At 42.6% G+C, this 58,706-nt stretch overlaps 2 protein-coding genes across 3 annotated transcripts; one reads left to right on the forward strand and one right to left on the reverse strand.

Annotated features, from left to right (window-relative positions):
* The first annotated feature begins 5,274 nt into the window (after positions 1-5,274).
* Positions 5,275-15,215, forward strand: dph5 (diphthamide biosynthesis 5). The gene is made up of 7 exons (XM_041839853.2): positions 5,275-5,707; positions 6,178-6,302; positions 9,743-9,851; positions 11,172-11,292; positions 12,988-13,027; positions 14,258-14,361; positions 14,466-15,215. The coding sequence occupies exons 1-7, from the start codon at positions 5,573-5,575 to the stop codon at positions 14,699-14,701; spliced, it is 870 nt and encodes a 289-aa protein (XP_041695787.1). The 5' UTR covers positions 5,275-5,572; the 3' UTR covers positions 14,702-15,215.
* Positions 15,216-20,845: 5,630 nt separating this feature from the next.
* On the reverse strand, positions 20,846-49,338 carry LOC121533697 (zinc transporter 7). 2 transcript variants are annotated; one of them, XM_041839851.1, is made up of 11 exons: positions 49,177-49,338; positions 48,510-48,611; positions 47,908-48,021; positions 43,867-43,954; positions 43,082-43,214; positions 40,482-40,652; positions 39,662-39,709; positions 37,943-38,078; positions 23,196-23,286; positions 22,939-23,088; positions 20,846-22,518 (listed from the first exon to the last, which is right to left on the reverse strand). In XM_041839851.1, exons 1-11 carry the CDS (start codon positions 49,254-49,256, stop codon positions 22,471-22,473), a joined length of 1,161 nt encoding a protein of 386 aa, XP_041695785.1. In that variant the 5' UTR covers positions 49,257-49,338; the 3' UTR covers positions 20,846-22,470. The 2 variants fall into 2 exon arrangements, with proteins under 2 accessions (XP_041695785.1, XP_041695786.1); XM_041839852.1 differs by lacking the exon at positions 49,177-49,338 and having other exon boundaries at positions 47,908-48,016; positions 48,510-48,586.
* Between the last annotated feature and the right edge of the window lie 9,368 nt (positions 49,339-58,706).

A 58,706-nucleotide genomic window follows, 5' to 3' on the forward strand; every position in this document is an offset into this window, starting at 1 on the left:
AGATGTTATTGCGGGTGTAGCGAAATGTTTGTAAAAGGACCCATGAGCACCAACATGTGAAGTTCATAGGAGCATGTCAAATTGGGTGTCAAATGAAAGCTTTTTTTTTTTTAAGGCACGTAAAAAACTAAATTGTACCATTTCCCATCTTAAAAATGTTGAATAAGCAAGGCTTTGATTTCTTGTCAAACAGATGGAAAATGGATCTTAGAAAACATCTACCAGAAAAAGTCTTAAACGGTATTAGAAATACATCAAACACATTAATGTTGAAGCAAAGACCCCTGCCAACTAATATCAACACTTATATTTAGTTTAAGAAAAAAAGTTCTGCCTTCTGTAAGTTTAAGAAACATTTCTGTTACCAAAAACCCACATATCTTTAAGATATTTTCTACTTTCTCTCCCTCATGAGTTCACAGACGTAACAAGTAAAGGTAGACCTATCAATTAGGTAGTGTTTTTACTGATCAAACTAAAAAAAAATTGAGTTATTAACTGATCAAAACTCAAAAACATGTTACCAAATCAGTAACAGATTTTCCAAAAAAACAGTAACAGAATTTCTGAAATTAAATTGGCTACAATGGGAATTCACAGTAGTCACAACCACAGTTGGGTCACCTGCTACTGTCCTCCCTTCCACTGGCATACTGTTATGTTCAGCTGATAACTGTTTTCTTTCTCTTTCTGTCGTCTGGTGGTCAAAGCAAGAGTGTGAAAAGTCTGGACAACCCCTCCCTCTCTCTCTCGCTCTCTCATTTCTCTCTCTCTCCAATTAATGTCACCTCTTCCGGCTCTTTAAATTTACTGTAACCAGCATCCTCACCCACTGAGCACTGACTGACACCGGAAGTCCATGGACTTTGAAAAGAAGTTGACATTTGGTCAGTCCGCCCTGGCCTTGAATTGAACTCCCACAGACATTGTTTTTTAGTCCAGTCCGGACCAGCCTTGTTTCATTGTCCACATACATCTGGACCAGCATTCATTTGGCCCAAACATAGACGTCCATGATTGTTTCAGATTTGGTCCGGTCCGGACCGAAGTTCAGTTCAGTACAGTACAGTAAAGAGAAGTAGAGTATGGTTCAGTACAGTACAGTACACAGCAGAGCACACTAGACTTGAGTACCCTAATGTACTGTAGTGAACTCTACTGTATTGTATTGTACTGTTCAAATCAAATCAAATCAAAATCAAATCAAATGTTATTTGTCACATACACGTGTTTAGCAGATGTTATTGCGGGTGTAGCGAAATGCTTATGCTTCTAGCTCCGACAGTGCAGTAATATCTAACAAGTAATATCTAACAATTTCACAACATGTACCCAATACACACAAATCTAGTAAGGAATGGAATTTAAGAACATATACAGTGAGGGAAAAAAAGTATTTGATCCCCTGCTGATTTTGTTCATTTGCCCACTGACAAAGACATTATCAGTCTATAATTTTAATGGTAGGTTTATTTGAACAGTGAGAGACAGAATAACAACAAAAAAATCCAGAAAAACGCATGTCAAAAATGTTATAAATTGATTTGCATTTTAATGAGGGAAATAAGTATTTGACCCCTCTGCAAAACATGACTTAGTACTTGGTGGCAAAACCCTTGTTGGCAATCACAGAGGACAGACGTTTCTTGTAGTTGGCCACCAGGTTTGCACACATCTCAGGAGGGATTTTGTCCCACTCCTCTTTGCAGATCTTCTCCAAGTCATTAAGGTTTCGAGCCTGACGTTTGGCAACTCGAACCTTCAGCTCCCTCCACAGATTTTCTATGGGATTAAGGTCTGGAGACTGGCTAGGCCACTCCAGGACCTTAATGTGCTTCTTCTTGAGCCACTCCTTTGTTGCCTTGGCCGTGTGTTTTGGGTCATTGTCATGCTGGAATACCCATCCACGACCCATTTTCAATGCCCTGGCTGAGGGAAATCACCCAAGATTTGATGGTACATGGCCCCGTCCATCGTCCCTTTGATGCGGTGAAGTTGTCCTGTCCCCTTAGCAGAAAAACACCCCCAAAGCATAATGTTTCCACCTCCATGTTTGACGGTGGGGATGGCGTTCTTGGGGTCATAGGCAGCATTCCTCCTCCTCCAAACACGGCGAGTTGAGTTGATGCCAAAGAGCTCGATTTTGGTCTCATCTGACCACAACACTTTCACCCAGTTCTCCTCTGAATCATTCAGATGTTCATTGGCAAACTTCATACGGCCCTGTATATGTGCTTTCTTGAGCAGGGGGACCTTGCGGGCGCTGCAGGATTTCAGTCCTTCACGGCGTAGTGTTTTACCAATTGTTTTCTTGGTGACTATGGTCCCAGCTGCCTTGAGATCATTGACAAGATCCTCCCATGTAGTTCTGGGCTGATTCCTCACCGTTCTCATGATCATTGCAACTCCACGAGGTGAGATCTTGCATGGAGCCCCAGGCCGAGGGAGATTGACAGTTATTTTGTGTTTCTTCCATTTACGAATAATCGCACCAGCTGTTGTCACCTTCTCACCAAGCTGCTTGGCGATGGTCTTGTAGCCCATTCCAGCCTTGTGTAGGTCTACAATCTTGTCCCTGACATCCTTGGAGAGCTCTTTGGTCTTGGCCATGGTGGAGAGTTTGGAATCTGATTGATTGATTGCTTCTGTGGACAGGTGTCTTTTATACAGGTAACAAACTGAGATTAGGAGCACTCCCTTTAATAGTGTGCTCCTAATCTCAGCTCGTTACCTGTATAAAAGACACCTGTCCACAGAAGCAATCAATCAATCAGATTCCAAACTCTCCACCATAGCCAGAAATCTTTCTGATTGAGAGGGGATCAAATACTTATTTCCCTCATTAAAATGCAAATCAATTTATAATATTTTTGACATGCGTTTTTCTGGATTTTTTTGTTTTTATTCTGTCTCTCACTGTTCAAATAAACCTACCATTAAAATTATAGACTGATAATTTCTTTGTCTGTGGGCAAACGTACAAAATCAGCAGGGGATCAAATACTTTTTTCCCTCACTGTACATATATGGACAAGCAATGACAGAGCGGCATGGACTAAGATACAGTAGAGTATTATAGAATAGAATACAGTATATACATATGAGATGAGTAGTGCAAGATATGTAAACATTATTAAAGTGACTACTTCTGTGCTGTACTGTACTCTTCTGAGCTCTACTGTGCTGGACTTTGATGTGAAAACCAGTGAAACATAAACGTCTATGATTGGTTCAGAGTTGGTCCAGTCTTATCAAAATGTGGTCATGTTTGGCGGAGCTTATTAAAATAATAGCCGGTGTGTAGAATAATACCTTTGTGTACCTATTTAGGATACATCACCATAAAGAGAATGGCATTCATATCCATAATTATGCATTTCTGTATAGTACAGATCAGGGACCCATGATGAAATTCCGTTACCGCAATTCTGATACCGGTGTAAATCCTCTTTACTTACTGTAGTTCAATAACCATAATATATTTTTGTCTAACTCAAGGTGTCATGTCATAGCTGACACCCACAATTGTTCTGCAGACATCTTTGAATCTTAATCTCTTAATTAGGAGCAGATATTTAACAAAGTTGTTGGAAAATTTGGTCACAGAAAACTGAGGGAGATTTTACTGAAATTGCAAACTTTGCATCTGCACAGTTCTTCCAGGAAATGTGTTTTTGTCAAATGTTTGGTGCATGGTGTTATGTGTCCTCAGCAAAACAATGCCTGATGATAATTTCCTTTACGTGGGTGTTCATTTAATTTCCACCACAAAACTCTTCCCCAGACAGTTCTGCTAATACCTTCTATTTGTTTTTGCACACCATAGCAGGCTATCGGCTCTAGACAATCTTTACAGTCCGTTGTATGTCTGCCCTCTGTCACACTTCCCCTTCTACCCACAGCTCCCTCGACAGGTAGAAAGCCATTAGCAATCTCAACAGATTTCATATCTGTCTTGAAATGATTATAAAGTAGCCTACATTTCCTCTGGCTCCTCTTGGTATCGGTGATATCACACTCTGATCTTGTGAGAGATAACTTCTGTTTATTGGAATTTTCATCACGTTCATGGATTATGTGTTAGCTGAAACTCTGACAAATGAGTACAAGACTGGAGGTTTAAGAGGTGATGGGAGGGAAGAGGAGGAAACACACACAAACACACACACACTGCTTGCCCATCTCAGCACAATGGCAGTTCCTCCCTCACTCTGTCCATTCGAAGAAGTTCTTTGAAAGAGCTGTAGAGACAAGCAGAGGCCCACAAAGCCCCTCACTGTTGGCCTCTACCCTCAAACCCTAACTATAAATCTAGGTTCCCATTGCCAAAGTTCTCCATTTGATGACAAAATGCTGTATATTTCTGAACATTATATTGATATAATGAAACATGGTCAGATAATGTCAAATACATTATTGAAGGGAAGGAAGTTGCATAACAGATGCTTTACAGGTCTTCTCCACATTCTCTGGGTGACTTTGTGAACACTGTACACTGTTGAGGTAATAAACTGGACTCAAAACCAGGCCTCCACATTAATAGGTTTTGGTGCTAAAACACCCACATTCCTTCCCATTAACATGCAAGTGCTTGGGAATTGCCCAAACCAGCTCCATAAAAAGTGCTGCTCCCTATGCATTGTTTTACAATACATGTAATGAATCAGCTAGAATCAAAACTCCAAACACACTCCAGTCAGATTAGAGAAACACTGTGGGGTTGAGTTCTGGAGCAATGGCTGGACAGCTGGAACCTTGACAACAGTATCCATTCACTAAGCAGGACAATCAGCGCAAAACACAACCCCATGATCTCCTATGGCTAAAGAAATGCTGATAGGGAGTCTAGTAAATGCTTAGAAAGAGTGACATTAGAAAGTGAAAACTTGTATTGGTGAACTGTAACGGCATGCCATTTACATTTTAGTCATTTAGCAGACGCTCTTACCCAGAGTTAGTGAGTGCATACATTTTTCATACTGGCTCCCCGTGGGAATTCCCTCTGCATTGTGAGTATTAACTTCATGCTTACATGCACTTAACTATGCCATCACTTTATGATTTTATACATTTTTCACTTTTACTTTGTAAAGACCTTAAAGTCACAAGGAAATTGAAAAAAGTCCAACTTTATATTAAGTAATCCGATTGTAGCCTACTCAATGCTCCACCGACGACTGCTCTCCCACTGTTCTAAAGACGGGCTGGAACGCACCCACATTGCAGGAAGACGTGCAACTCTGTCGTAAAATCAAGAGTATTTTGCGTCAAGACGTATGTGAAGACGTTTAGTTGCTACACGTGCTTTTAGTGACAAGTGGATTCAAATTTCATACTGTAGTAGCGCCTTGTATTCACGAGGGAATTTGATAATAAATGCAAGCGTATTCTAAGTACCAGTTTGGATATTTTCTGTCATAACTAACGGAACATTTTAAAACGGCAGCGGTCTGTTTTCTGCTAGGTTTAGCAAGTAGCTAGCCTTAATCTGCAATCAAGACAGTTGTGATGACGTGTGGTGTTAACCACCAATATAGCTAGCTCCTAAAAAGTGTGATATTTCTACGTTGCGATGCTGTACTTTATTGGCCTTGGGTTGGGAGATGCAAAGGACATCACCGTAAAGGGGCTCGAAATTGTAAAGCAATGTAGTCGTGTCTACTTGGAAGCCTACACGTCCATGTTGACAGTTGGGAAAGATGCATTGGTAGGTGAATATTATGTAGTACTATGGTATGTATGTGGTGATATTCTGTGCATGTCTGTGCTACAACAATCCCTCCCATTTCGAAGTGGGCACTGATGCAGTCCAGAGCATGTGATAAAACTGCATCAGGATACAATACCTCTTGAAGTGCATGTTGTCTTTGCTTCTAGTTTAAGATATTATACAGAGTATTCCATGACATTAAAGTTGCATTAGTTGAAATGACCAATGAGTGGCTGGAAATCTTATAGACTGTGTGGCGTTAATGACACTTCCTACCCCTAGTGTTTTCTTAAAATGGAGTAAAGGTCTCAAGTTTATAGACATTGCACGTTCATTAAATAACAGAGCTCAAGCTGGCAGGACGGAGATCAAGGTTTTATCATTGCCATCAGATAAAGTCCATCCACCGTTTTAAAGCAAATTTAAAGGCAGTGTGTGTCGTGAATAAGTGTGATCTTTGACCTTAGGAGGAGTACTATGGACGGGAGCTGATACTGGCCGACAGAGACATGGTGGAACAGGAGGCTGATGAGATCCTGAAAGGGGCTGATGTCAGTGATGTTGCATTTCTTGTGGTGGGAGATCCATTTGGGTAATTGATTACTGTACTTGTTTTTCATGCTTGAGAAGTAGTTCATTATGTTATGACTATTACTGGTAGGCTAGTTTCAAAAGATGTTGCAGTGAACAATATAAGTGCAGTCCCTGGCCATAGGCAAACTTGCTAACCATTGCACCAATAGGATTAAACGACTTCTGGGAGATCATAAAGCGCCTAGGATTGTTACACTAGCCCCTCCGTTGCAGGAGAGCAGTTCTTGAAACCATGTCTCCCAGGCAGTAGGCAGAACAAATCGGTAACACTTTACATGAAGTGTTGTTCATGACGCATCATAACAATGTCATAAGCGCATCGTAAAATGTCAACACATGACAAAACTTGACCTTTATTTTATAAATGCTTATGTCAACTAGAATTAGCTATATGTTTATTTGCACTATGACAGGCGTGTGTGATAAATCAGATGCTAAGGAGAGATCTCCATCTGTTAAGTTCATGATTACCTCGACTGACAGGGACAAACACTCACACACCTCATCACTTCCCCCCGTTTACACTGCTCTAATGAAGTTGATTAAATGTATGTACATATGTGATATAACAAGTGAGATGTTATATCACATATACTGTACACGCATCACACACCTTAGTATGTATGAAATGAAAGTACCAACACATTTTGAAGGAGTGTATACAATAACAATTACAAACAGGTTGAGATCTGGTTGATAAAACTTCATTACAAACAGGTTGAAAATAACATCAATACAGACAGGTTGATACAGTGGGGACAAAAAGTATTTAGTCAGCCACCAATTGTGCAAGTTCTCCCACTTAAAAAGATGAGAGAGGCCTGTAATTTTCATCATAGGTACACGTCAACTATGACAGACAAATTGAGAAAAAAATATCCAGAAAATCACATTGTAGGATTTTTTATGAATTTATTTGCAAATAATGGTGGAAAATAAGTATTTGGTCATCTACAAACAAGCAAGATTTCTGGCTCTCACAGACCTGTAACTTCTTCTTTAAGAGGCTCCTCTGTCCTCCACTCGTTACCTGTATTAATGGCACCTGTTTGAACTTGTTATCAGTATAAAAGACACCTGTCCACAACCTCAAACAGTCACACTCCAAACTCCACTATGGCCAAGACCGAAGAGCTGTCAAAGGACACCAGAAACAAAATTGTAGACCTGCACCAGGCTGGGAAGACTGAATCTGCAATAGGTAAGCAGCTTGGTTTGAAGAAATCAACTGTGGGAGCAATTATTAGGAAATGGAAGACATACAAGACCACTGATAATCTCCCTCGATCTGGGGCTCCACGCAAGACCTCACCCCGTGGGGTCAAAATGATCACAAGAACGGTGAGCAAAAATCCCAGAACCACACGGGGGGACCTAGTGAATGACCTGCAGAGAGCTGGGACCAAAGTAACAAGCCTACCATCAGTAACACACTACGCCGCCAGGGACTCAAATCCTGCAGTGCCAGACGTGTCCCCCTGCTTAAGCCAGTACATGTCCAGGCCCATCTGAAGATTGCTAGAGTGCATTTGGATGATCCACAAGAGGATTGGGAGAATGTCAGATGAAACCAAAATATAACTTTTTGGTAAAAACTCAACTCGTCGTGTTTGGAGGACAAAGAATGCTGAGTTTTATCCAAAGAACACCATACCTACTGTGAAGCATGGGGGTGGAAACATCATGCTTTGGGGCTGTTTTTCTGAAAAGGGACCAGGACGACTGATCCGTGTAAAGGAAAGAATGAATGGGGCCATGTATCGTGAGATTTTGAGTGAAAACCTCCTTCCATCAGCAAGGGCATTGAAGATGAAACGTGGCTGGGTCTTTCAGCATGACAATGATCCCAAACACACCGCCCGGGCAACGAAGGAGTGGCTTCGTAAGAAGCATTTCAAGGTCCTGGAGTGGCCTAGCCAGTCTCCAGATCTCAACCCCATAGAAAATCTTTGGAGGGAGTTGAAAGTCTGTGTTGCCCAGCGACAGCTCCAAAACATCACTGCTCTAGAGGAGATCTGCATGGAGGAATGGGCCAAAATACCAGCAACAGTGTGTGAAAACCTTGTGAAGACTTACAGAAAACGTTTGACCTGTGTCATTGCCAACAAAGGGTATATAACAAAGTATTGAGTAACTTTTGTTATTGACCAAATACTTATTTTCCACCATAATTTGCAAATAAATTTATTAAAAATCCTACAATGTGATTTTCTGGATTTTTTTTTCTCATTTTGTCTGTCATAGTTGACATGTACCTATGATGAAAATTACAGGGCTCTCTCATCTTTTTAAGTGGGAGAACTTGCACAATTGGTGGCTGACTAAATACGGTACTTTTTTTCCCCACTGTATCTGGTTGAAATGACAGCGTTCCATTCAGTTTTTCTCGAGTGAGGGAGTCACACATCAAGTAGGAATGAGTAAATCAGTAAGAAATAGCCCTATCTGATAAGGGAGTACCATTGTAAAAAAGAAAAACACTCATCAACACCACTCACTCACTCCTTCCTTTCACTACTTGAGTTGTAAACAAAAGGATAGGGTAATTTTTTTGGACATTTACAAAACATGGTTTTAATAAATCAATAACTAAAAGAGAACCCAGAACCTTCAGTGGAGAATGTTGCTTTGGTAATCAAACTGTTTTTCTTCTTTGCCATTTCAAAACCTGCTGGAAGTTGATGCTTGCAATCATTTGAACAACATCCCTTGCCTCAAATATTTACAATCTCATGACCTTGGTATGCTTCAGTCCGCAATGACTATCTGCCGTTTCCATTTGCTTTCTATACAAATGGAAACGGAACTAATTGAAATTGCTACAAAAACACTATCTCACAAAATCGTTTGGTATAACATCGATGCTCAACGGAGCACCACACAATGAAGAAAAGTGTTTTTGCAGCTATTTGCTCTCTGAGCCAGTGGGGAAATGTTCTGGGGAGGATGTAGTAGGACCAAACTGGGCCTAACTGCTGTGTAAACACTGCAACGTCTCTGGAAAGAGCCACTGATTCATTGTACCGCACTCCCATATGCTAGAGCCACATGAAATGGTACTCAAAGTCATGGTGAAGATCAGCAGAATGTTTGGCTCTGCTCTTTTTCTTCCAAAACCACTGACCAGGAGGAGGGGAGGGTCATTCAAATTCTCCACTCTCCATCATGGTCATGATTTGCTCCAAGAAATGTTGGATTTTAATCCAAGTTAATGACGTATCTAAAACCAAGGATTCTGTTTGGGCCAAGTGTGGCCTTTGGAAAAAAACGCAGTCCAATAATGAGTCTCACTGTACCTAGCCATCGTTACTGTAGCAAATTGCCAGTTGGTTTGGAATGGAAATGGAGCAGCATTTTTTGTCAAAGCTTGGACTTTGTTCCTTTGTCAGGTTTCTAAGGCAGCATCATGCCATGTTCTTAATAACACTTTTCTTCTAGCGCCACCACCCACAGTGACTTGGTCCTGAGAGCAGTGAATGCTGGGATACAATACAGGGTCATCCATAACGCCTCTATCATGAACGCAGTTGGATGCTGCGGCCTCCAGGTACGTCCACTCAAAGACATTGAAAACTAAAACACATACATTAGCACAAACATTGTCTACTTTGCCAAAAAGAGCATATGCCCCATCATCTTAACCATTCTGTAGCAACGTCCCATGAAGGCAATCAAAGAGCATAATTGCCATTGGGAAAGAATATCCTTGCAGAGTTTATAGACAGACGGCAGAGCAGCACCAATCCCTTTTAATACACAGCTCAGCCCAGGACATCCATAATGTGGCCCTGCATTGACCTGTCAGGGGGAGCATTGTGAGCGTGGGGGCCCCCAGCTGACCCACCCTGCCTCTGATGTGGGGGGCTGCTAGCGTAGTCTCTTTCCAGTACCTCACGGATTAGTGTTGCTAACGTTAGTGTTAGCGCACCAGGGTTGTCATTAGTGGGTGGTGACGCTCCTTGGGCGTGCGTCAGACGCACTAATTGCAAGCGATCTGGCAACTCAAAGCCACTGCCAGTGAGCAATGACAGGAGAGAAGGAGGCTTTGCTATTCTAATGAAGGACATGCCCATCGCAGGATTCAAGGTTTTGTGTGTGTTCCCTGCCTGTCAACCTAGTGTGTTTCACCATATCCCTCAGGGGAGGGGTGTTCTGTTCTATACTGTATGTGCCTGTATAATTTACCTTTCAATTGGTTGTGCATTTTATTTGTCTTCTCTGTTATACTACCAAAGAAAACGTAAGAAAGTGACCAACTTGGGAATATGTGGGTGGAGAATTAGCATATTTTGCCAAACATCAGCATATCAATTTGACATTGGTTTCAAATGAGATGTAAATAGATGGCTAAAATTAGCTATTACAATCGCTGTCTAGAAAATACATTCAGACCAGCCATATGAAGTGTTTTGTCTAGATCAAGTCAACTGTGTATTGGTCTTGCACTGCAGTGCTCTTGTTAGCTTATTGGGGAAAGGGGTGGGTTAGGTAGGGTCCCAGTGCATGTTTTGGGTCGCTGTGCTGTATCAAGAATGCCGCGGCTCAGAGTGCCATGTGATTTTTCCACACACTGAATAACAGGAAGCACCTTGGGACACTTAGTGCAATCCAGTCTGCTGCAGCAATCACGGCCTGCTCACGAGACATCATTTTGCTACACACACACACACACACACACAAATCAATCGATAAGCTCACAGGAGCACTCAGACACCCACACATTGTCAGACAAGTGAACCAGAATCACAAACTCTTTATTTGAGAAACTGACCATTCACACCCAATGCTGCTGTCCTAAGATACTTTTAATAAACCCTGAGAAAGAAGAAAAGTCTTAAATCATGTTGTGTACATTTCTTTTGGACAGCTGTACAACTTTGGAGAGACTGTGTCCGTTGTGTTCTGGACAGACACCTGGAGACCGGAAAGCTTCTATGATAAAATCAAGAAGAACAGGGACCTGGGGATGCACACACTATGCCTGCTTGGTAAGTCCTACAGGTTATCTCTTTGAAGTTAGTTATCAACCAAATCAGTACAAACATCCAGTGATGCAGTGTTCATATTAGGAGTCAAGTCACTGTCCTAATATGGACCGTGAAAAATACAAAGTGGAAAATCTGTACAGAATAGTAGGGCTGAGACGATACCAGTATCGCAATATTTTTTCCATAGCAAAAATGAAAACACAAAGCAGTAAAAACTATTTGGTCCTTTAAAAACCTGCTGTATGTAAAATATTGTGTGCTATAGATTGGAAAATAAATAAATGTGACTCTGGATGACAACATAATGATGTTTGTTTCTAACATTAGGGCTGTTTTCATAAAGAAGTTAAATCTTTGCCACAATACTAACGAGTATCGAGATACTGGTATCGTCCCGGCCCTACAGAATAGTATACATACAGTATGTTCGTAATCGTAACACATTGTAAACATTATATGGACCGCTCACACTACGGTAACATTGGGGGTCTGGTCATACCTGAGCACATAGTGAGGAAACATGGGAGATCACATGTCTGAGTGATTCTCCAGGCAGTCCCTCAGAGCTCATATTCTTCCATCCTTACTTCCAGTCATGGCGCTGGGTCGGCCTTCCAGGTGGAGGAAAGGAGGGGGGATATAGTGTGTGCTTGCGTGCCAGCCAGTCAGTTCTACACACTTTCATCCCTGGGAGGCTGGGACTGAACAAAGCCCTCATTATGACTGTTTCTACTCCAACTACAAGACCTTTTCCCTCCTGTGTGTGTCATCCCCTGGGTGCATATTAAACAGTCCTCAATCACAGTCACAATAGTAGACTGGGGAGTTTGTTTCTGTAATGGGAAGGCGGCTGTGACTGCAGAGGCAGATGGCCCGAACGCTCATAATTTATGTTTATTTGAGCAAGAGATTTTGGTTTGGACGCAGAGGGTTGCCTTCTCCCCCCCCCCCCCCTCCCCCTCCCCCAATGAACCACACATGGGTTGAGCCCTATAATTCGAGGTAATGGATGCTGGTTGAAGCGGAGACGGTTTTGGGTCACACCCTTATTGTCTCTGTGGGCTACGTTCCCTATGTGTCCCCAGGTGCGACCCCAGCTGCAGAAGGGTGTGTGTGTAAGTTTGTATGGGGGGTGGTTTGTGTGCGCGCTTGCGTGAGCTCACCGATATTAACCCCACCGATATGAACCCCATTATTCAATAGTGTAACGGAAAGCCTGGCATTAGCCAAGTCACCTCCCCACCCCTGTGAAGCAAAGGACACGATTCTAAAAGGATGAATGAGCACAGACAACAAAAGCAGATGCACGCACAACTCTGATTGGGTCATCTATCATGACTTCCTCGGACAACATGCACTCCATACATCTACATGACAAAGAGGAAAACCCTATCACTGTAATGGAACTAGCAGAACCATTGTTACTGTTTGATTGATACTGATCCATAATAAAAAAATAAAAAAATGTTTGTGTAAGGATTATTGACCGTTCATATTATTCAACAAAATGAATTTTCCTGAAAATCTAATGGCTTTAAGGTGACCAGCGAAGGCCTAAAGGGATAGTTAGTTCCTCAAGCCGGCCTTGAGTAATTTGTCAAGATGTGTTGTTCATGGCCAGTTTGAGGGGGAAAAGAATTGTCCACATCTGTGAAATGGTTCATTACCTCTACAGCCCTTATTTTTTCTCCCCAGATATCAAAGTCAAAGAGCAGTCCATGGAGAACCTGATGAGGTAAGTCTCTCCTTTCCCCCTCCTGTGCTGGACTGTATGGGAGTAGGTTCTCTCATTTATATCTGGTCAGTGGAGTTTCTATCCAGCAGGGCTCTGGAACGGAGCAGAGTTGAGGTTTATTGCAGACGTTCACTTAACATACATTTATACTGGCAGCCGGAGACGGGCCAGGCCAGTGAGTTAAAAAAGCACAGTGTTTTGTTTGGACTCACAATCTGTTATCTGTGTCGTCTCATTGGGCCAGATTCATGAAATACATTTTGTATTTTTAATCTCCTGCATGTGTTTTCAAAAAAGATTACATACGACCGGTCCCAAACACGTCGTCTTTGTCTCACACTTGGGAATCAACAGACACGTCTGTTTTGGATGACAGTTCATCTTATGCCACACTAATGCATTACTGTATCATGTATCGGTTTGCAGGAAGGTTGTAAACTCCTTGTTCACTTTGCAGTGTCATGCAATTATTTTCCCAACAGGAGCCTGCCCTGCGCTCAAATTGTTTTATATGTGAATCTAGAAAAGCTGACATGGACTTCAGTAATCTGCCATGTAAGGGTTATGTATGGGGGAAAGTATGGTTTTCATTTAAACCCAAAAAGACTCCTAATTTCTCCCAGATTTACTGGTGCAAATATATTATTACTAGGAATGGAATAAACACATGCCCTATGATTTTGGTCAAAATTAAATGTTTGCGCAGTGAGAGATTCATGTCATACAGTATTAGCCGAAGGAAAAAATACCCCATCTTTTTCCCCCTGGCCAAGGAATTTAGACACATTTGTGATGGTTTTCTTTCCAGTAACATAGTTATCAAATAGATCTCTGGCTTGCTTTGTAAGCAGTTTATGACTGTAGGAAATTACATGAGACTCCACTGTTATTTTATGTTCTGATCTAGCACCAGAACAGCCACAGTGAAACAGTGCCAAAAAAAACTTCTAGATTTCAAAGTGCTGAAAGAGCTGAGAATAGCGCCCCATCTGAGCTACACAGCACAGGACTGAAGGCTTGGCATAATGGCATGTCCTCCTTTTCTCCTTCCTTGTGAACGGCTCTACTGGTAACAAAGGGGCTTGCCTTGTCTACACCTGGTTATTAGATTCAGCTTTTATATTCTGAAGAAGATGTCTCCTCCACAGCACTTATAGGTCTGGTCAGTATGAACCCATTGGCCTTGCATTACTACATAAGTAACGTCCTCTTTGCCTTTTTCTTATAAAGGGGCCGTAAGATTTATGAACCGCCCAGGTATATGACCGTAAGCCAGGCGGCTGAGCAGCTCCTGGAGATAGTACAAAACAGGAGGGAGCGGGGAGATGACCTAGGTGAGTTGCTATCATGATGTAGATTTGAATGATTGATTAAACAATACAGTTTCATGTGACAATGTGGAAGAAAAAACACCAATTGCCTCTCACTCTCCATCTAGCCATCAGTGAGGAGACAATATGTGTGGGTCTGGCCAGGGTGGGAGCAGAGGACCAGGCCATCCGCGCGGGGACACTCCGCCAACTGGCGTCATGTGACCTGGGCGGCCCGCTGCATTCCATGATCGTGACGGGTCATCTGCACCCGCTGGAGGTAGACATGCTGCGTTTGTCAGCCGCCACCCCCGACGCACTGCAGGACCTCCGAATGACTGACAGCTCAACGTACACCTCCTAATGCACGCATACCGCCTCAAGAAAGACTCTTAGGATCTCCGAAAGACCTAGTACACACAAACACACAAAAAGTTCCACACAAATGTCTCTGAGACATTAACACAGGACCATGTGTCATGTAGGCCTGCTAACATGCTCTTTTATCTATACCTTTGTTGACTTGACACGCCTCGCAGATGACCGACACTAACACACTAGTAGATCTGGGTGATGGGTCGACATTAGGGTTATGTATTTAACAAATGCTCCATCCCGAGAATAAATCACATAACCCGGTATTTCCCACCGAAACTGGAAGTGTCATTCTAAAGCATATAAATATGTCTAGATTTGATTTGAGTAGCCCGATGAGCCCTACATTAAAGAGATTTTATGAGCCCAAGCCCAAAAGATTGTGCCGTTATCCAATACAGCATATATCATTGAGCAATAAGGCCGGTGGAGGTGTGGTATATGGCCAATATACCATGGCTAAGGGCTGTTATTAAGCACGACGCAACGCAGAGTGCCTGGATACAGCCCTTAGCCGTGGTATATTGGTCATATACCACAAACCCCTGAGGTGCCTTATTGCTATTATAAACTGTTTACCAACGTACCTGTGTTATATGGTCTGATATACAATGGCTTTCAGCCAATCAGCATTCAGGGCTCACACCACCCAGTTTATAATATACTGTATATGCTACCGCACATTACGCAAGACAGAAAAACATAAAAGCCCATAACTGTAGCTATGCTCTCTTGGGTAAATAAACGAAACAAGTTCCAGTAATCTTTTTGAGTGTGAACTGTATTACATGACTGGAATGACGCACCTCGTTCAAACCATGAAGCTGGGCGAGAACATGGGATGCTGGTGTAGGACATGTCCTGGAAAGTTACAATTATAGGCTAGCAAATGTGATTATAATTTTGAAATATAAAAAGGGCCTATTTAAATTGTTATAATTAGTAGGCTGACGCATATATAGGCTACCTTTCATAATATTTCCCGTTGTGCGACATGCGTATTAGCCTACCTCTTTCTCTATTGTTGCTTAATTTCTTCCTTACGTTCAACAGTTAAATGAAATAAGTTTCGTTGTCCTTATCATCATTGTAATGACATGCTTGAATAATATAGGACTACAATAAGATGTAGACTGCTTTCACTTCTCTTCACGAAGATCGGATGGTTATGGGTGATGGGTCTGAATAAAAAACTGCTATAGCCTACCGTCATCGCGCATTCTCTTTTTATTCAAACGCTGTGAGTTCAATTGGCTGCTGTATTTAACATTCAGCAAATGAGCTAGCATCCCTCTTCGAAAAGTCTATTATAGTAAAGAAATAAAAAAATCCAGCAAGCTATTCTAGTTTAGCTTTTCGTGGGACTCCAAGAGCTAAGGAGCGTTTAAGGAGAGAGTCCAGCTGAGCGCAGGTACAGTTGAAGTCGGAAGTTTACATACACTTAGATTGGAGTCATTAACTTTTTCAACCACTCCACAAATGCCTTGTTAACAAACTATAGTTTTAGCAAGTCGGTTAGGACATCTACTTTGTGCATGACACAAGTACTTTTTCCAACAATTGTTTACAGACAGATTATTAACACTTACAGTGAGGGAAAAAAGTATTTGATCCCCTGCTGATTTGTATGTTTGCCCACTGACAAAGAAATGATCAGTCTATAATTTTAATGGTAGGTTTATTTGAACAGTGAGAGACAGAATAACAACAAAAAATCCATAAAAAAGGAAGTCAAAAATGTTATAAATTGATCTGCATTTTAATGAGGGAAATAAGTATTTGACCCCCTCTCAATCAGAAAGATTTCTGGCTCCCAGGTGTCTTTTATACAGGTAACGAGCTGAGATTAGGAGCACACTCTTAAAGGGAGTGCTCCTAATCTCAGTTTGTTACCTGTATAAAAGAAACCTGTCCACAGAAGCAATCAATCAATCAGATTCCAAACTCTCCACCATGGCCAAGACCAAAGAGCTCTCCAAGGGACAAGATTGTAGACCTACACAAGGCTGGTATGGGCTACAAGACCATCGCCAAGCAGCTTGGTGAGAAGGTGACAACAGTTGGTGTGATTATTCGCAGAAACTCAAAAGAACTGTCAATCTCCCTCAACCTGGGGCTCCATGCAAGATCTCACTTCATGGAGTTGCAATGATCATGAGAGCGGTGAGGAATCAGCCCAGAACTACACGGGAGGATCTTGTCAATGATCTCAAGGCAGCTTGGACCATAGTCACCAAGAAAACAAATGGTAACACACTACGCCGTGAAGGACTGAAATCCTGCAGCACCCGCAAGGTCCCCCTGCTCAAGAAAGCACATATACAGGCCCGTCTGAAGTTTGCCAATGAACATCTGAATGATTCAGAGGAGAACTGGGTGAAAGTGTTGTGGTCAGATGAGACCAAAATCGAGCTCTTTGGCATCAACTCAACTCGCCGTGTTTGGAGGAGGAATGCTGCCTATGACCCCAAGAACACCATCCCCATTGTCAAACATGGAGGTGGAAACATTATGTTTTAGGGGTGTTTTTCTGCTAAGGGGACAGGACAACTTCACCGCAAAGGGATGATGGACGGGGCCATGTACCGTCAAATCTTGGGTGAGAACCTCCTTCCCACAGCCAGGGCATTGAAAATGGGTTGTGGATGGGTATTCCAGCATGACAATGACCCAAAACACACGGCCAAGGCAACAAAGGAGTGGCTCAAGAAGAAGCACATTAAGGTCCTGGAGTGGCCTAGCCAGTCTCCAGACCTTAATCCCATAGAAAATCTGTGGAGGGAGCTGAAGGTTCAAGTTGCCAAACGTCAGCCTCGAAACCTTAAAGACTTGGAGAAGATCTGCAAAGAGGAGTGGGACAAAATCCCTCCTGAGATGTGTGCAAACCTGGTGGCCAACTACAAGAAACGTCTGACCTCTGTGATTGCCAACAAGGGTTTTGCCACCAAGTACTAAGTCATGTTTTGCAGAGGGGTCAAATACTTATTTCCCTCATTAAAATGCAAATCAATTTATAACATTTCTGACATGCGTTTTTCTGGATTTTTTTGTTGTTATTCTGTGTCTCACTGTTCAAATAAACCTATCATTAAAATTATAGACTGATCATGTCTTTGTCAGTAGGCAAACGTACAAAATCAGCAGGGGATAAAATACTTTTTTCCCCCTCACTGTATAATTCACTATCACATTTCCAGTGGGTCAGAAGTTTACATACACTAAATTGACTGTGCCTTTAAACAGCTTGGAAAATTCCAGAAAATGATGTCATGGCTGTCGAAGCTTCTGATAGGCTAATTGACATCATTTCAGTCAATTGGAGGTGTACCTGTGGATGTATTTCAAGGCCTACCTTCAAACTCAGTGCCTCTTTGCTTGACATCATGGGAAAATCTAAAGAAATCAGCCAAGACCTCAGAAAAATAAGCCTGGTTCATCCTTGGGAGCAATTTCCAAACGCCTGAAGGTACCACGTTCATCTGTACAAACAATAGTACGCAAGTATACATGGGGACAAAGACCGTACTTTTTGGAGAAATGTCCTCTGGTCTGATGAAACAAAAATAGAACTGTTTGGCCATAATGACCATTGTTATGTTTGGAGGAAAAAGGGGGTTGCTTGCAAGCCGAAGAACACCATCCCAACCGTGAAGCACGGGGGTGGCAGCATCATGCTGTGGGGGTGCTTTGCTACAGCAGGGATGGTGCACTTCACAAAATAGATGGCATCATGAGGAAGGAAAAATATGTGAATATATTGAAGCAACATCTCAAGACATCAGTCAGGAAGTTAAAGCTTGGTCGCAAATAGGTCTTCCAAATGAACAATGACCCCAAGCATACTTCCAAAGTTGTGGCAAATGGCTTAAGGACAACAAAGTATTGGAGTGGCCATCACAAAGCCCTGACCTCAATCCTATAGAACATTTGTGGGCAGAACTGAAAAAGCGTGTGCGAGCATGGAGGCCTACAAACCTGACTCAGTTACACCAGCTCTGTCAGGAGGAATGGGCCAAAATTCACCCAACTTATTGTGGGAAGCTTGTGGAAGGCTACCTGAAACGTTTGACCCAAGTTAAACAATTTAAAGGCAATGCTACCAAATACTAATTGAGTGTATGTAAACTTCTGACCCACTGGGAATGTGATGAAATAAATAAAAGCTGAAACAAATAATTAGTTCTACTATTATTCTGACATTTCACATTCTTAAAATAAAGTGGTGATCCTAACTGACCTAGGACAGGGAAATGCTACTAGGTGTAAATGTCAGGAATTGTGAAAAACTGAGTTTAAATGTATTTGGCTAAGGTGAATGCAAACTTCCGACTTCAACTGTACGTATTGCACAAGAGACAGAGGCTATAAGTTAGAAGCTTATGCATAATGCCGCGGTCACACTGACAGCGTCATTGAATTTTGGTACACCAGAAGTACATTCATTTCCAATGGAACGCTGCGTTTGCCTTGCAGCATTGAGTTGCAGGGTGTTCTGTGTGGTGCATACAGAACCTGCCACCACCATGCTTCACCGTAGGGATGATGCCAGGTTTCCTCCAGATGTGATGCTTGGCATTCAGGCCAAAGAGTTCAATCTTGTTTCTCATGGTCTGAGAGTCTTTAGGCAACCTCCAAGCAGGCTGTCATGTGCCTTTTACTGAGGAGTGGCTTCCGTCTGGCCACTACCATAAAATGTCTGATTGGTGGAGTGCTGCAGAGATGGTTGTCCTTCTGGAAGGTTCTCCCATCTCCACAGAGAAACTCTGGCGCTCTGTCAGAGGGACCATCGGGTTCTTGGTCATCTCCCTGACCAATGCCCTTCTCCCCCAATTTCTCAGTTTGGCTGGGCGGCCAGTTCCAGGAAGAGTCTTGGTGGTTCCAAACTTCTTCCATTTAAAAGAATGGAGGCCACTGTGTTCTTGGGGACCTTCAATGCTTTTGGTACCCTTCCCCAGAGCTGTGCCTCGACACAATCCTGTCTCGGCGCTCTACGGACAATTCCTTCAACCTAATCGCTTGGTTTTTGCTCTGACATGCACTGGCAACTGTGGGATCTTATATAGACAGGTGTGTGCCTTTCCAAATCATGTCCAATCAATTGAATTGACCACAAGTGGACTCCAATCAAGTTGTAGAAACATCTCAAGGATGATCTATGGAAACAGAATGCACCTGAGCTCAATTGAGTCTCATAGCATAGTCCCATGTAGCTCAGTTGGTAGAGCATGGCATTTGCAGCGCCAGGGTTGTGGGTTCGATTCCCACTAGGGGCCAGTATGAAGAAGAAAAAATGTATGCACTCACTAACTGTAAGTCGCTCTGGATAAGAGCGTCTGCTAAATGACTAAAATGTAAATAGCAAAGGGTCTGAACACAAGGTCTTTGTTTGTTTTCTTATTAAAAAAAAACTGTTTTTGCTTTGTCATTATGGGGTATAGGTTGATGAGGAACAAAAATGTATTTAATCTATTTTAGAATAAGGCTGTAATGTGGAAAAAGGCAAGGGGTCTTCATACTTTCCGAATGCATTTTATGGGTAATCGGTGACTTTTGCTTCCCTAAAATCGGTATCGGACCCAAGAATCCCTCATCGGCCGTGCTCTAGCTAAAGTACACCATTGCCTTGCAACCAGGGTTTGCCAAATTACCTTAACGCTCACTGGCTATGGCGTGGTGTGTATCATAAAATGTAATTACCATGATTGAAGAGGAAATTTTAAAAAAGGTCATGGAGGAACACAACAGCTGAATCAGATTAGAGTCTTGGTAAAATTAAGCTGTCCTGTAATTTGATGTTCTGTATTCTTGGACAATTGAAAATTAAGAGGCAGACCAAGGCAAATACAAAATCAATTATCTTAGGGCCGGTTACCCAGACCCAGATTAAGCCAATTCCTAGACTTTAAAGCACTTAGCCCTTTTAAAGGAAATTCACCAAAGAGGATGCTTTTAGGTGATCAGATTTCATGATGTCCAGACAAGTGTTTCATGTTTTAGAAAATAACATTAAGATGTAGCAATCTTCTGATATGCACAGCACTACTGCAAAAAAGTTGACCTGGAACGCTACCTTTATCTGGGTCTGTGAAACCAGCATTAAGAGTTTCATATATATTTCTTACATAGACCAAAGCATATTTCACTGATGAAGTTTATTGAATACTGATGTGCTTAATGACACTTTGAATTCAGAATCTATTTCCCATGTTGTTCTCCTGAGTTGGATAGATTTTTAAAGAATAAGGAAACTCCATTTCCTCCTCCAGATAAAGTAAGCTGCTTAAAAAGTAAGGTTTCGATTCATCCGTATCGCTGAAGCTCAGCGCTATAGTGCGATTGAAATGTAAAGGTATTTTCCAATTGAGCCGAAATATGCAGCGTTTACTGTGAATGCAGTCTCTGCTAACACTGAATAGCTGTAGCGCAGCTCTTCAGCGCTACGGATAGAATCGAGCCCTAAGCATCTCTACTTGATATGCAACAGTAATGACATTTGGTCAAAAATAAATGTACAGATAAGAAATCATGGAAGACAGCTCAAACTAAGCAAAAGACGTTTAAAGACGTGCACCACCTCTTCGCTCAAATATCCATGTAACAATTAAAAGTGGAAATTAAGAATAAACATTGTGCAAAACCTTTTCCTCAAGGTGAAGTTAAACTAGTATCCCATTTCAACCTCCATTCCTCTACCAGTAATGAGAAAAAAAATTTATATGCAGTAAAATCATTTATTACATTTCAAAAGAAGAATGGACTGGCCAACTGCACACTTGGCCCATTAAATAAAACTTAAGACCAATGAGGGCAATGAAATCATGGGTTTTAGGCTTACTTCATGTTTACATCTGTTTTAACCATCCCCTTTGACCAGGTCGTACGTAGCTGTTCAAGGTTCAAATAAAGCCACTGTGTGCCGTCCAGGGAATTATGACAAGAGTGGTCAAGAGGAATTCTGACAATATTCCCTTAGGAAAAATACCATGACAACCCTCAAAGAGATGCTGGATCAAGGATGGAACCAAAGGGTTGGAATAACAAGACCCATGTTGGTCGTCTGATTCCCTTCGGGTCTTGAGGGACATGATTCCAGTCTCATAGGTGAACGAATGACTTCCCACACGTGGATACGACGCCGATTGTCCATGATTTGGTGAAAAAGGCACTTAAGAAACCCAGAATGACATTTGAATGGCTCAAGTGTGCAATGTGCAACTAAATGGCCAAATGGAACATGCCCCTTGTTAATTGCGTGCGACTGATATGATACAGACGTATAAAAATAGATTATCAATGGATCTTACATGGTTGCAGGGCTTAACACAAATGTCCATTGAAGTGTACTTGAACTCAGACAATAGTTACAAATTAATTAAAACCCCATCTTAAGAGAAAATGATAAAACCAAAAGACTTACAGTATGACTGAGGTCTCTGATATGAAGACAAAAACTTCAGAAACAGTAGAATGGGTGAAAGGGGGTATGTGCAGTGTCTGAAGCAAAGTTCTCATTTTCCCCGCAGACATCGCATCATAATTGGCAAGTTTTTGGTTTCCCCTGTTTTTTTGTGTCCTCTCAAGAGTCAAAGTGTACTTGTCCTGTAGCTGCTTCCGTCTTAGTCCTTGGTTTGTGATGTGGACTTTGAAACCCAGAGAGATGCGGGTTTAGGGGGGAATAGGGTGGGGAGGAAACCCCACAGCAGCACACAGAGGGCTTTGGTCCCAGGACTCCCAGGGAGATACGAGGAACGAGTCCTTCTACATCGTTGCCACTTCTATCTGGACATACAGTTGCCGTACTCCAGCCTGTGGACAAGTTCAATGGAGAAAAACAGTCACGCTTTGCATTAACACCTGTCACAACAGTGAAGATGTTTTCCTTTAATGTCTTTGACATTAATGCCTGTCATTACCTAGTACAGGTGTAATGTCATTCTAATGATAATGTTAAGATGGTCTTGTGGTCATGGCAGAGCTCGTAATACCCAGCTTGTCTACTCAGATGCTACATCTTTGTTTCTCAAACCTTCCACCTGGACTTGAATAGACCGATTGTCTGTCCATAAACCAAGGAGCGACTTCATTTAGTCTGCTGACCAGTTGGCGGTTATTTTCCAATGTTACAGGTGATTTTGTGGTTTCCTATCGGCTGCTGGCTACTCAGTGTGTGTATTTGTAGGAGAATGGCCGTGTGTGACGTTACAAAAGGATGGGTTCCTCTCCTACCTGTGTGAAAATGTTGTGCGTTTGGCTTAGAATCCATTTGCAGTCAGCATCGGGTGCAATTAGCAGCTTGAGTGTGCCGATGTAGACATCTGTGCATAGGGTCCAGAAGTGAGGCTCCTGCAGATTGTACACGCCCTGCAACTGCTGCACCTGCAAACACACACAGTTCACACCTAGATTTATATGACCATTTCCCCTTGTTAAACATTGAACATATTTTCAGCTTTGACGTGAGGGTATGGTTGGGCAGCACTTACCCTCTGGTAGCATTCTGGCAGGGCATTGTCCAGAGAGGGCGGAGTCCGCTGCATCAGAATCCCGATGGACTCCCTCAGCAAAGGCACTACACTGTGGCACAGAGGGTAAGGGAGAAAAATAACAGGTCAGCGTGACTTACTTCCCCCAACCCAATGCCTTCCTGTCAACACTGGCAGGCCCAGGGCATGCCAAGTCTGGCCAAAGTGATATTGTGCCACTGGGGCAGGAGTCAATCTGAACAATATGAACCATGGACAATGACAGAGCTTGCTTGGCAAGGCATGCAGGTAGTAGCCTGGGTACCAGTCTCTTTAGCTAATCCACTCCCTGTACTCCATGTCATGTGCCAAAGAAACGGGCCTTTCTGCGATCTTCAAATATTAACATGATCATTAATGAGCTCGAGGAAAACAAAGGATTTGATCCTGATTCGATCAACCTCACAGCTATTCTTCAATCACAACGATTATGCAAATATTGGAACCCCATCACTTTTTTCCCCACACAGGGTTGACATGTCTGTGATTTTCCCGTAAATTGGCCTACTTTGAAAACGATGTCGCGGGTGAAAATCGATTGGTCGCGGGTTTTTGGGCTACTTCTAAATTGCACTGCGGCCGCCAATGCATTTATCTTAAAAATATATTTTCACTGTGACCTGCTGCTGCGGACTATCAGGCAGTGAGGAAGGCTGTTAGTGAGTGGCAGGGAGGGCCGGAGGGGTGTGTGTGTTGAGAGAGTGCTGCAGCAGGCAGTTGAGTCATGTGAGTGAGAGGAGACAGCAGCACGCGCGCACTTTGTGACAACTTTTTACCAGTTGTATGCAACGATGTATATATATAAATCATTGGTTGTATGTAGGCTATTTAGATTTTCATTATGGAGACACCTGTTTCCAAACCTTTGTCCATATAACATTAACGCGCTGGAACTGATGCGGGTCAAGAAATAACGGCGACAAAGCACTGGAAAATGACTTTAGGTGCACTAGTTAACTTCGCTCGGAGATTGTTTAAACTGCATTCTAATGTCGACTTCGTTATCAAGCGAAGGGTTTTAGCCATGCTCAGTACTTGGGTGTCGAGCGCTGCGCTAGTGGACATTTGAAATGGTTATGGGGAAAAGTCCACAATGAAACGTACATTAAATGTGGAGAATGAAACATTTGCATATCTTGGCCATCAAGTGTCCTACTGATTTATATGTCATTGTAGGCTACTGTAGCCTAACATTTGATACACTAAATATGTTGAAATTACGAAATCTTTGGAGTCATCAATTTGCAAATCAATTTGTGCCACTTGTGTAACCTACCTGGAGCTAGCAAACATATTTTGTAAGTAGCCTATAACCTCAGTTAATTGTTGTAGCCTTGTGTTATTATGTAATTATTAATGGCCATGTTTAGTTAATTAAATTGCAAATTATCAATTGTGATCATGGTCAAAGCTCTATCGCAACCGCCGATCAGCTGTTAGAATGCATTAGATTGACGTAACAGTCAGATTAGGTTGACAAGCATAGGCCTATTCAATTCATATCCATATTATTAATATTTGATTCAGTGATCGAAATTACGACACCATCCTCAGTAGCCTATTCCAGCAGGTTATTGGGCAACACAAACACTTACCTCGAAATCGCCTCGCTATTCATGTTGAATAAATTAATATTGTCAATTTGAACTAAGCAAGCTGCTAAATTGTTCAATTTACATCTTGCCTAGGCTGATGTAGGCCATATTATTATTATTATGATGATGTTGGCCTATCAGGGGCTATAGGCTACCTGCATCTAGCTAAGCAAAGTAAACCATGGCAAAGTTTAATTACAATCATAAACCCAGATTTTAGTCAGTAACCTATGCCTATTGAAATGACAAGTCAATCTCTCAAATAGGCTATTTATAACGGGTTGTAGTCTTAACATCTGGCTCATGATAATGGCAGAAAATAGCATAGTTTGTTTTTTGAAGTTCGTCAAGTGTTTCTTGCACAGAGATTGAGATCCTCTGTCCAACTTTCATGACTCAAACTATGCTGTCGGATTTATATATAGTTATGCAAAAAGCATTATTTACAATTACAACGAGTTAAAACGACATCCACTGATGGAAAATGATCTGCCGAGTTTAATAAGGATAAATTATCTTCTCTTGCGACATATTCAAATTCCTTTATTACGTGACGTTAGCTCACAATAATTATTATATTGATGAAAACCGATTTGTTTCTTATGTCGATATTCCTTCTTAATTCGCTCGTTTACGTTATGGAAAAAGGGTTTATTGGTTCATATGTCAACTCCTCACGCTGCGCATCCATTTTTTGGGGCTAGTTTTTCAGGCCTTGTGGGCAGATTGTGTGGCCATTGTGCTAGAAATTTTAGCTAGCCATGGCAACCCGGTCTCCACAGCACGCGTTGGTATCCCGAGTGGCGCAGTGGTCTAAGGCACTGCAGTGCTAGCTGTGACATTAGAGATCCTGGTTCGAATCCAGGCTCTGTCGTAGCCGGCCGCGACCGGGAGACCAATGGGGCGGCGCACAATTGGCCCAGCGTTGTCCAGGGTAGGGGAGGGAATGGCCGGCAGGGATGTAGCTCAGTTGGTAGAGCATGGCGTTTGCAACGCCAGGGTTGTGGGTTCGATTCCCACGGGGGGGCAGTATGAAGAAAAAAATTATAATTATGTATGCACTTAACTGTAAGTCGCTCTGGATAAGAGCTTCTGCTAAATAACTAAAATGTAAATGTATCCGGTTGCTAAGCAACTGTTTTTTGTTTGCCCAGACCAGTCTGTCAAAAGTTGCTAGCTTGGTCTAAATTCTCAAAGTAAATACATAGCTACTGCAAATCCAAACACAAAACTAATTACTTTAGATTTTAAGACTCAAAATACAACAACTTGCATAGCTAACTGCTAAATGTTTGTTTTTGACTTTGTTATAAATTCGAATTCTATTTGAGGCTCCACATGTTATTTCCAACAAAATCCTAGGCATATTTAACGTTGAGATTGCAGAAAGGCCAGTCTCTTTGTCAATGAGGATTGTCTGGAATTCCTCAAAATGTCAGCCCTAGGTCAAAGAGGTAGGTTTTGCCATCAATTCAAATCACCTAACCATACCCTGCAGAGTTGGAAGTCACAGAAGCTGCTTTCAGAGAGCAGGAGAACTGCACTGCAGCCGAAACTACTAGCATAGTTGAACAATGACTTCATGAGGCTGAACAATGACTTCATGAGGCTGGACAGTGCCACGCCAGCCACTCTTGCTCCTTCCTTTTGTCTCCTGGCAACCATCTCACGGCCACAGTTTAAAAAATGTCATGGCATGTTCCGCCAGACCCGTATACCAAAGCCACAAGGCCGACCACCACAGCATATGTGAGCCATTAGAGGTTTTGGCGGCTTTCCCTGTCCCCAAAACCCCACTCACCCCTCCCTCTTCTCCCCGTCATTATCCCTGAATCCCCTACACCCCACCAGAAGCTCCACTCGGTCAATGTCAACGAGGGCAAAACTTTCCCTTTGCTCTTCCTCCACGTCTACAGTCTTCCTTGTACTACACACCACACACTAGCAGTACACTACACTAACTAGCTTATCAGCATATAGGCTACTGTACATTCTTCAGCTTTGCCTTTTAGTCTTATGGGTCCGGTCGAAATGTAGCTAACGTCCCCCTACCCAACATGTTATTATGAAATCAAACATTTGATTATGGCTGACCGGAAAAGAGAACCTTTGAGGAAATGTAAAGTCACACACCAACTCCTTATTTACTTCTACTGCACTAGTCAGCAGCCAAACTGATGTAGAACAATAATTGTGTAATTCATGTCATCATAACAGCCATGACCTTTTTGTTTTGACTGTCATTTTGTAATAACTTGGTAAATTACAACAATTTTCTCAAAACGGTCTTTGAATTGAAGCTAAATAAACATATCAAATGGGGAAGCGTTATTTGTTTACATCGGTCTGTTCTTTAAGATAAGAAATATGATTTTTTGCATGGGCTGCTTCTCAATCCACTGATATCGCCCTTCTGCATCTGCAGTGAAAGGTGGCAGAGCTAGAGCGGTGTTTGTCAGACCATGAGACATCCCAAAAATCGGTCTTCTCAAGAAAACGTCTGTAGCGTCCTAGGACGCCCACAAGCCTCACAAAACTAGTCTGAAAGTCCCTGGTACCCGTTTAAATTTTTTTTATGGAAGTATACAGTCGTGGTCAAAAGTTGAGAACGACACAAATATGAATTTTCACAATGTCTGCTGCCTCAGTTTTTATGATGGCAATTTGCATATACTCCAGAATGTTATGAAGAGTGATCAGATGAATTGCAATTAATTGCAAAGTCCCTCTTTGCCATGAAAATGAACTTAACCCCCCAAAAAACATTTCCACTGCATTTCAGCCCTGCCACAAACGGACCAGCTGACATCATGTCAGTGATTCTCTCGTTAACACAGGCGAGAGTGTTGACGAGGACAAGGCTGGAGATCACTCTGTCATGCTGATTGAGTTAGAATAACAGACTGGAAGCTTTAAAAGTAGGGTGGTGCTTGAAATCATTGTTCTTCCTCTGTTAAGCATGGTTACCATGGGCACCACCAGTGCAGAGCTTGCTCAGGAATGGCAGCAGGCAGGTGTGAGTGCATCTGCACGCACAGTGAGGCGAATACTTTTGGAGGATGGCCTGGTGTCAAGAAGGGCAGCGAGGAAGCCACTTCTCTCCAGGAAAAACATCAGGGACAGACTGATATTCTGCAAAAGGTACAGGGATTGGACTGCTGAGGACTGGGGTAAAGTCATTTTCTCTGATGAATCCCCTTTCCGATTGTTTGGGGCATCCGGAAAAAAGCTTGTCCGGAGAAGACAAGGTGAGCACTACCATCAGTCCTGTGTCATGCCAACAGTAGAGCATCCTGAGACCATTCATGTGTGGGGTTGCTTCTTAGCCAAGGGAGTGGGCTCACTCACAATTTTGCCTAAGAACACAGCCATGAATAAAGAATGGTACCAACACATCCTCCGAGAGCAACTTCTCCCAACCATCCAAGAACAGTTTGTTCTTGCCTTTTCCAGCATGATGGAGCACCTTGCCTTAAGGCAAAAGTGATAACTAAGTGGCTCGGCGAACAAAACATCGATATTTTGGGTCCATGGCCAGGAAACTCCCCAGACCTTAATCCCATTGAGAACTTGTGGTCGATCCTCAAGAGGCGGGTGGACAAACAAAAACCCACAAATTCTGACAAACTCAAAGCATTGATTATGCAAGAATGGGCTGCCATCAGTCAGGATGTGGCCCAGAAGTTAATTGACAGCATGCCAGGGTGGATTGCAGAGGTCTTGAAAAAGAAGGGTCAACACTGCAAATATTGACTCTTTGCATATACTTCATGTAATTGTCAATAAAAGCCTTTGACACTTATGGAATGCTTGTAATTATACTTCAGTATACCATAGTAACATCTGACAAAAATATCTAAAAACACTGACGCAGCAAACTTTGAAGACCAATACTTGTCATTCTCAAACTTTTGACCACGACTGTATATGGAGATATTTTAGGCACTAAACTAAAAAGGGGATAAATTCATGTAAAATAAAAAATAGTTTACTGATTTTTCTTCTATTTCTCAGATATAGGACAGATTTTGATGGGGATTCTTTTATTATGTTAATTCGATTTCAGTGGGCCGCTGAAATTGTAGGCCAAGGGTTAAAAATATTTGGTTATAAAGAAGAAAGGCATCTTGTGAAATGCAAGTGACTTCCTCTTCCCCAGTTGACTAGTTACGATTACGAAGGTATGGGCAGCAATTAGAGAACCTTTTATTTGTTCCAACCAGACATTAACAGTAGCCGAATGAGGAGCCTTTTAGTGATCCATCCATTACCTGACTGCTCAGCACTTCTGGCCAGTAAACTCTGTTGTAACACAAGTTGCATTGAATCAAAAACCAACTGGTAGCTGAAGGATGGAACTAAAAACAAACAAAAGATAACTATTGTAAAATATACTGTGCCCGTAACATTTATATAGCACGTATAAGCCTAAGTGTTGTTGTCCATTAGTTTACTCCAATTAGGGGAGGGGTGGTAGGGTTAGAACGAACAAACAAACACACATATACATATACATATATATATATATATATATATATATATATATATATATTAGGGGTGTAACGATTCGTTTTAACAACGATTCGATTTGTATCACGATTCGTGGTTGTCGATACGATTCAAGGACGATATTGGTTCATTTAGAACGATACGATCCGAAACGATTCAGTGACTTGAAATCGATTCAGTAACCTTTTAGCCAAAAATTCAACCAGTGTGACTGAAATAAATACCTGGATACTGGACAGTGCAGGTGAAGTTTCCTAGATTCCTGTTTCTTGTAAGGACCGCAATGGTGGCTTGATAATTTCTCGCTCGTCGGCTTCTCCTCTGTCATCCGCCATGCTATGCTTTGTTGTCTTGGCGCCTTTGCGCTGCTGCTGGCGCGATGACGTCACGGATAGGCAGACTGAATCGAGTAATGTTTAAAGCCTTTATCATTAAAAGTGCTAAGAAAAAACATCCATATAAAGTCTGACGTGCTTAAATCCAATGGGTTATTTCCTAGTACCGATACAATCGATTTATTACATTTTAAAACGATGTTAGATCGATATATGTTGTCCAAAAGGCCAACTCGCCGAGCACAGATCGATGTAGTTGGATCATAGGAATATAAATCAATACATCGATGTAGTAGATGGATCGTTACACCCCCTAATAAATATATATATATATATATATATATATATATATATATATATATACACACATACATACATACATACACACACTACCAGTCAAGGGTTTGGACACACCTACTCATTCAAGGGTTTTTCTTTATTCTTACCATTTTCTACATTGTAGAATAGTGAAGACATCAAAACTATGAAATAACACATATGGAATGATGTAGTAACCAAAAAAGTGTTAAACAAATATATATATTTTCTTCAAATAGCCACCCTTTGCCTTGATGACAGCTTTGCACACTCTGCATTCTCTCAACCAGCTTCACCTGGAATGCTTTTCCAACAGTCTTGAAATTGTTCCCACATATGCTGAGCACTTGTTGGCTGCTTTTCCTTCACTCTGCGGTCCGACTCATCCCAAACCATCTCAAATTTGGTTGAGGTCGGAGGATTTTGGATGCGGGTCATCTGATGCAGCACTCCATCACTCTCCTTCTTGGTAAAATAGCCCTTACACAGCCTGGAGGTGTGTTGGGTCATTGTCCTGTTGAAAAACAAATGATAGTCCCACTAAGCCCAAACCAGATGGGATGGCGTATCGCTGTAGAATGCTGTGGTAGCCATGCTGGTTAAGTGTGCCTTGAATTCTAAATAAAATCACTGACAGTGTCACCAGCAAAGCATCCCCACACCATAACACCTCCTCCTCCATGCTTTACGGTGGGAAATACACATGCAGAGATCATCCGTTCACCCACACTGCGTCTCACAAAGACACAGCGGTTGGAAACAAAAATCTCCAATTTGGAATCCAGACCAAAGGACACATTTCCACTGGTCTAATGTCCATTGCTCATGTTTCTTGGTCCAAGCAGGTCTCTTCTTCTTATTGGTGTCCTTTAGTAATGGTTTCTTTGCAGGGCGGCAGGTAGCTTAGTGGTTAAGAGCGTAGTGCCAGTAACCGAAAGGTCGCTGGTTCTAATCCCCGAGCCGACTAGGTGAAAAATCTGTCGATGTGCCCTTGAGCAAGGCACTTAACCCTAATTGCTCCTGTAAGTCGCTCTGGATAAGAGTGTCTGCTAAATGACAAAAAATAAAATAAAAAATTCAACCATGAAGGCCTGATTCACACAGTCCCCTCTGAACAGTTGATTTTGAGATGTCTGTGTTACTTGAACTCTGAAGCATTTATTTTGGCTGCAATTTCCGAGGCTGGTAACTCTAATGAACTTATCCTCTGCAGCAGAGTTAACTCTGGGTCTTCCATTCCTGTCGCGGTTCTCATGAGAGCCAGTTTAATCAAAGCGCTTGATGGTTTTTGCGACTGCACTCAAAGTTCTTGAAATGTTCCGTATTGACTGACCTTCATGTCTTAAAGTAATGATGGACTGTAATTTGTCTTTGCTTATTTGAGCTGTTCTTGCCATAATATGGACTTGGTCTTTTACCAAATAGGGCTATTTTCTGTAAACCCCCCCCCCACCTTGTCACAACACACCTGATTGGCTCAAACGCATTAAGAAGGAAAGAACTTCCACAAATGAACTTTTAACAAGGCATACCTGTTAATTGAAATGCATTCCAGGTGACCACCTCATGAAGCTGGTTGAGAGAATGCCAAGAGTGTACAAAGCTGTCCTCAAGGCAAAAGGGTGGCTATTTAAAGAATCTCTTTTGGTTACTACATCATTCCATATGTGTTATTTCATAGTTTTGTTGTCTTCACTATTATTCTACAATAGTAAAAATAAAGAAAAACCCTGGAATGAGTAGGTATGTCCAAACTTTTGACTGGTACTGTATATATACCCCCCATAAATATATGGGGAATTGGAAATGATGCAGACAATGACACTGATGGAAGCCAGCTTAGTTCAACTGGTGTAACCTTCAGAACCCAAAATATAAGTTTGTTTTACTCCAATGTTTGTAAACAATGTAAAAGTAAACAAAACACTCTATACCCTCAAAACATGGTTAAAACTATAATTTGGATGGTCAGTCCTTGCATCCATAGCTGTCTATACATTTGAGAGTGGTTGCATTTCTCCAGGACCATCCCTCAGCTTTTTACCAAAACAGAGGCGGGGTGAGCGTTTTGTTATCGTTTCAATTAATGATTCTAGCTTTAAGCTTCTGCTAAAATGTTAATGTGAAGTTACATTATTTATGACCTACTCAGCGACCTCCATGTTTGCCAGTGCTCTGGACAATAGTCTGAAAACAGGAAATTTCCCAGCATCAGGGGATTGCCCTACTCTGACATCATGCTATTGTTCCCAGCCTTCCTGTGTAGCTGACTAGAGGCAATCTCACTGACTCAGTCACCACAGTGGGCCACATATATAAACTTAATCATAATAGCAATAAATGCATAATATATTAATAATGAATATAGAGCACGTGTCAAAATCATTCCACGGAGGGCCGAGTGTCTGCGGGCTTTCTCTCCTCCCTTGTACTTGATTGATGAATTAAGGTCACTAATTGGTAAGGAACTCCCCCCTCACCTGGTTGTCTAGGTCTTAATTGAAAAGGAAAAACCAAAACCCAGCAGACACTAGGCCCTCCATGGAATGAGTTCGACACCCCTGATTTGAGCTTTTAACCAAGACTCAAAGCTCCAATGTGTAACATCCCTGGGATTGGCATTTTGGAAACCAATTCACAAAAAAGTTTTTTCACCAATTAGCGGAAGTCTAACAAGCACAGGATCTTTAGCAAGCCACACAATAATAATCAACCACTAAGTATTACCGACATAAGCGGTCATTCAATAACAGTAGCAAGAACAGTCACAAGGGAGTTTTACTCCCAAAAAAGTCAGAACATCTCACTCACCATGCAGACAATACACTAACAGTAGGCTACATTTGACTCATACTGACAATGCATGATGAGATTGAAGCAAATCCTGTTTCTTCCCAACGGGGAAAAAAAGCACCACCACAAAAAGCTCTTCCAATGAGGGGCTGCCAAAGTGTCTACATTGTTCTGGAATTCCCCGAGTCGTAAAGAGAGTGAGTCAGAACCACATTCTTCACAGCCTTGGAGCAAACCGTCTTGGAGTTGAACAATGAAGCAAAACTAGGGAAGCTCCACCAGAAGAAAATTAAGCCTACATCCATGCATTCTGAATGGAATCATATGTTCATCTTGAGAACATCTAAAAAAGTGACACAGACCTGCCATGGATAACGTGGGCTGAGAAGTTAGAAAAACGTTTTTCTTTAAAGGCAAGATGGATACATAAAATTATCTCAGACGCATGGCCTTGAACATGATACTGACCCAAGCCACTGAAAAGAGGTGAGATAACAATTCAAAAGAACATGTAAAGCGGTTATTAAATGGAGAGCCGATGGCAAATGTAGGACATGTGGGTTAAGCATGACATGCTAGTGAAATCTCCTCCCCACAACTAAGACCCTCAGAAGTCCCTCTGATTGAAAGGAGCATGAAAAACCTATTATTACTGTCAGCTACACTAGGATGGTTACATTAAAAACAAACGGTGTGGTTTTAGTAGAAAGGGGAGGCAGAAACTACTCTACATTTTTTAAATGACAATTATGTAATAAAATGAATGAAACTGATCATTAGCTAGGTTTCCATCCAATTGGCGATTTACATGCGAATATTCAAAAAAATCTGTATAAAAACATGGGAGCATTTCCCACCAGAGAGGTGTTTCTATCCAACTTGTTGTGGATGAAAGGCTGTGCGTGATGACATAGTGCACATAAAAATAAAATACTTTCCCATGTACCGAATAAAAACAATCTACGTTAAATGGGTTTCCATCGCATTTTCAACTCTACCAATGGTTTTATCAAACTGTTGCGATAATAGCACATTTTCCCAATCTGGTTTTGACGCATGCTCTCTCGACAAGTTTGCTGATCAAGTGGACAGGTTATATGATGAGATATGGATAAGAGAAAGATTATTTTATTTTATAATTGGCAGCCAAGCACCGATCATCATGTCACTAGCAATCAAATAATAGCCTACCCTCGATATTTAACCTATTGGACATTTGCATGATCACCATGCACTTAACCACAATGTGACATATTGCGTGACTCCAAGTTTACTTCGATATGATGGTTATTAGATCAACATTTGCTCATAAAATGTGTTTCCACCACCATTTCTTGCATAATTTATTTTACCGACACGAAGATCCCACCATGTCGAACGAACAAATGGTGTGTCGACATTTATGAAATGGTACCGATATGTCCCGTTTCCATCAGCCCTGTCGTGACATTTTTTTATGCGTCAGGTAATTCATCCGCATGAAATAGTTGGATGGAAACCTGGTTATTGTCAAGGATTGACAAAAGTAGTGTCTCCCCTCAACTCTTTCTGCCTTTTTCTGTCTTTCAACTCTTTCTGTCTCCTCAACTCAAGAAAACGTGACAGCATTAAAGAGAAGGAACAATGAAAACACAAGGCCCTATGCGACCGTCAGAAAGGGGAGGGCTTTCACAGTGGTTATGTGGAGGAAGGGTTCCACATCACCCTTGGCCATTACCTGACCTCGTGCCCCGGCCTAAAACGTCACATTCACTACCAGCCAAAACAATGGCTCTTATGCCAAGTCCAGTTCATGAAAGGGAAAACCTCAAGGGAATGATGTAAGAGGTCAAAGGTAAGAGCACCCTTTGTTTGACTAATTATGTATGAGGTTGGAAGGGGGACGGAAGTGATAAATTATTTAAAAAATTGTTTAACTTCAAGCCTTCAATAATTGGGTCAAAATAAACCCCATTCAAGTTAACGTATAGCACTCACCCGTTCTATGTAATCAATTTACTTTTGTATGGCACCTGGGTATGTACTGTTCAAACATCTGTGACAATGAGTTGTCACACTAAAGCCAATTCTTCTTAGCACACTGTCGTCTCTTTAATATCATTCCAATAGTTATCCTAATTTCAGTGAGACAAATCACCGTCCCCAAAGGCCTTGATTAGTGCTCGTATTTACATAGCGTGTCCTAATTTATTCACGCCTACCTTATCTGGTTTCCAGGCTTTCACCTGGGAGTCATTACCCAGCATTTGGCTCCTTTTCCTCCAGCAGGAAGAAAGGAGCCTCAGCCTGGCTCTTGAACCCAGCAGCAGGGTCCCACATGGGGCCCCAGCTACCCACAGCCCCACAGAGAGAGCCAAGGGGCCCGGAGGGGCCTCTAACCACCACTCTCCACTCACTAATCACAGGCTGCGCAGACAATTCCATCTGTCTTCAGCCAGCCCAGATATTCCCCCTTTGGTGCGAGGCCAGCAGCCACCAGGCCTTGACCGAGGCACACAAAGAAACACACTGGGACGGCACAAAGCAAACACACACGTGTGTGTGGATGCAGCAAGGGGTCTGTGCTTGGTCCTGTACCGTTTTTGCAAGCTGCAAAGGGTTCTTCCAAGTATGGCTGTTCAGGGAGGATGGGAAAGCTGCCCCCCTCCCCTTAACAGTCCTCCAGCCTCCAAATGTGGTCAATGTCAGCTAAATAAAATAAAACATGGTCATCAACCAGCTGAGGTTCAGGGAAGGGAGCACACACTGACTTCCATTTCTCCAAACAACCCACTGTCCTTCTGCCGGTCCAATAACAGAGAGAGAACTACAGTCCATTTCACTGGGTAACCAAATAGTAAATGATATCTGTCGGCCAATATTGTATGAATCTTGAATCCCACAATGGAGGATGGCCATTCCATTCCTTGGCGTAAAGAACGGTGGGTAACATACTTCAAGTAATTACACAAATCTTTCATTTTGAGTTCTTCTGGAATTAATCCGGCACTCTTTCCAGTGCTAAAAGTTTGATCAAGATATCACAATACGAGGCCCCAAAATAACTCCACACGGAACTTAAACTAACAGGAAGGTGATTACACTCAACAAAAACAAATATTCACGCCAAAACACAACACGCATCAAGGCCCGTGGAAATTAATCTCCGAACCCGCACAACCATCTGGGTGGGGCTCCAACAAAATGACCACATAGGGGAAATGTTTTCAAATCCCTGTTTGACTACTCTCTCGCTCTCCATTTCTTCCCAACCAGCCGTTTAACAAAAACAAGTTCAAACATTCTGAAAATAAGCCAAATACCAGCTGCAGATTAGGTGCTTTTACAACGTTGGAGGTTAATTGTATGTTTTTCTCTTCTTATTTTGGGGCTTACATCTGCTTCTCATTATTTGATGTGCTATTTAATTGCTCCTCCCCCTCTTCATTCTTCCCTCACTTGTTCCATATCGCACCTGTATTGAGATGGGTCCTTTACGAGCCTCGGCCTGTTCCAAGAAGGAATGCAACATGCTGTAGAATAAGCCTAGGTGGATGTGTTTGTTCATTTCTTTGCCTTTCACAGATGGCTATCAAGAAAAACGAGAGGGAAAATGCTCCGGCTTAAGTCTCAATGACACAAAACCCCACTCAGGCAGCTCAAGAAAAGGGGGAGAAATCCACACTAAAGGATGGCTTTGTTCACACATATTTAACGGAACAGTCACAGATCACGACCACATTCCAGAGGAAGAAAGAAAAGGCTGAAACACAGAGATTGAGAACAAGTCTACCAGAGAGGCTTTACTCACTGAGTTTTCATTTGCATAATGGGGCCCTCTCCCCAACCGCTTTGTCCCTACTGTACCATTTTAACAGAGGACAGTGGCACACCAAGGACAGAAGTGAAGAATTGAGAAAAACATGAGCAGGAGAGCCACTAAGAAGTAATGCCTCTTTTCTGGGTCTCAAGACTCATTCAAGACCCTCTGGATTTCAGCAGTTTTGCAGGTCCATCTATCACAAAATCTGAAAAGCAAAATCTATTATTTAGATGCCAAAATGTCACCTCTCGCTTCTCGTAGGGTCACACGCTGTGTAAAAGTTGGGCTACAGCACCTATCTACTGGGAATGGCCAAGTGGTCAAGGAACAATTCTGGGCCCTCCCATTCTGTCTGTTGGGCTGACTGGCTCTCTATTGCAAGTGTGACTAGTTCTGTCTGCTGAAGTTGGCTCGGTTGGTCTTCATCCCTAATGAAGAAACCAGTTTAATTGACTGGTTGCTAAAACTTCCTGAAGCCTGATGTAAATCGCGAGTCATATTGACTTCAGCACCCTAAGTCTGATATATGCTACACGGAACATCCCAATCAATGCTGGACATTATTTAGTGTACAGAGGGAGAGCATGAATCTTACACTGCATAAAAAAAGTCTACTTGGCAGTAAATGTTTGAAGAATGCTACAAAGCAGGACAGAGCATGATTTCTGGGATACCATATGTTCTGGGAGCCACAAAGACTCCACCCCACTGTATGAGTCCTGTAATTCTGCACTTTACAGTGGTGGTGGTAGCGTTTGAGAAAGATGAACAGTGGCCAGTTTGAAGTGGTGAGACAACATGCCCGAATGGATGCTTGCCTTCTCTGTCGTTTCATCTGGTTCTGCAGCACCAGGAGAAGTGAGTCTACGGTGGAGACTGACCCACCACTAAAGACATTTAGCTGAATAGCAGAATACCAATATTCAACATCATGGGAGAAGCCAGTGTGCAATATTCCCTGGGTTCAGCCCTACATGTGGAGCATTCAATGGATGGGGATTCTTGTGAAATTGCTCTGGAGTTCTCTGTGGTTACGATGGCAAGGCGAAATCAAAGTGAACTACACTTATGAGGTCAAAATCACAACTATTGGGGTGTGTTTTAAGGAAGTGTTTGCACCAGTGCAAAAATCAAACAAAGAAAGGTAATATTGCCTAAAATGTTTACTTAAGGGATTTTATTCCATAACGGTTCCAAACTGTACAGGTGAAAACGACAGTAAATCTAGCCCTGAGTGTGTGTGGTACATTCCTGCAGCAGTGTGACGATGGCCTTCAAGTTTCTCTCTTATGGGAATATTTGTAAAATGAGTGTGTGACCTGTTTGGAATTGGACTACTGTGTAAGGTCAACTCACCTTACTCCGATGAGAATGGAGATGCACATGGAGCAGATGGGGTCAGCGATCATCAGGTCATACTTCTGCATCAGGATGGCTGAGATGATCACTCCTACACTGCCCAGAGTGTCAGCTACGATATGTAAAAACACCCCTGTAAAACAACATGGGTTGTCTTAAGTATTTAATATCATCCTTCTCTACAAATAATTCATCCCCAGCCAATACAGGGCAGAAGTTTTTAAAAGTCATCCATTCAATATATATCCCGAGAGGTGCAGCGGTCTAAGGCACTGCATCTCAGTGCTTGAGGCGTCACTACAGACCCCCTGGTTCGTTTCCAGGCTGTATCACAACCGGCCGTGATTGGGAGTCCCATAGGGCGGCGCACAATTGGCCCAGCGTCGTCCGGGTTTGGCCGGTGTAGGCTGTCATTGTAAATAAGAATTTGTTCTTAACTGACTTGCCTAGTTAAATTAAGTAAATAAATATATTATTATTTAATGTTCAAGGCCATGACTTCAAGGCCAAGCTAGATACAGTATCAGAACATTTAATGAAAGTAGTCAATGACCATTTTTTACAACTCCATTTTCCCTACTCGACAGTCTTGATATTCAGTTCAATTGAAAGGCGACATGAATGGAATTCCTTTTTGGAGTTTGGCGGAGGTTAGCCTTCGGAAGTTGAGATATAGGCTAACACATTCATTGCTGCACAAAAAAAGCATTTACCAGGTATTTAAAGGGGCACATCAATGAAAAATTATAATTTGCTACTGTGCCTATAACCTATAATTTTGATTTGGGGCATTCTCTTAAATCCAATCTAGCACTGCGATTGTGCAGGATGCATAATAATACAGTGACATATGACCTTGGATGTGGCAGGGTTTTAGGTGGAAAACTGTGGATTTGAAAAGGAATGTAGACGAAGACGTCGTTCCATGCCAAAAATTACCCTGCACTTTGTGAATGGAAAACACTAAGCTTGACAACGAGATATCAACCAACCTCTTGGGTTCTAGCTTCATAACAACTCAACCCAAAGCAGAGGAAAGGTCCTCAACCAACGGCCAAACAGGGACAGGGGTTAAGTCACCTTTTGCACTGTCACCTCCCCCTTCCCCTCTGTTCTCCAGAGCCCCCTACGCCAACCCAACTTCTGTGTGGGCCCAGTGTTTCCCCTGAGTAGGCCTCCCAAAGGGCCCATTCTCTCCCTCGCACTCTTCATTGTGCAGGGTGAAAGGGACAAACTACTTTCTCCTTTCTTTCAGCCCAGTCCCACAGAAGCCTGGACAAAGCAGTTTAAAGTGACAGTGCTCCTGGACTTTTTCTCAGATGTAATAGTGCCTTGACTTTTCCCCACCAAGTGACCAGAACCTTAAAATCTCACACCATTTCAAATGTTCTGGCTGAGATGTTAGAAATACAATCAAAACAGATAGGCCTACATGATGTATACTATGTCAAGGCAACCTTACCCTAACATCTATGCATAAAAAGCAGAGTTAAAATACATACAGTATTCTTCCCTTGAACTGGATGAAAATGTATAACTACAATCTCACATACAACATTAAATCGGCCATTACGGAGGTGGCTGTGTACCAGGTCTGACTTGAGCAAATATTTTAGGTATTTTTAAGAAGATCAAAACAGTTTCTGTGCACATACAACAGGTGAACAAAGTAAAAAAGCTGCATCAAATTAGCCAAGTCATTTCAATGTTCAGTACCTTGCAAAATCTGTTTGCTGGAGCCCTTCCCTGGCATGTGCAGTTCATCTGGAATAAATAAATACAAGCATTAATTAAATACAGCAGACAATTAGTATTGACTATAGAAAACAGGGCAAACCACAAATTAGATTTACAACAGCATTTCAACTGCCTGCATCGGTTCAGCGAGACTTCTGCTGGGACACAATGAAAGGTGAGTGAAGTGCTGCCACATATGCTTAAAGTTCCAGCTCACACATTAAGTTCTAGCAAAGACTAAATTGTGTGAATAGCGATAGACAACAGTGAGTGAACAGTCAAGAATTGCATACAGTGAACATTCAGGCCTAATAAACTAATCCCTTGCTGCTACATCGTTGAGTCCCACTTGTTGAGTTGACAAGATTTTGTAGGCATCAGCAATGTGGCAATAGCGCCACCTAGTGCTGTAGGCAAGGTGGAATTTTGCACTTTTGGCCAACTAATTCAGTGTGTGCAGAGCTTTAAAAAGGAGGCATCAACAAAGACCCAGGTAGGAATTAGTTTGGGATTGGACCTCTAAATAAAGCCAACACACTAAGAAGCAGAAAACTAATTTAAATGGGCTTCAATAATCCCCAACAATTGTGGCAAAAACACAATTTTAGGAAATTGTTGTCGGTTGCCGCAAATCATATAGACTGCATATTCACTCTCCTCAATTGTTTTGTGTATTTACCTAAATGAAGATTTAAAACATTGGATCCCACTGAAATAACTACCAATTCTAGAACTGGAACAAGATAATTCACACACTGCATTACAGGCATTTTGTTTTCAGAAAGTGTTGTTGCCTCACCATGGCAGTGGGGGCCCTCGTGGGAGTGGCCGTGCCCTCCGTGGCTGTGCCCATGCCCGTCTCCATGGCTGTGCTCGTGCCCATCTCCATGTTTGGACTCGTGCCCATGCCCCCCATGGCTGTGTCCATGACCTGTATTGCCATTGAACAGAGAGTGGCTGTGACCGTGACCTGCAAAGACAGTAAACACAGATTACTGAAACAACACCTACAAAAGAATGTGTCAGGAGAACTCATGTTATTAGTTGACATTCTATTGAACATAAAGGCGAATGACAAATCATTTGGTCTTGGTGTTTAGGCTCTTCTATTAGGGGTGCTCCCTACTTGAGGAATGTGTTCTGTGAAAAGCATGAGCTGACGCACACCCAACAATGTTTGTAGAGGTGCCGACACAGTGCATTCGGAAAGACCCCTTGACATTTCCCACATTTTGTTACGTTACAGCCTTATTCTAAAATTGATTAAATTGTTTTTTTCCTCATCAAATCTACACACAATACCCCATAATGACAAAGCAAAAATTGTTTGCAAATTTATAAAAAATACAGAACTGAAATATCACATTTACATAAGTATTCAGTCCCTTACTCAGTACTTTGTTGAAGCACCTTTGGCAGCGATTACAGCCTCGAGTGTTCTTGGGTATGACACTACAAGCTTGGCACACCTGTATTTGGGGAGTTTCTCCCATTCTTCTCTGCAGATCTTCTCAAGCACTGTCATCTTGGATGAGGAGCGCCGTTGCACAGCTATTTTCAGGTCTCTCCAGAGATGTTTGATCGGGTTCAAGTCTGGGCTCTGGCTGGGCCACTCAAGGACATTCAGAGACATGTTCCGAAGCCACTTCTGCGTTGTCTTGGCTGTGTGCTTAGGGTCGTTGTCCTGTTGGAAGGTGAACCTTTGCCCCAGTCTGAGGTCCTGAGTGCTCTGGAGCAGGTTTTCATCAAGGATCTCGCTGTACTTTGCTCCGTCCATCTTTACCTCGATCCTGACTAGTCTCCCAGTCCCTGCCGCTGAAAAACATCCCCACAGCATGATGCTACCACCACCATACTTCACCGTAGGGATGGTGCCAGGTTTCCTCCAGACGTGACGCTTGGCATTCAGGCCAAAGAGTTCAATCTTGGTTTCATCAGACCAGAGAATCTTGTTTCTCATGGTCTGAGAGTCTTTAGGTGCCTTTTGGAAAACTGAAAGCGGGCTGTCATGTGCCTTTTACTGAGGAGTGGCTTCCGTCTGGCCACTCTACCATCGGGTTATTGGTCACCTGACCAAGGCCCTTCTCCCCCGATTGCTCAGTTTGGCCGGGCGGCCAGCTCTAGGAAGAGTCTTGGTGGTTCCAAACTTCTCCCATTTAAGAATGATGGAGGCCACTATGTTCTTGGGGACCTTCAATGCTGCAGACATTTTGTGGTACCCTTCCCCAGATCTGTGCCCCGACACAATCCTGTCTCAGAAATCTACGGACAATTCCTTCAGCCTCATGGCTTGATTTTTGCGCTGACGTGCACTGTCAACTGTGGGACCTTATATAGACAGGTGTGTGCCTTTCCAAATCATGTCCAATCAATTGAATTTACCACAGGTGGACTCCAATCAAGTTGTAGAAACATCAAGGATGATCAATGGAACAGGATGCACCTGAGCTCAATTTCAAGTATGTAAATAAGGTATGTTTTTTTATTTATTTTTATAAATTAGCAAACATTCCTAAAAACCTGTTTTCGCTTTGTCATTATTGGGTATTGTGTGAAGATTTATGAGAAACATTTTATTATTTAATCAATTTTAGAATAAGGCTGTAACGTAACAAAATGTGGAAAAGGGGAAGGGGTCTGAATACTTTCCGAATGTACTGTATACTTTCTAAAAAGAAAGAAAGTTGCACACTATATGTTCCCAACAATTTAATGGGTAAACCTTAACGGTTAGGTTTACCCATTCAGTTGTTGGGAGCATATATAGCTAATTAACCTGACCAAAGCCATACTATAGGTAGAGTAGAGTCAATCTCCCCTGACAGACAGAAGAGCAGAACCACAGACGGTGGAGCGGAGGTGAGCACAAGCAGCAGCAATGACGTTTGCGGAATGGTGAACTAAATGAACGGCCATTGCAGAGGAGTGTTTGTCATCTCTGATTGGATGCGAAGCTCAGCTGACTGAGCTGCATATCATGTGCTGCAGCTTTGAGTCATGTGCATGTAGTCCGACTCAAATTTCCTGCCAAAGCTAGTATCGCGCCATATATGAGGCAAGCTAATATTAGAGTGTTTGAAAAGGGTACAGGGACTAGTGACTTCAGAGTGGAAAGGGGTTAGGCAGTGAGCCTGGGGGAATTTGAGAGAACAACTTGGGGGACCACCAAGTAAAGAAACCTTAAGCGACACAAGTGATGGGTGGATGAGGTGAGTTAACTCATGGCTCCACCCCAATACTATATGCTTTTAGATTAGCATAGAAGCTCAATGAAGAAGTACAGGGACTTTATCAGGAAAGCGTGGAGTGACCACTTGCAAGAGACTGAAGAAAACATGGAGTGATATGGTAGATGTGTAAAGTGACTACGGAGAGAGCGAGAGAGATGCCTGATCTTACCTTCATCCCCTCCGTGAGAGTGGCCGTGGCCCCCGTGCTGGAACACAAAGATACCCACCAGGTTGACCAGCAGCCCAGCAACGGACACGGGGAGCAGACGATCATGATTCACGTGTGGCGGCTCCAAAGCCCTCTGTCAGATGCAGCAGGAGACAAACCCAGTGAAATCAACATCGTTATTCAGAATTGGTCATCTTATTAAACATTTTTTACCCCTTTTTCTCCCCAATTTCGTGGTATCCAATTGGTAGTTACAGTCTTGTCCCATCGCTGCAACTCGAGAGCCGTGCGTCCTCCAAAACACAACCCAGCCGAACTGCTTCTTGACACAATGCCCGCTTAACCCGGAAGCCAGCCGCACCAATGTGTCGGAGGAAACGCCGTACACCTGGCAACTGTGTCAGCGTGCACTGCGCCCGGGCCGCCACAGTAGTCGCTAGTGCGCGATGGGACAAGAACATCCCTGCTGGCCAAACCCTCCCCTAACCTGGACGACGCCGGGCCAATTGTGCGCCGCCCCATGGGTCTCCCAGTCGCGGCCGGCTGCGACAGAGCCTGGACTCGAACCAGGATCTCTAGTGCCTTAGACCACTGCGCCACTCGGGAGGCCCCAGAATTGGTCATCTTAAATAAAAGTTGATAATATTGTTGATTTCAGTTTAATCACATTGTCTTATATTGTCTAAGCACTAGGTCAATCAAAATCAATTCAAAATCATTCAAATCAATGTTGTTTTTATTATGTGAAATACTCCTAATCAAACCCATTGTGTTCTGTGGCATACCTCTACGCCTTCTGAGAAAATGAAGAAGGCGGTGAAGATGAGGAACAGGCCATTCACAAACCCTGCCAACACCTCTGCCCTCACGTATCTGAAAACAGAAAGGGAAGTACAGAACACACAGGTCAACAATAGAGGCTAATCAATGTGATTTAAAAACAGCTGTATGGAGCTATTTCAGTGCCAACAGAAATTGTATTTGAATTCCATAATTTTGTATTAGGATATTGAATTTGAATGTAATATTTTTGAATTTCTAATGCACAAATTAAATAATTTCATTCATAAATTGAACTTGTATTTCATGATTTGAAACTGAATTTAATTAATATTGCATTGAGTTTTAAAATGTCATTTAAATGTAATTGAATATTCAAATTCTAAATGTATATATTCACTTTCAATATGGTAGATATTGCATTCATTGTTTATCAAGTTTACAAACTATCATTTCAAATTAATCAAAGTTTATTTCTAAATTCAGATTCAAAACCAGAGACAACATCCTGGTACTTTGCCAGCCAGGAAAGGTAGATGAGAACATAGAGAATTAAACTCTATGGTAAACAGAAGCTTCTGGCGGATTCTGAAGCCAATGTGGCATGTTGAATTAATATTCTGCCTACGAATTTGGCGCTAGTGTTATAACCGTTGTGTCATAAAACAAACGTTGCCTTTCTGCTCCCTATTTAATATTGTGACTGACTGGGTTCAAAATAGGTATCCTGCATGTCACAAGACTGTTTGCCCACTTAGCTAAAGCCTATAGGGATAAGTTCAGGAAGTTCATGTAAATGACGATATGCTGCTTGCTTATCGAGTACCGCTCCCCCTTGACTCAGCTCATAGAGACTCGAACTCAGGACCTCTGCCTCACAAACACACGTAACTGCCCTCCTGAAGAGTTCCAACCCACCGCACTGCTGAAAAAGGCCTTAAATTGCACAAGGGGCGACACTTCAGGCTGATGAGTGAGTTTCACAGATCCCCATCTGCTACATTCACCCCCCAAACTCACTCTACAGCGACTCCAGTGGTTGACCTGAGCGCAACTGTAGATCAGAGTCCAGTAGAACCATTGTAAAGGAAGTCACGCTGCCTGCTTAGCGAGTACCGTTCCTCCCTGATTCAGCTCATACGGAGACTCGAACTCAGGACTTCTGCCTAAAAAAACACAAGTGACCGCCCGCCTGAAGCATTCCAACCCATTGTGCTATGAAAAAGGGCTTTCAATTGCGTAAGGGGAGACACTTCAGTCTAAGGAGTGAGTTTCACAGATCTCTATCTGCTACACTAATACAAGTCTTAAAGATCCAGCAAGGTTACTCATCAAAAGAGTGTGGTTTGGTTATACATGCTTATGTGATGAGCAACCTGAAGACATACACTACATGACCAAAAGTATGTGGACACCTGCTCGTCAAACATCTAATTCCAAAATCATGTGCATTAATATGGAGCTGGTCCCCCCTTTGCTGCTATAACAGCCTCCCCTTTTCTGGGAAGGCTTTCCACTAGATGTTGGAACATTGGTGCGGGGACTTGCTTCCATTCAGCCACAAGAGCATTAGTGAGGACGGGCACTGATGTTGGGGGATTAGGCCTGGCTCGCAGTCGGTGTTCCAATTCATCCCAAAGGTCTTCGATGGGGTTGAGGTCAGGGCTCTGTGCAGGCCAGTCAAGTTCTTCCACACTGATCTCAACAAACCATTTCTGTATGGACCTCGCTTTGTGCACAGGGGCATTATCATGCTGAAACAGGAAAAGGGCCTTCCCTAAACTGTTGCCATAAAGTTGGCAGCACAGAATCATCTAGAATGTCATTGTATGCTGTAGCTTTAAGATTTCCCTTCACTGGAACTAAGGGGCCTAGCCCGAACCATGAAAAACAGCCCCAGACCATTATTCCTCCTCCACCAAACGTTATAGTTGGCACTATGCATTCGGGCAGGTAACATTCTCCTGTCATCCATTAAACCCAGATTTTTCAATTGGACTGCTAGATGGTAAAGCGTGATTCATCACTCCAGAGAACGCGTTTCCACTGCTCCAGAGTCCAATGGCGGCGAGCTTTACACCCCTCCAGCCGACACTTGGCATTGCACATGGTGATCGTAGACTTGTGTGCGGCCATGGAAACCCATTTCATGAAGCTCCCGACGAACAGTTCTTGTGCTGACGTTGCTTCCAGAGGCAGTTTGGAACTCGGTAGTGAGTGTTGCAACAGAGGACAGACAATTTTTACGCGCTCCAGCGGTCCCATTGTGTGAGCTTATGTCGCCTACCACTTCGCGGCTGAGCCGTTGTTGCTCCTAGACGTTTCCACTTCACAATAACAGCACTTATAGTTGACCGGGGCAGCTCTAGCAGGGCAGAAATTTTATGAACTGACTTGTTGGAAAGGTGGCATCCTATGACGGTGCCACGTTGAAAGTCACTGAGCTCTTCAGTCAGGCCATTCTACTGCCAATGTTTGTCTATGGAGACTGCATGGCTGTGTGCTCGATTTTATACACCTGTCATCAATGGGTGTGGCTGAAATAGCCGAATCCACTAATATGAAGAGGTGTCCACATACTTTTGCATATATAGTGTAGTTTTAAGTCTCCAGCAAGGGTTGTCATTATAAGGGTAACATGTGAGTGACTGTTAAGATTGTTCGCCTGCTGAGCTAAAGCCTAGGCATTAGTCCTGTGACTTGGATGGGTCTCTTCAAGGAGGTCAAAGGGGGGTGAAGTGTAATGCAGGTGGTTCGGTGACAACGCTCACGTGATGAGTGACTTGTCTGAGACCTGAAAAGTTGCATTGCCTGGCACACAGGATACCTGGGTTAGAACCTTCAGGTCTCAGGCAAGGTTGCTCATCACATGCATGAATCACCAAACCACCTCTGTTGCACTCATTAAATGGAGTGCACAGATCCTTCTTCTTGCCACAGAACATTTTAGGCCTGATTTCGAACCCAGTCAGTTTTATTTGGTGCAGTGATCTCTGAGTAGGAGGTCAAAGGGGGGTGAAATGTGACCAAGGTGGTTCGATGAACCACACTCGATGAACCACATCGACAGATTTTTCACCTAGTCGGCAGGTAGCTTAGTGGTTAAGAGCGTTGTACCAGTAACCGAAAGGTCGCTGGTTCTAATCCCCAAGCCGACTAGGTGAAAAATCTGTCGATGTGCCCTTGAGCAAGGCACTTAACCCTAATTGCTCCTGTAAGTCGCTCTGGATAAGAGCGTCTGCTAAATGACCAATTTTTTTTATTTTTTATTTAGTAATCTTGCTGCAGACTTGAAGACTTGTGTTAGCTTCCTGAGCACCTCCCCATGGGCTTTAGCTAAGTGGATTGGCACAGTCTTGTGACATACAGGAGACCTGGTTCAAACCCAGTCAGTCACAACAGCTAAATTAAATAGGGAGTGGAAAGGCTATGACAGGGCTATTAAACTATATTCTTATGGAGGTCAAATTAATATATTAAACTTTGTACTTTAAATTATAGTTTGTAAACTTGATACACTGACAATGAATTAAATATCTACAATATTGATACTGAATATATAAATATTGAATTTGAATATTCAATACAATTTAAATTGAATGCAATATTCATTCAATTCAGTATCAAATCATGAAATACAAGTTCAATTATGTATTCAATGACTCAATTTGTGCATTACAAATTCCAAAATATTAAATTAAATATCCTAATACAAATTCAGAATTATAGAATTCAAATACAATTGCTGTTGGAAGTGAACTCGCTCCATACAACTGCAACACCTTTGTTACATTAGTAGCAATACACACATCCAAATGTGTACTAAAGGTGCAGCTTTAGTGATCACCAGTAGAATTGGCAACCCTGGATATCAATAAAGGCATAAGATCAAAAATAATACAGGTAACCATTTACGCTTGGTAAGAGGTCACAAACTTCCAAATGTAAACATTAGCAGAGACACCTTATCAGTTTTGGAGACAGCGGTACTTTGCTAGCAAAGGCCCAAAAAGTGAAGCTACTGTCTACATTGATCGCATACGTACCCATATGAGAATGAGTCATTCGACCTCCACCTGGAGATCACTGAGGCTGCAAGTCCGGCTAAAAGTGCAGTACAGTCGAAGAACATGTGAAAGGAATCTGATATCAAACCTAAACTGGGAGCACACACACAAAAAAGTTAGACTAAACACAAAAAAATACTTTTTTTATGAATGACTAAGTAATGGCTGATAAAACATGTATTATTGCACATATTAGTTCTAACTAGCTAGTTACTCGTCTATGGGAACACATGGGTTTTATGACAGTGACATCTTCACCCTAGCCTGGGAGACCAAACAGATAACCAGCTGGTTCCAGGAAACAATTTGAACACATGTTGCAGATAGTTAGTCCTGGCAGAAATTCATGCATAAAAAACCGCTATCAAGCTGGATATCCATTTCAATACACATAACTAGTAGGGAATAACATGTCTAACTAAATGTTATAATATAGTTTGTGGTGCATTCCCAAAGATGGGGGCAGTGCAAATAACGGGCATTGTTGGTACAACGCCTGCTTAGACATACGTGGCACATCCTGAAATAAGAGTTGCGTGTGTTAGGTTTTTCCCATCGAATGATACGGAACTTAACGTTACCTGTTATTCCATATGCCGTACGATAATTCCACAAAAGCAAAGGACAGATTCAGACAGAGAAAGAAAAACAAATTGCGTGATGTTTTATCAGATAGGATTGATCTGGAAAATAAGAAATGTCACGGAGTTAGAAACCCAGCTGATGAAGGCTGCAAGCTAGTGCGAGTTATCAACCAAGCTAACTGTTACCTAGCTAACGTTAGCTAGCTTACGCTAATCAAAACAGTTGAGCGTAGTGTTCGTTTGCCAGTTTAAGAATGAGAAGTAGCTAGCTACCTATGTCAAACGTGCAAAATTCAATCAATTTCCTGTACAAGCATGTTGACCGCAAACAAATATTGAATACTATACAAACCTACCTAGGCTAGCTAAGTAAAACTTCCAGCTGTGTTGCCGGCCAGACATTCCTACATCTGAAGCTAACCGGCTATCTAACCTAGCCATATGTTTGTATGTGTAACTAACTAACACGTATCTATTTGGTCAGCAACCAAGGTGGATGGTCCACTACCCCTAGCAAGCTGTTTTTGGTAGCTAACGTTAGCTAGGTAGTTACAGCATAATCGTTGGCATCATATTTTTCAGACATCTGAATTAACCTAGCTAGCAGCGAGCAAAGAATCAAAATAGCTAACAAGCTAATTAAGACCTAAAAAAGACTATTTACCTGAACCATCCTGAAATCTTGACAAGGAGGTTGAATTTGGCTGGCTTGTACTCATCGTCTTTTATAGATAATGGTAACATTTTAGCAGTCCCTCCCAGGTTGTGCCAAGCTAGCTAGCTAAAGACTGCTGGTTTGTGCTGAAACCACCAACTCAGCCCTCTGCCAAGGAGATTAGGTATACATCCGGTCAATAGAGGGCGCTTGCGCTGCCAAACAATAAATACATATAGGGACCGTACTGCCTGCCTACAGTTATGGTACAGGTGGTTTTCAGACAGATTCTCAAATAAAGCCAATGGAAGATATGTTGGTGTATGGATACAGTAGGCTATCCTATATTCTGGGGTTCCCAAACGGAGGCCTAAGGACCCTCAGGGTTCTCATCAATGTGCTGAGAACCCGCTATCAGATTTGTATTTGGTATTTCATTAGGATCCCCATCGGCCTGTCTCAATCGTGTGTATTTAATCGAAGGTCATGGAAAATATTATGTTCGAACAGATTGACAGTTATATTTCCTTACATAACCTACTATATGAACTCCAATCTGGCTTTAGGAAATCCCATTCCACCGACACTTGCCTACTATATCTAACTGACCACATCAGGAAGGAAGTAGATGGAGGGAATGTTGTGGTATGGTTATGTTAGATCTCCAAAAGGCGTTTGATACAGTGGATCATGAGATTCTGTTAATCAAACTAAGAGCCATGGGCTTTAACAATTTAGCCGTAAAATGGGTTAGCTCTTATCTGCAAGGAAGAAAACAGATGATGGATGTGGATGAGACCCTGTCTAAACCAGTGGAGGCTCCTCAGAGGAGGAAGGGGAGGACCATCCTCCTCAGTGAATTTCATTAAAATAAAAATGATAAAACATTGAAAAAGTTATCCTTTTTAGATAAAACTATACTAAATATATTCACATGTCACCAAATAATTGATTAAAACTGACTGTTTTGCAATGAAGGTCTACAGTAGCCTCAACACTACTCTGTAGGGTAGCACCATTGTGTAGCCGAAGGACAACCAGCTTCCGTCCTCCTCTTGGTACATTGTTTTCAATACAAAACCTAGGAGGCTCTTGGTTCTCACCCCCTTCCGTAGACTTACACAGTAATTATGACAACTTCCGGAGGACATCCTCCAACCTATCAGAGCTCTTGCAGCATGAACTGACATGTTGTCCACCCAATCAAAGGACCAGGGAATGAATCTAGTACTGAAAGCATAAGCTACAGCTAGCTAGCACTGCAATGCATCAAATGTGGTGAGTAGTTGACTCAAAGAGAGAGAAAGATAATAGTTTAACAGTTTTTAACAAATTATTTTCTTCAAAAATGAAGGAGAAGCAAGAGAGAGAGATTTCCTCATTTATTTCACTTTCAGTTTCACTTACTTAGCTAGCAAATTCAGCTGGCTAGTCTAGTTACTCAAACAGAGGGATGCTATGTTAGCTAGCTGGCTATGACTATCCAACACAACACTGGAACTCTTCCAAGTCAAGGTAAGGTTTTGGTTTTATTAATTTATTGCCACCGGGGCCCGCTGGTCTAACTGCTTACTGACTATACACTGTAACGTTACTGCATGATTGTAGCGGGTTTACTAACGCATTAGTTCTATTAGCTATGTTGACTAGGACATTACTTTAGCTAATATTGGGACAACGATGTAGGCTGTGTGTAGCGGTTATGTCATGGTTTGGCTTGGAAAGGTTTTTTCGCGTGGTCATTGAAGTCCACAAAAGAAGGGAAAAGGTGAGAGGAGGAGATTGCATAGAGGTTACAATGAATACAATGTGGCTGCTATGAACATGAACTCTGTTTATGCGTGATCAGGGGTGTATTCATTCCGCCGATTCTGTTGAAAAATGTTTCTTAAACGGAAGCAAACGAAACGGGGCTAAAAAATACCTGAATTTGTCCAATAGAAACTCTCGTTTGCAACTGTTGGACAAATGATTACACCTTAGATAAGCTACATACAGTTGAAGTCTGAAGTTTACATACACTTAGGTTGGAGTCATTAAAACTCGTTTTTCAACCACTCCACACATTTCTTGTTAACAAACTATAGTTTTGGCAAGTCGGTTAGGACATCTACTTTATGCATGACACAAGTAATTGTTTACAGACAGATTATTTCACTTATAATTCACTGTATCACAATTCCAGTGGGTCAGAAGTTTACATACACTAAGTTGTCTGTGCCTTTAAACAGCTTGGAAAATTCCAGAAAATGATGTCATGGCTTTAGAAGCTTCTGATAGGCTAATTGACATCATTTGAGTCAATTGGAGGTGTACCTGTGGATGTATTTCAAGGCCTACCTTCAAACTCAGTGCCTCTTTGCTTGACATCATGGGAAAAGCTAGCCAACGTTTAATTTTTGCTGCGTTACGAAAGGAACTAGATACGGACATGAATTATCTGTTTAGTGTGTTAACACACTCTTGGTAGTTTGTTGTAACCAAGTATTGGTGCTAAACTGTGTGTTATTGGATGCTAGCATGCTAGTTAGCTATGGCGTCATAGCTAGGCATCGTGGGCTGTTGTGGGTAGTTACTGTGGGTTGGCATTGTTTTTCGGCGGTGCCGGGGGTAGCACGAAGCTAGCTAGCTAGCCGTTCTTCAAACAAGGTCAACACAGTGGCCATTGCTAGCTAGCCAACAGACACGGACACGAATTATCTGCTTAGTGTGTTAACACACTATTGGTGGTTTGTTGTGACCAAGTGTTGGTGCTAAACTGTGTGTTTTTGGATGCTAGCATTCTAGTTAGCTATGGTGTCATAGTTAGCTAGCTGAATAAAGTGGGTTGAGTCTATTCCTTTAAACATTGAACCGCTGTGGTTCACAACAATTCTGATTTCTAAAGGTGGAAGTTGGTAGAGTTTTTGTTCGGGTGGTTCAGTGAAACAATTATAGTTTCTGAGGTAGAAGTTTTTGGTGAGGGAGGCCCTGCTCTCTACTCTCCCAGATGTTTAGTTCATTTCATTCCGATCTCCTCTGCATTATTGTAGCCATTTGCTACAGCCTGTCAACTATGCCTCTGCCTATCCCTGTTCTCTCCTCTCTGCACAGGCTACACAAACGCCCCCACACCGCGTGGCTGCTGCCTCTCTAACCTGGTGGTCCCTGCACGCACCCCACACCTGGAGTTCCAGGTCTCAGGCAGCCTCTGGAACTGCCGTTCTGCTGCCAACAAAGCTGACTTCATCCCAGCCTATGCTAATCTCCAGTCCCTCGACTTCCTGGCGCTGACGGAAACATGGATTACCACTGAAAACACTGCTACTCCTACTGCTCTCTCCTCGTCTGACCATGTGTTCTCGCATACCCCGAGAGCATCTGGTCAGAGGGGTGGTGGCACAGGAATCCTCATCTCTCCCAAGTGGACATTCTCAATTTTTCCCCTAACCCATCTGTCTATCTCCTCATTTGAATTCCATGCTGTCACAGTCACTAGCCCATTTAAGCTTAATATCCTTGTCATCTATCGCCCTCCAGGTTCCCTTGGAGAGTTCATCAATGAGCTTGACGCCTTGATAAGTTCCTTTCCTGAGGATGGCTCACCCCTCACAGTTTTGGGGGATTTCAACCTCCCTATGTCCACATTTGACTCATTTCTCTCTGCCTCCTTCTTTCCACTCCTCTCCTCTTTTGACCTCACCCTCTCACCGTCCCCCTACTCACAAGGCAGGCAATACGCTTGACCTCATCTTTACTAGATGCTGCTCTTATACTAATCTCACTGCAACTCCCCTCCATGTCTCCGACCACTACTTTGTTTCCTTTTCTCTCTCGCTCTCCTCCCACACTACTCACTCTGCCCCTACACAGATGGTAATGCGCCGCCGCAACCTTCGCTCTCTCTCTCCCACTACTCTCTCCTCTTCCATCCTATCATCTCTTCCCTCTGCTCAATCCTTCTCCCTCCAATCTCCTGATTCTGCCTCCTCAACCCTCCTCTCCTCCCTTTCTGCATCCTTTGACTCTCTGTGTCCCCTATCCTCCCGGCCGGCTCGGTCCTCCCCTCCAGCTCCGTGGCTTGATGACTCATTGCGAGCTCACAGAACAGAGCTCCGGGCAGCGGAGCGGAAATGGAAGAAAACTAAACTCCCTGCCGACCTGGCATCTTTTCACTCCCTCCTCTCTACATTTTCTTCATCTGTTTCTGCTGCTAAGGCCACTTTCTACCACTCTAAATTCCAAGCATCTGCCTCTAACCCTAGGAAGCTCTTTGCCACATTTTCCTCTCTCTCTGTGGATGACTTCGTCAACCACTTTGAAAAGAAGGTTGACGACATTCGATCCTCGTTTGTTAAGTCTAATGACACTGCTGGTCCTACTCACACTGCCCTACCCTATGCTTTGACTTCTTTCTCCCCTCTCTCTCCAGATAAAATCCTGCGACTTGTGACTGCAGGCCGCCCAACAACCTGCCCGCTTGACCCCATCCCCTCCTCTCTTCTCCAGACCATCTCCGGTGACCTTCTCCCCTACCTCACCTCGCTGATCAACTCATCCTTGACCGCTGGCCATGTCCCTTCCGTCTTCAAGAGAGCGAGAGTTGCTCCCCTTCTCAAAAAACCAACACTCGATCCCACTGATGTCAACAACTACAGACCAGTATCCCTTCTTTCTTTTCTTTCCAAAACTATTGAGCGTGCCGTCTTTAGCCAACTCTCTTGCTATCTCTCTCAGAATGACCTTCTTGATCCAAACCAGTCAGGTTTCAGGACTGGTCATTCAACTGAGACTGCTCTTCTCTGTGTCACGGAGGCTCTCCACACTGCTAAAGCTAACTCTCTCTCCTCTGCTCTTGTCCTTCTAGACCTGTCTGCTGCCTTTGATACTGTGAACCATCAGATCCTCCTCTCCACCCTCTCCGAGCTGGGCATCTCCGGCGCGGCTCACTCCTGGATTGCGTCCTACCTGACCGGTCGCTCCTACCAAGTGGCGTGGCGAGAAGCTGTCTCCGCACCACGTGCTCTCACCACTGGTGTCCCCCAGGGCTCAGTTCTAGGCCCTCTCCTTTTCTCCCTATACACCAAGTCACTTGGCTCTGTCATATCCTCACATGGCCTCTCCTATCATTGCTACGCTGACGATACACAACTAATCTTCTCCTTTCCCCCTTCTGATAACCAGGTGGCGAATCGCATCTCTGCATGTCTGGCAGACATATCAGTATGGATGACGGATCACCACCTCAAGCTGAACCCTGGCAAGACGGAGCTGCTCTTCCTCCCGGGAAGGACTGCCCGTTCCATGATCTCGCCATCACGGTTGACAACTCCGCTGTGTCCTCCTCCCAGAGTGCGAAGAGCCTAGGCGTGACCCTGGACAACACCCTGTCGTTCTCCGCCAACATCAAGGCGGTGACCCGCTCCTGCAGGTTCATGCTCTACAACATCCGGAGAGTACGACCCTGCCTTACACAGGAAGCGGCACAGGTCCTAATCCAGGCACTTGTCATCTCCCCGTCTGGACTACTGCAACTCGCTGTTGGCTGGCCTCCCTGCCTGTGCCATTAAACCCCTACAACTCATCCAGAATGCCGCAGCCCGTCTGGTGTTCAACCTTCCCAAGTTCTCTCACGTCACCCCCTCCTCCGCACACTCCACTGGCTTCCAGTTGAAGCTCGCATCCGCTACAAGACCATGGTGCTTGCCTATGGAGCAGTGAGGGGAACGGCACCTCAGTCCCTACACCCAAACGAGGGCATTGCGTTCATCCACCTCTGGCCTGCTGGCTCCCTTCCTCTGCGGAAGCATAGTTCCCGCTCAGCCCAGTCAAAACTGTTCGCTGCTCTGGCACCCCAATGGTGGAACAAGCTCCCTCACGACGCCAGGACAGCGGAGTCACTCACCACCTTCCGGAGACATTTGAAACCCCACCTCTTTAAGGAATACCTGGGATAGAATAAAGCAATCCTTCTACCCCCCTATAGGGTGAACGCACCAATTTGTGAGTCGCTCTGGATAAGAGCGTCTGCTAAATGACGTAAATGTGCCCTTGAGCAAGGCACTTAACCCTAATTGCTCCTGTAAGTCGCTCTGGATAAGAGCGTCTGCTAAATGACTAAAATGTAAAATGTAAAACCAAAAGAAATCAGCCAAGACCACAAGTCTGGTTCATCCTTAGGAGCAATTTCCAAATGCCTGAAAGTACCACGTTCATCTGTACAAACAATAGTACGTAAGTATAAACACTATGGGACCACGCAGCCGTCATACCGCTCAGGAAGGAGACGCGTTCTGTCTCCTAGAGATTAACGTAATTTGGTGCGAAAAGTGCAAATCAATCCCAGAACAACAGCAAAGGTCCTTGTGAAGATGCTGGAGGAAACAGGTACAAAAGTATCTATATCCACAGTAAAACAAGTACTATTTCGACATAACCTGAAAGGCCGCTCAGCAAGGAAGAGGCCACTGCTCCAAAACCACCATAAAAAACATCTGTGGGCAGAACTGAAAAAGCGTGTGCGAGCAAGGAGGCCTACAAACCTGACTCAGTTACACCAGCTCTGTCAGGAGGAATGGGCCAAAATTCACCCAACTTATTGTGGGAAGCTTGTGGAAGGCTACCCGAAACGTTTGACCCAAGTTAAACAATTTAAAGGCAATGCTACCAAATACTAATTGAGTGTATGTCAACTTCTGACCCACTGGGAATGTGATGAAAGAAATAAAAGCTTAAATAAATAATTCTCTCTACTATTATTCAGACATTTCACATTCTTAAAATAAAGTGGTGATCCTAACTGACCTAAGACAGGGAATTCTTACTAGGATTAAATGTCAGGAATTGTGAAAAACTGAGTTTAAATGTATTTTGCTATGTAAACGTTTGACTTCAACTGTACATACCAAAACGGCACACATAGCCTACATATCAATACATACACACAGAATAACCCAGGGACCCCTTTCAGATTCTGTTCCACAGAGTTTTTCATTGTAATAGAAGGCTTTGCTCCCCATCATATAGATATTGTTCCACCATCACATCAGATACTGTTCCCCATCAGATCATCATCAGTCCATTACCCCAATTAGCTACATTACCCTGATTGCACAATAGTGCTTACAAATGCAATGTCATTACAAAAAGTATTTTTTTTAAAGCCTGTCACACACATTTCTGATTTATTTGTTGTAATATGAATGAAACACAAAAACATGCTCATGGAATCTTATCGGCATAATGCAAATTCTTCTAAATAAAGTTTTCTTGGTTCCTCATTTAGAAATCTAGTAAGAAAAGTTGACAAAATTGCAACTTAGCTCTCAGTTTGCCTTTATAGGAAAAACATGTAGGCTACACCATGTCATTGTTTTCATATTCTAGAAGAAAACTGAAATAAATTACAATTTTATCAACTTTTGTTATGATCAGAAATTTATTAAAATTAACCCCTCAATAATGTCATGCACTTTTGTTAAACTTTAGACTGAGTTTGTTAAAAGCAAGGTACAACCGGCAATATGAAGAATCATCCAATGTATTCCTCTTTTTTACCACTAGATACCCCCCAAGCTCTGGATAAGCAAGCTGGACCTCAATGCTGAAGGTATGAAATCTACATTTCTGTGTAGGCTGTTGAATAACATAAATAATAGCCAGTACATAGTTTTAGAAAACATAATTAAGATTGGCTATACATAATTGGACTGCAAACACTACAAAACATTAATTATTCCACTGTGAGAATAGTGCTGCAAGTGCTGGCCCACTGGGCACAGATGTCAATTCGACATTTATTACAAGTTGGTTCAACGTAATTTCATTGAAATGATGTGGAAACAACGTTGATTCAACCAGTGTGTGCCGAGTGGGGGTGAGCATATGGGGGTCTATAACTGAACCATAGGCACTCTGAGCCATTTCCTGCTCTTCTGGATTTCATTACAAAAGAATAATGTATGAATCCCAGTGAGGATCCCACAGTATGGCAATAAGGGCGTCCTGGCAAATAACCTTCATCTCAAGTTTGGCAACTTCCTGTGCTTAAAGAAAGATCGAATGAAGGTCCTCTCCTCCATGTTTCACACCAACACTATTTCCCTCCTTTGTCAAAAGAATGGTTTATGTCTGTGCTATATATGTTATATGTTATATGTTATTCAATGTAGGTGTGCTGGACAAAGCATTAATTGTGTCTGTCTGCTGAAATAAAAGAGACGAAATGGGGTAAAGTGGAAGAATAGGTGACAGAGACACTTCACAAACATAAGAGCTGTTGGATTCTGAGATAATGAACCAACAAGCAAAGTTAATGATGAGAAACTGGGCATAAGGACTGAATATCAAACAGTTGAAAAAAGCGATGTTTGTGAACATAAAAACTGTACTTCCAGAGGGGACATGTTCCCATGGTAACTGTGTCTGTTGCTCCAAATGGGGGCATTTCTCTTGTTGCCTGAGTTACTAAGAACCAGACAGGCACAATAAGTGTCAGCATTGATCAAATCCAAGCACTGATTTGTACATAGCCTCTGAAATTGTAATCCTTATTAAACTGTTGGTACACTTAAGGCTGAGCGTGAAATAAGTGACAATATCTTCAAATACTTAGGTCTTTCATTCAATAACATCATTCATATTTTTACGACAGTATGATAAGTGCTTTGTTTGGAAAAATAACACATACATCGTGACTGGCAATGAATGGCTAACCCATGTTCTTCTGGTCTCATTAACATGAAGTGGTCTGCAAAACAACAAGCCACTTGATCTTGTTTAACACATAAAACAGGAACAAATTCCTGTTTTATGTCTATAGAATAACAGATGCTCCACAGATGTACAAATGAACATGAGGTTATTTTGTAAAGGATCCTGTCACACGCGTCCCCTGATTCTGCATGTCATCTAACATGTATGCATATTATCTAAGGGAGACTAGCATGGCTCTTGTGTTGCCTTATAGGTACTAGCCTGTTTCTGCATAAGCCAGTACTATTGTCGCTGTGTTGCCTATGTATTGCTCAAGTTCTATAATCTGAAAAGAAATTAGCCTTTGTCAAAACAACCATACACAAGACTGTTTGGTATCATACTACGGTGTGTGGGATGTAACATCACATGGCTTACCAAACCTTGCCAGGGTTCCTTTCGGCCCTTGTGTCCATGGTACGAGCTATGTGTTTTTGAACATCTTGCATTGTGCATTATTGCAAAATACTTAGTACATTTAGTGTAAAGCACAGTATAGAGTTGGATGGAGAGTTGGAGTGTCCTCCTGTCGAGAAATGGCCCAGATCTGATGTTTTCATTATCAGACCACCATCGCACAGTTCGTCTTTCCAAAGGCAAGTCGGACTAAGACAACTGTGTTTATCTTGGCACTTCTCCAGCAACCAGACACTGGGTCAGAGTGTAAGTCAGCCTGGTTTCAGTTTGCACACATCCATTTCTAATAAGTCCTGAAGAATGTGAGTCTCTTCCTTTACAAGATGGGGAAAATCACAATATAAACAATCAGTTATAAACCACCACTTTTGTGCTGAAATCGTTTGTTA

Source organism: Coregonus clupeaformis, chromosome 20 (assembly GCF_020615455.1).
Source record: "Coregonus clupeaformis isolate EN_2021a chromosome 20, ASM2061545v1, whole genome shotgun sequence".
In the NCBI taxonomy this organism is placed as follows: Eukaryota; Metazoa; Chordata; class Actinopteri; order Salmoniformes; family Salmonidae; genus Coregonus; species Coregonus clupeaformis.

Coding starts and splice junctions, on each gene's coding strand:
- dph5 (XM_041839853.2), top strand. CDS start 5,573: ATGCTGTACTTTATTGGCCTTGGGTTGGGAGATGCAAAGGACATCACC. Junction 11,293..12,987: donor GCACACACTATGCCTGCTTG/GTAAGTCCTACA, acceptor TTTTCTCCCCAG/ATATCAAAGTCAAAGAGCAG. Junction 14,362..14,465: donor GGAGCGGGGAGATGACCTAG/GTGAGTTGCTAT, acceptor CTCTCCATCTAG/CCATCAGTGAGGAGACAATA.
- LOC121533697 (XM_041839851.1), bottom strand. CDS start 49,256: ATGTTACCATTATCTATAAAAGACGATGAGTACAAGCCAGCCAAATTC. Junction 48,022..48,509: donor TACGGCATATGGAATAACAG/GTAACGTTAAGT, acceptor GTGTGCTCCCAG/TTTAGGTTTGATATCAGATT. Junction 43,215..43,866: donor TTTTCTCAGAAGGCGTAGAG/GTATGCCACAGA, acceptor TGCATCTGACAG/AGGGCTTTGGAGCCGCCACA.